Source organism: Sminthopsis crassicaudata, chromosome 2 (assembly GCF_048593235.1).
Source record: "Sminthopsis crassicaudata isolate SCR6 chromosome 2, ASM4859323v1, whole genome shotgun sequence".
In the NCBI taxonomy this organism is placed as follows: Eukaryota; Metazoa; Chordata; class Mammalia; order Dasyuromorphia; family Dasyuridae; genus Sminthopsis; species Sminthopsis crassicaudata.
In genome coordinates, this window is record NC_133618.1 from 634999551 (window position 1) to 635070447 (window position 70897).

At 43.0% G+C, this 70897-nt stretch overlaps 3 protein-coding genes across 4 annotated transcripts in view; all 3 read right to left on the reverse strand.

Annotated features, from left to right (window-relative positions):
- Window positions 1-19312: 19312 nt before the first annotated feature.
- Window positions 19313-35075, reverse strand: KIFBP (kinesin family binding protein). Of its 2 annotated transcripts, none has more exons than XM_074296567.1 (7): window positions 34348-35075; window positions 31968-32066; window positions 28941-29020; window positions 28539-28722; window positions 26032-26122; window positions 24136-24245; window positions 19313-20675 (listed from the first exon to the last, which is right to left on the reverse strand). In XM_074296567.1, the coding sequence occupies exons 1-7, from the start codon at window positions 34768-34770 to the stop codon at window positions 19797-19799; spliced, it is 1866 nt and encodes a 621-aa protein (XP_074152668.1). In that variant the 5' UTR covers window positions 34771-35075; the 3' UTR covers window positions 19313-19796. The 2 variants fall into 2 exon arrangements, with proteins under 2 accessions (XP_074152668.1, XP_074152670.1); XM_074296569.1 differs by having other exon boundaries at window positions 26038-26122; window positions 34348-34832.
- Window positions 35076-35955: 880 nt separating this feature from the next.
- Window positions 35956-55271, reverse strand: DDX21 (DExD-box helicase 21). Its single transcript, XM_074296570.1, has 16 exons — window positions 55093-55271; window positions 52731-53210; window positions 51582-51815; window positions 50127-50202; window positions 48916-49094; window positions 48160-48277; window positions 47846-48031; window positions 47341-47486; window positions 45818-45967; window positions 45234-45395; window positions 42992-43111; window positions 42142-42215; window positions 40761-40920; window positions 40216-40350; window positions 38922-38966; window positions 35956-38628 (listed from the first exon to the last, which is right to left on the reverse strand). Exons 1-16 carry the CDS (start codon window positions 55177-55179, stop codon window positions 38368-38370), a joined length of 2613 nt encoding a protein of 870 aa, XP_074152671.1. The 5' UTR covers window positions 55180-55271; the 3' UTR covers window positions 35956-38367.
- Window positions 55272-58913: 3642 nt separating this feature from the next.
- LOC141558816 (ATP-dependent RNA helicase DDX50-like) overlaps window positions 58914-70897 on the reverse strand; it is a 25624-nt gene continuing 13640 nt past the window's right edge. Inside the window, exons 10-15 of the mRNA XM_074296571.1 lie at window positions 70427-70546; window positions 69375-69448; window positions 66613-66772; window positions 63948-64082; window positions 63411-63455; window positions 58914-59403 (exon numbers count right to left, since the gene is read on the reverse strand). Coding sequence (XP_074152672.1) covers window positions 59119-59403; window positions 63411-63455; window positions 63948-64082; window positions 66613-66772; window positions 69375-69448; window positions 70427-70546 — 819 coding nt within the window. The 3' untranslated portion in view covers window positions 58914-59118. The remainder of the gene's footprint in view (window positions 59404-63410; window positions 63456-63947; window positions 64083-66612; window positions 66773-69374; window positions 69449-70426; window positions 70547-70897) is intronic.

The following is a 70897-nucleotide window of genomic DNA, read 5'->3' on the forward strand; positions in this document are numbered from 1 at the left end:
TATCTCCAACACTTAGCACAATGCTTGGGCATAGAAGAAACCTTTGTTTTTTTTTTTTTGTTTGTTTGTTTGTTTTTAACCCATTCATTCACTTACTAACAACCCTCTTTTTTTTAAGAACCCCTTTCCCAACCCCCTTCTAGTGCCTTCAGTCTATTGATTATTTCTGATACATAGCTTCTTTGTCCATAATTGTTTGTAAGCTGTACATAAGTCTGCAACTTCCTCAAGAGCAGAAACGAGTATTTTGCCTGTCTTTGTACCACTAATGCTTAGCCCAGTGCCTGACAAGCCATAATAAATGTTTGCGGCTCACCCAAAGTCTTACAATAGAAGTGGGATCCAACATAGGTTTTCTGCCTCCAGCTCCAGGCTATATCTAAGACACTTCAATTCCTTCCATAATAATCTCTCTCCCAAGGGAACTGAGGCTCAGAAAGAAAATATCATTTATCTAAGGTCATAGAACTGAGACCCCCATCCTAGGTCTCCTGACTTCCCCAACATCCAAGTCTTGAGATATCAAAATACAGAAAAGGCCGGGGGTCACACAGCTAGTAAGTATCTGAGGCCAGAATTTAATCCAGTTCTTTCTAACTCCAGCTCTGACACTCTAGCCACTTCAGAACCTCGCTCTGGCTCTGGAATCAGGAGGATCTGACTTCAAATGTGGAAGATTCTTTGGGCACTCTGGTGAAATACATAGACTCTCAAGATATTTTTTATGTATAAAATAAATTCATAGAATTACTCTGTATTTATACATAGTATAAGTGGGCTGGGACCTTCCCTACAAGGTCCTTCATTCACTCATGTCTTGGATCCATCCCTAGGGGAGCAAAAAGAAGCATGTCACCCTTTTGCTCACATATCCCGTCACAGGGTAAGAAAAAAATATGTGACCTGCCATATTTTGTCTACACACCAGCTTTGGGTACCCACCAGCTATGTAATTCTAGGGAAGTCATTCGATAGCTTTCAGTCTGCCTTAGTTACCTATTTGCAAAATGAGAAGGTTGGACTCTAAGTTTACTTCCTATAGCTCAGTGGGTAAATAGACTCTCTGTATTTAGAGTCAGGAAGATTTGGTTTAGGATCCTGCCTGAGAAGTTGACTAACTGTGTGAGCTTGGTGCAGTCACTTCAATTGTTTTAAACTTAGTTTCCTCATCTGTAAAATGAGAATAAAAATAGCCTTCTATCTTACAGATATGATGAGGATCAAATGAAATAAGAATTTTGCAAACTTTAATGTGCTAAATAAATAGTCATTATCATTATTATTATTAGCAACACCCCTTGCCCCAAGTCTTTTGAAGCTCTGCCCAGTTTACCTTTGGCCCATTCTTGTCTGGGCTCCACAGCTACCCCAAGCTGTCTTCATCTGAAGGACCATCAGAGCTTGACCACTTCTGGGCTCCAGACTTTATGCCCTTTTGACCTTGAAGTTGGAGACTCTCTTGTACAAGCTGGGGGTGCTTGGAGGCCAGTCAGCTAACCCAAGGTATAGGGAACCAACCAGCCTTCTCTAATTCCATCCTGCCCCAGAAAAGATGGCTGCCAAGCCCTGGGATTGTGATACAGCTACAGGTGCCCAGTCTGGCAGTTAAGTCCACCTGTGGCCAAGGAATGATGTCAGAGAATGGAGGGGCCAGAATTTCAAGCTACTCTGTCTTTTTAGTTCCCTGGCTGTGTGACTTTGCGCAAGTGGCTTCCCTACTCTGGGCCTGTGTCAAGAGAGAGGAGCAGGAGTTCTTAACCTGAGATCCACATCCTTACGTTTAAAATATAGTTTTATAGCTACATTTCAATACAATTGTCTTTCTTTGTAATTCTATGTATTTATTCTATGTGAAGGTCCGGTCGTCTCTAAGTTATAATCCTTTTCTGGGAGGATAAAAGAGGAGGGCAGTAGGGCAAGGAGTTAGTCTAGTCTGGGACAGAGTTGGGACGGCAGTCTGGAAGGAGAGAGTCTGGCTGGAGGCTTTTCCACTGGAATCAGGATCTTGTCAGTTCCTGGTCGGGTGCCAAAATGTCAAGGTCTGGGCTAGTTCTCTGAAGGGCTCAGAAGAAGTCTTTGCCCCACCTTGGGCGCCAAATCGTGAAGGTCCGGTTGTCTCTTAAGTTATAATCCTTTTCTGAGAGGAGATCTCTTTTCTGTAAAATCTTTTCCTCTGTGCCGTCTAAACTCAATCCCAGACTAGACTAACTTCTTGGCTTACTGTCCTCCTCTTTTATCCTAGCAGAGAATGGGCTAGTGAGAACTCAATGGGAGCTGGGGAAATACTTCAACCAATGAACCTTTAAACATGTAAACTCCTCTTCAGAAGTCCAAAGGTGTAAACTCCCCCTAAAGGCCAGAACTAAAGGTGTGAATTCTGAGCTAGAGAATTGCTCAGACAACCTGAGTTCTCACCTTGTAATCCTAACATCTTTATACATTAAAAAATATCCTGAGAAGGAATCTGTGGGTTTCACCAGACTACCCAAAGACTTTTTCACATTTTAAGTCAAGTCCTCCTGATTCCAGGTCCAGAGTTAGGTACTGAAGTGGCTAGAATGTCAGACCTGGAGTTAGAAAGATCTGGATTAAAATCTGGCCTCAGATACTTACTAGCTGTGTGACCCTGGACAAGTCACTTAACTCTGCCTCAGTTTCCTCATTTGTAAAATGAGCTGGAGGAAAAAATGGCAAATCATTCCAGTATCTTTATCAAAGAAAATCCCAAATGGGTTCAGGAAGAATCAGACATGATTGAAAAATGATTGAACAATTAAACATCATCTTTGTCAATTCAAATCTAGACTCAGATACTTACTAGATGTGTTTTACTAATCTTGCTAGATGGTAAGTTATTTAATCCTATTTTCCTCAGTTCCTCATTTGTAAAATGAGCTGTAAAAGGAAGTTATAAAAAGTAATTGTGTCAAGAAAACCCCAGATTGGTCATGGAAAAATCTCACTCATTATTTAAAAAAAAAAGACTACAAAAATGCTAAGAGATCAGGGAGTTTACATTCTACTGAAGGAGACAACAGGCGCACAAATAGCTACTGAGAAACTGCACTGAAGACCTCTCCAAGGTGCTGGAGGTGTTCCTCAAGGTCAAGTTCTATTTTGCAGATGCCTGTTATCCCTGACTTTGTCAGTAAGAGCTGACTCACTTCCTTTTCCATGTTTCTTGGATGCTATTTTTTATGACATTCATTGCTCTTAGGTCATCATCAGTAACATGAGGAAAACCATATGTGCCCTCTAAGCATCTTTCCATTGTCTTAAATTTTTTTTTTTAAATGATTTAGTGACTGATCTTTTCTGTTACCACCCAATGAGCAACTTTAAGAGAAAAAAAAAAAAAAACAAGAAAAGAAAGCCCTGAATACACATTTACTTAATCCCACAAAACAAATTTCCACACTAGTCAAAAAATGTTCATCTTCCCCACTTGTCATTTTGACATTGTTGCTATTCTGATGAATGAGTGTGAGGCAGAACCTCAGAGTTTCTTTAATTTATTTGTTGTTGTTGAGTCCCTTTTTAAGTCATGTTCAACTCTCCACAACCTCATTTGGGGTCATATTGGTATAGATACTGGAGTAATTTGTTTTCTTCTTTTCCAGTTCATTTGAGCAAACTGAGGCAAACAGGGTTAAGTGACTTGCTCACAGTCACATAGCTAATAAATTTCTGAAACTCAATTTGAATTTAGGCTCATCTATCCATTGAGTCACTTACTTGCTCTACCTTCTTTTATCAGACAAACTTGTTGCAAGGATTATTTCCCCTAGTTACCTGTTTCCCTTCTAATTTTTAGATTTGATTTCTTTGTACAAAACCTTTACGATTTTATATAAGTACAATTATCCTTATCTTCTGTGATCCTCTCTATCCCTTGTTTAGTTGTAAATTTTTCCCCATTCCATTGATGCAGAAGGGAATTTCTTGCTACTTTTCTAACTTTTGACGATAGGACTAGAGCCACCTATTTGGATCTTTTCTTGTTATATGTGTGAGGCTTGGGTCCAGTTTGGCTTTCCCAGCAGTTTTTGTCCATTAGTCCTTCCCCAAGTCACTGCAGACTATGTCTGTTTGCTCTTCTATGTTTTGTTGTATTTAATCTGCCCCATTCCCCCCCCTTTTTTTTTTTAAGCAGTGCCAAATGTTTTAGTAATTCTTATTTTGCAGCACACTTTGAGGACAGAATGGAACATGGACAACGTCATTTTTCCATTGACTATAGCTGAAGTTCCTTTGCCTTTTTTGGTCACATCCTCAGGAACCGAAACTGTTCATTGAGCTAGATTTTGGTAAATAATAGAAAAACACTTATAAGTAGGTTTTGTGAAATACCCATATCCCTGGGACACGGACACCAAGTCCAAGGCAATTGAGCAACCCCACTTCTTTTTCCCAGGATTTAACAGCCTTGACTTCTCCAACAGACCCTCCCACTGCATGTCTATGGGTCTTGCCCCATCCTGGTTGCCCCACTCTGGGGGGGTTCATCAACTCATCAGCGTTGTTCTTTCTAATGAAGAAGATCCATTAGCTAAAACTTAGCTTGATAAAGCTAAAGGAGGAAGCTTTTATTTATAACTCTATGTTCCTTCTTTTTTTCAAATATTTTCATAAAAGTCATGTTGCAAAAAAAAAAAAAAAAAAAAAAAAAAAAAAAACATAGATCACCCCCACCTCAAGAAAAATACAGTAAAAAGAAAAGTAAGCTTCAATCTGTATTCAGGCCCAATCAGTTCTTTCTCTGGGTATGGATAGCGCATTTTTAAAAGTAGTCTAGGATCATTGTATTGCTGAGAATAGCAAATTTATTCACAGCTGATCATCCACACTATTGTTATTACTTTGTACACAGTATGTGTGCATGAGCTCAGAGAGGCCTTTTCAGGTTTTTCTGAGAGCATTTTGCTCATCATTTCTTTTCTTTCTTTTTTTTTTTTTTTTTTTTTGCTTTTTAAAATTTATTTTTAATTTTTAATAATAGCTTTTTATCTTCAAAACACATGCAAAGATAGTTTTCAGCATTCACCCTTGCAAAGTCTTGTGTTCCAAATTTTTCTCCCTCTTTCCCCCCCTTCCCTTTCCTCTACTAGGATCAAGATTAAACATATACAATTCTTCTAAACATATTTCCATATTTATCATGCTGTATAAGAAAAATCAGATCAAAAAGGGAAAAAATGAGAAGAAAAAAAGCCAAGCGAACTATAACCAAAAAGATGAAAATACTATGTGGTGATTTACATTCAGTCCCCACAGTTCTATCTCTGGGTGCAGATGGCTCTCTCCATCAGAAGTCTATTGGAACTGGCCTGAGTCACCTCATTGTTGAAAAGAGAAATGATTAATCCATCAGAATTGATCATTGTATAGTCTTATTGTTGTTGTATATGATGATCTCCTGGTCCTGCTCATTTCACTCAGCATCAGTTGATGTAAGTCTCTCCAAGCTTCTCTGTATTCCTCCTGCTGGTCATTTCTTACAGAACAATAATATTCCATAACATTCATATACCATAATTTATTCAGCCCTTCTCCAGCTAATGGGCATCCACTCAGTGTCCAGTTCTTTACCACCATGAAAAGGGCACAGTTTGATAGCCCTTTGGGCATAGTTCCAAATTTGTGCATCATTTTTTAGAGAACAATGGTATTCCATCACAATCATTTACCACAATTTATTCAGTCATTCCCCAGTTGATGGGTATCCCCTCAATTTCCAATTCTTTGGCCTGAGAAAAGAGCTGCAATAAATATTTTTGTACATATGGGTCTGACCATGTTTCCTTGATAGAACCCTCTTTTGGTACTTGGATCTCCTGTCTTTAGAAGTGCTATGGAGTACCTGTGGCCTTGACCCTCATCAGCCCATTTGTACCCCAGATGGGGATGAGTGGTCAATTGTTCAATTGTTCTTTGTTCTTGAAGAGAACCAAAATGACATCACTATGTTAGAATCAAATTAATGTGTCGGACTGCGATCGATCAGACCAATATGAACTCAAAATGTTCTGCCACAGGTTGGATACAAATAGTCCTTATGAACACTTGGGGTGCTTCTTTAATTTTGTACATCTCCTATTTCTTTTGGGTTAATTCAGTCTTGTAGCTTTTTCAAGTTGAAGGATGTACCATCAGTACCGTAGCTGACCTTGATGAACATCCCCATTGAAGGCATTTGACAGCATGGTTGAAAACATCATGTTAAAAAGCAGGGTGCAAGCCCATGGCCTTGTCCACTCCACTGGTGACTGGGAAAGCTCGAGAGCATCGCCCACTGTCTGGAACTCGGACAAGCGCGCCATCATGGAATCAATGTGCTGTACTGATGAATTTCTCTGGGCAATCAAGTTTTGACATATTTTTCCATAATCACAGCTGACAGTATCAAAGGCCTTGATTGGATCTACAAATGTTGTACGAGACTTCTGTTCTGCCTGTGGTATTTCTCCTGGAGTTGTTGGGCAGCCAACATCATATTAGTGTTCCTCGGCCCCTTCCGAAGCCACATTGGCTCTCAGGTAGATGACTTTCTTGTAGGGACAGCATCCGTCTATTAAGGAGGACTCCGGCAAGAATCTTGCCAGCCATGACTAAGAGAGAGATTCCGGCTGCAATAGCCCCAGGGCAATCTATACCTTTATAGAGATGGACAGCGAAGGCATCCTTGAACTTCAGGGGCAAAATAAGGTCTGGATAATGTGTTTTCTCATTGGATTCAAGTCTAATCTGTCAAGATCTTTCTGCATCCTGATTCTTTCATTCAGTGTTTTAGTTCTCCCTCCCACATTTGTATCATGATAAGCATGTCATCTACGCTTTCATCCAAGTCATTGATAAAAAGCACAAATTTGCCTCCTAGCATTAGGATCTCTGGGCATCTAGGTGGCACAGAGGACAGAGCACCAGTCTCTGGAATCAGAAAGTTTTTGAGTTCAAATCCAGCCTCAGCTACTTATTAGCTGTGTGACCCTGGGCAAGTCACTTCACACTGTTTGCCTCAGTTTCCTCATCTGTAAAATGAGCTGGAGAAGCAAATGGCAACCACTCCAGCGTCTCTGCTGTGAGAACCCCAAATGGGGTCATGATTTGAACATGACAGAAAACGGCTGAACCGCAATTAGGATGTCTAGTTCAACTGGTTTGTCAGCCATTTGTGCATTCACCATTTCCTTTGTTGGATTTTAGTCTCCTGTGAATTTCTGGGCATTTGCTCTTCTTCCTCTGACACTATTACTGCCATGATTGGCCTTTAGCTCAGTGGGCAACTTTCTTCCTGCCCTTCCCTTTGAGTTTAAAACCTTTTTCGTTAGATTTTGAAGAATCTTTTAAAATTTACTTTTACCAACTCTTGCTAGATATATTCCAGTAAAGCTCATGGTCCTGCCACGCTCGCACATCAAGTTGTGGTCCAAAGGGAGAAGGGGGAGGGAGAGGCGACCCAATTTCCCTGAACTAAATACATCACTCTGAGATAACAGCTTCTAGGCAATCAGGTAGTGGAAACCTCTGGCCTGGTTTCTTTTTAGATTTCAAATAAAGAACGTGATTGAAGTTAGTGTGTCATGCTAGTTTGGTTCTCAAAGCTCTAAGCCCACGAAGGCAGAGCTACTCATCTTTCTTCTTTGGGGAAGTATTACGGTCAGGGGGCACTAGACATTTCCTTTTTTCCCTCCTCAGCAAAAGGAAAGCCCAAGTTGAAATACCCAGAAAAAAACCTGCCATCTACATCTCTTCTGGCTAAGCCGAAGTCTCTAAATAGGAAACTGAGCCCTAGAAAGTCAAGCTGCCTCTGATGGCTCTAGGCCCTCTGTTCACTCTCTGAGCCTTGGGGCAGGAGGCAGAGGAAAGGACTGTGGGAGATAGTGGGAGGGTGACCGGGGGATGTCACTTGGGCAGGGCCGAGGATAGGGATGAGGAAGGCTGATGGCGTGGGATAACGCACCAGAGGATCTGAGGAGGGATTTGTGGATCACAGGTGTCTGGTCATTAAATGTGGAGAGGACTTTAGTTATAATCAATACCCATTCTTTGGAATTGAGAACGGCCTCCTGTAGAAAGCAGCTTTGGGCCCAGAGCCTTGAAGGAGGAAGGGATTCTGGGGGAAGAGGGCAAGAGTTCCAGACTCTGAGAAGGGACAGACCAAAATCTGTCCCTGAGAGGTAGAACCGCCTGTGTGAGAAGCAGCAGGGCGAGTGATCTGGTTGGGTGGTGCAGTGAGTGAAGGGGAGTGAGAGGTGAGTAACCAGGATTCCTGCTATGAAGAGCTCTCCTTGCTGATAAAAGTCACCGGCCCGGACAGAAGATGGGCAAGCACTGGGGTTATCAAGACAAAACCAGGCTGTCTCTGCCCTTAAGGGCTAGAAAGTGACAGCTGCCTGGTATCAAACAGAATGTGGAAGGAAGAAAGAAATATAGCCCAACTTGTCAAGGGCAGGGCGCCAATTCCCTCCAGGTGCTGTCTTATTTTAGTCTCATTTGAGGGTGAGGAAACCAAAATTCAGAGGTAGACATTTGTCCAAGCCCACACAGAAGGCCCAAGGGTTCCAGAGGCTTCAGTCTGAGTCTCCCAACACATTCTAGCACACCAGTACCTCCTGAGCAGCCTCAGTACTCTGAGGAGTGAGTCCCTAGGGAGTTCAGAATTGGTTGGGCTTCTCTGAAAAGTCAGGCTTGTCTTCATTTTCTTTCTTTCTTCCTTCCTTCCTTTCTTTCTCCTTTCCTCCCTCTTTCTTTTTCTTTCTTTCTTTCTTCCTTCCTTCCTTCCTTCCTTCCTTCCTTCCTTCCTTCCTTCCTTCCTTCCTTCCTTCCTTCCTTCCTTCCTTCCTTCCTTCCTTCCTTCTTTCCTTTCTTTCTTTCTCTCTTTCTCTCTCTTTCTCTCTCTTTCTTCCTTCCTTCCTTCCTTCCTTCCTTCCTTCCTTCCTTCCTTCCTTCCTTCCTTCCTTCCTTCCTTCCTTCCTTCCTTCCTTCCTTCCTTCCTTCCTTCTTTCCTTTCTTTCTTTCTTTCTTTCTTTCTTTCTTTCTTTCTTTCTTTCTTTCTTTCTTTCTTTCTTTCTTTCTTTCTTTCTTTCTTTCTTTCTTTCTTTCTCTTTCTTCCTTTCTTCCTTTCTTCCTTCCTTTCTTTCTTTCCTTTTTTCTCTCTTTTGCTTTCTTCTCTTTCTTTCTTTCCACTCATCTCCCTTCCTCCCTCCCTCCTTCCTTCTTTCCTCTTTCTTTCTCTTACTTTCCTACCTTTCTTGCTTTCTTCCCCCCTCCCATCTCCCTCCTTCCCTTCCTCTATCCCTCTCTCCTCTTTTCTTTTCCTTAAGACTAGGTCTCCCCATCTCATCCAGGCTATAAAGGCAGCAGTCACTCAGACCCCATCCCATCAGTCATCATCATGGGGGCTTTGACCTGTTCCATTTCCAACCTGGATCGGTTTGTCCCTCCTCAGGCAGCTTACTACGGGTCCATCCTCTGCTTTCGGGGGCTTACCATATCAGTGTTAGACATAGTGTGTATGTTCAATTGACGTAGGCTCCTCTTAGAACTCCTTTACTTACCTGATCCACCAGCCTCAGGTTCCCCAGTGGCAAAGAATGAGGTCATGCCTAGCTCTATCTTCATTTTCCACCACAGGTATGTTCCTACCTGTCCTCTGCCACCCTGGTCAAGCTAGGAGGTAATGAGAAATGGGGCATTCAATAAAAGAAGATCCCCTCCCCAGAATTTATTTAGTTTTCACTGAAGGGGACCAATGTGTTGCTGTTGGAAGGTAACCAGGTGATCCAGGTAACCTCAGCCAGGGATAAGTCAGGCGGTCCTGTGATTGGTAACTGAACCTCTGCCAGCAAATCACCCCCTCACTCTCATGCACCAGCCACCTGAGTGTTAAGGAAAAAAAATACACCTCAAAGCAAGAACACTCGAACTCTTTTATCACTGTGAGAAAATCATGAGATGAGTAATAACCCATATTTCTCTTGGGTCACAATCACAGAGTGATTTCCTTATCCTAGCTCACTGAGGTTGGCGATGTCAATAATACAGACTTGAGAAACAACCTCTTTGACCAATCCCAGCAGAGATCCAACCAGCAGACTGACAGCGCCTCATGCAAGTGGGGGAGTGACTCATAGCAGGGCTGTGTCAAGCCCCACAGCCACCCAGGAGGCGTGAAAGGGAAGGGAAGAATGGTGGTCCTCGCCACTGTCTCCCTAGGGACTGAGACAGTAGAGGAAGCTTTCTCTTTTGTGGGGTTTGGCTCTTTAGTCCCCAATATCTTTTCTCAGGAAATACTCTTTTGTAAAAAATAAGTCTCCTTCAACTGCCAACCCCCCTGAAGGCGCAGGAGGGAGAATCCTGGGAAAGGCAAAGCCCGGGCCTTATTTACTGGCATCAGTGCCAGGGAAGGTGAGAGCCGGGGCCATTGTCTGCAGCTCACGGGTTCCCCAGCCTGAGAACGGCCTCCGCCCTGCCAAACAATGGCCCCAGAGGAAATCAAAGGCCGGAGCCAGAAGCTTTGGCTTCCTTGCGGGCTCTGGCCCTCTCTATTAAGAGTGTCATTTAAAAAGCACCAGATTTTCATCTTATTTTGAGTGATCTTTTTTCTTTACATCAATTTTATTTTTAAACCGGTCCCTTTCCTCAGCCCTCGTCAGTGAAACACCCCTCATAATAAAGACTAAAAAGGAAAGGGGGGGAGAAGGCAGCTCACTCAGCAAAACCAACCCATTGGGTCTGACAGCGTATGCGATCTTCTACCCTGTAGTCCCCCACCTCTGCAGATAGGGGTGGAGAAAAGCACCAGCTCTGGAGGCTGAAGACCTCTGCTAAAATCTGACTCTCCTCACTGCTTGTGGGACTGGGCTCTAATGGAAAAACAAGGAGATCTGGAGGAGGGGACATGAGGAAGCATTCTGCTTGCAATCAGGAGGACCCAAGTTCCAATCCAGCCTCTCATACTTCCCAGTACTCTGCAAGTTTAAAGGCCCTGATGGGGTTTGCTCAGAGCATGAGCTCCCTGACAAGGCAGGAAGCTTGATTCAGAGGAGCCCCAGCCCTTTCCACATGCTGGTGTGCATGGTGCCAGCGATAAGACTTGGGAGCAGTAGAAGCAAGGAAGAGGAGAATGGAGGGAGGAAGGAAGGGGCTGGGAGAAGGAAAAGAGTAAGGAAGAAAAGGTGGTCAGAGTTCTCTTCCTGACTACTTCCTCTCCTTGGACCTCAGTTTCCCCGTCTGTACAATGATGGTACTGGGCCTATATGTCTGTGGATTAGGTACTGTCTTTCCCTGAGCCTCAGTTTCCCCTTCTGTAAGGCACTGGACAGATCATCCAAAACGCCCTACATAAGACGGTAAGTGGCAAACCCCATTTTAACCCCCAATCTGGGTAAATGCGTCCTTCAAGACCGGGGCCCTGGCACTGACAGGGCAGTCCAAGGTCCCAAGTGCTGAGTGACAAAGCCCACGCTCAAACCGGTCCCTGCAGATCTGGGCTCCCAGGCCCCCCTGGCCCTTAGCGTTCCCCCGCAGCTCGAGCCTCACCTCCCACGGATCCCCCTCCCGGGAGCCTCTCTCTGGCAGGCGGGGAGCGGCAGCACCTGAGGACCCCAGACTCAGCCCTAAAGCTCCAGGGGCCTCCAGGGGCCCCCAGCAGCCGCCATCGCCCAGGCGGCCTGCCCCACACTAACTCCTGGAATCTTCCCCGAGTGGTCTCATTGGTCTGTCTTCCTGGGTCCCTCCGCCCCCGCCCCCACCCCAGGAGCCGCAGAAACCCACCAATCAATAAAGTCCTCCTCCAGAAAGCCTCGGGTTAGAGGGCTCTTAGGGAGAGAGAAAGAGGAGCCAGGGTCCCAGCCCTCAGGGGAGTTTCTTCCCATTTTACAGGTTAGAAAACTGAGGCGAAGTCATTCGGCTAGGGTCACTTGGGATGGGCTGCCCTGCGCCCTAGCACTCAGCTTGGCTCAAGGGAGGAACTTTAGCGAAGACTGGGAGACTAGGGGGTCACGGCCGCCCGAGGCGCGGTTCAAACTCGGCTCTTCCACTCCGGCTTCCTCCCATGGCCTAAGGGTCCCTTCCCAGGGGGATGAGAACCGGCTCTCCTTCATCCCGGGGAGCCCTTGGCACGGGCCCGACTCAGGCCTGGGGAGGGTCCGGGGAGGGCCACAGGAGGGACTCCCGTCTGTTGCTTAAGCCTGATTTTGAGGTGACTCATTTAGGCCCAACTCCGGCCAACCTCAGCACTCGGGAGGGCTGCTGGGAAGAGGCTGACCGCAGCCGGAGCTGCCTGCCTCCTCCGAGCATGTGATGCTCTTAGTTTCACAAATCCGAGCCCGGTTGCAAAACTCGTTTCCCGCCGGGTGCCCTCTGTGTGGTCAGCTGGAGGAAGCCCAGGGCGGGCCTCCTCCCCGGAAGGGAAGAGCCGAGGCAAACGCATCAACAGGGATTGTGCCGCCCAGGGAAGGGGAAGGGGGCCAGGAAGCGCCCCCTACCCCCGCCAAGATCTAGATTCAAATCCTGTCCCAGGCTATCCCAGAGCTCGGTTTCCTCCTGGGTAAAATGTGGGGATTAGACTGTGTGACCTACGATATCTTTCCAGCCCTAAAACTTTGCGGAGGTCATGGACTCTGTGCCTCAGCTTTTCCATCTGTAAAGTGGGGTCATCTCTCACAGAGCTCACAGGGACACAGATTAGAGCTGGAAGGAGCCTCCAAGACCATCTGATCCAACCCCCTTTTTTTTTTTTTTTTTTTTTTTTTTTTTCAGAAGAAGCTACTGAAGTCCAAAGACACCAAGTTATTTGTCCAAGGTGACCTGTAAAATAATATCTGGAACACCTTTGAATTCCACCCCTCCACTCTCTTCCACTGGAAGGAAGGAAGGAATTGATAATCCAGGAAGAGCTGACGTGGGAACTCCAAGCATCCCAGATCCCAAAATATATGGATAAAAAAGAGATTCTAAGGCTTAAAAGCCACAGAATCACAGGACTCGAGTCTTGGTGCTACCTGCTTCAGTCTGCTACCTTTCAGATAAGGAGGTTGGTCAGACAGGATTCGAACACAGAGCCCTTTATTCCATAGCAGCCAAAGCTCTAGAAGAAAGGAGGTAGAAAACTGTAGCTTCTGGAGGCTTGTCCAAGTTCATATAAGAAGCAGAGAGGACAGGACTGATGGTCTTATTAATTATATGTATGCATTGATAGTATTGAAAGCAAAGAGACCATTGGATTGATAAATAAAAATAGTTGTTTTTTTTTTTTTTTTTTTTTTAAGGAATAGAAAACTAAATTACAGGTGAATTCTATCTAACATCCAAAGAACAATTAGTTCTGATACTACATAAATTGTCTGGGGTAATAAGAAGATACTCTTCTTTGATACAAATATAGTTTTGATACATGAACCAGGTAGAGACAAAGCAGAGAAAGAAAACTAAAGACAATTATCTTTAAAGAATAATAATGTAAAAAATTTAAATGAAACATTAGCAAGTTGACTATGACAACATAAAAATTACACATTATAATCAGTTTGGGTTTACACCAGAAGGGCAGATTTGTTCAACGCAAGCAAAACTATTACTATAATAAACTGTGCTAGCAATATAAATAATTAAAATCATGTGATCATCTCAATAGATGCTGAAAGGGCTTTTGACAAAGCCCAATACTTTTTTTTTCTTTTAAAAACTCTATAAATCATAGGAATAAATGAACTTCTCTTTAATAAAGAAAGAAATATTTAACTAAATCCAAGAACAAACGTAATTTGTAAAGGAGAAAAACTAGAGGTTTTTCCAATAAGATCAGGGATATCTATCTAGTTTCATCACTATTTAACATAGGGCTAGAAATGTTAGTTATAGCAATAAGATAAGAAAAAAGGGACTAAAGGGTTAATCAATCAGAGAGGAATTAAAATTATTGAATTTTTTCTTGCAGAGAGAGAACACCAAATTTGGGAAATTGATAGAATTATTTTTCACACACAAAGAGGGAGAAGACTAGATTTGGAATATTGGGCTTAAATCTGGAGTTACTATTGACCTTGAATAAGTTAGGCAACATCTCTGGATCTCAGTTTCTTTAAGTGTAAACTGAGGGATTTGGATCAACTGACTACTAAGATCTCTATAATGATTTTATAATTTATTCTGCTTGGCCCCCAGAAGGCAGAACAATGAGTAGATATTATAGCAAGGTATGTAAGGAAATGCTTCTTCACTAGGAGAATTATAAAGTTGTCATTGAGGTCTCCAAGGGGTGGCCAGAAAACTGTTTTTGGCAAATCTATGCAAGTGATTCCCTGGAAGCCCTGCTAATGGATCTTGAGATGCTTGTTAAATGTTTGTTGAACTATGAAAGTCATCTTAATCAAACCACTCTGTTTCCTGGACATTGTCAGGTAAACTGACCACAACTTCCACTCTCTTTTGTTTACTGGTTCAGGTTCTGAAGACAGTTGAACACATCACATTTTATCTTACCTCAAGTTCCCTTTTAGATTGGTGTCTCTCCAAAGCTGCTTCTTGGATTTCTATTTCCATCAAGAACCGGGCACCTTTTAGGGAGGGGCCCTTCTGCTACTAATCTTATCCTGGTAGCAAGAACTTTAGATTTTGAGCTTGGCAGGGTTTCCAAATGAGTAGATGAAGTAGATATAAAAAGTCATCATAAATATATTAGAGGGGCCAACAAGAAATCACCTTTCAGATCTGCAGATAGGGGAATAGTTCATGATAAAATGAATGAGAAGATCATAGGAGATAAAATGGACAGTTTTGATTACATAAAATTAAGGAAGTTTACACCAAATTAGAAGTGAAAAAGTTACTTAATTATAACTGTAAAAGTTAAAAATAATTGAGGTGAGTGCAGCAAGTTTCTCTGACAAAGATGCAGTTTCCAATATATATAGAAGTGATTCAAATTTGTAAGAATAAGAGCAATTCCCCAACCGATACATGGAAACATTTTCCAAATGACTAATCCAAGCTATCAACAACTATATAAATATGCTCCAAATCACGAATTCTATTGTTGTCCAATGGCTTTCAGTCATGTTTGACTTTTCTTGACCCTATTTGGGGTTTTCTTAAGAGAAATAATAGATGCCAGTTCTTTTTATAGATAAGGAAACTGAGGCAGACAGGGTGAAGTAACTTGCCCAGGATCACACCGCTAGTAAGTATCTGAGGCTGGATTTGAACTCAGGAAGATGAGAGAATCTTCAGATCTAATGCCAGTTCCATCCATGAAGCATAATAGGCGCTTTATATCGACAAGGAATCCTAGGAGTGCAATGAAAAAATGACAAAATCCCTGCCCTCACAAAGCTTCTATTTTGCTGGAGGCCTCAGGTGAGGATAGAAATTACTTTAGAGCAGCTATTAAAAATGGGTTTTACAGAAAACAGACTAGAAAAATGGGGTAAAACGGGAAACTGTTTATCTTCAGAGAGTGAGGACGTGGATTTGATTCAAAGCTTGACAGGCACTGAACCTTTCCCAGCTTGTTTGCTCATCCATAAAATGAGACCATAAAGTGATGTCCCCCTAAAGTCCCTTCCAATTTTAAATATATAATTTGAAGAAGTATAAAGAACCAATTAACACAGTCACAAGAATTCCAGTAGCATCTGGAAGCTCTGATGGAAGTGACTTTTTATATTGACATGTCATTGTCCTATTGTGCCTTCAGTAAGAAACTGAAAGCATTAGCCAGTGCGAAGGGTAACGGGAGGCACTCACTGTGGCCAGGGTGCTCACTGGGGAGGGAGGAAAGGGATGGGGCCTTCTGATAACACAATCTGCCTTCCAATGATAATAAAAAAGATGCAGAGGGCCAGATAGCCCAGAGAGCAGAAGAGCTAGAGATAGCCAGGAGGGAAACCGAGGGAAAGTGCTCCCAGGCTGATAGCGGAGCCTGTGTGGACAGAAAGGCCGGCTTCACAGGCCACTAACTGAACAACTGCTGGATGTGACTTTTTTTTAATTAAAAAAGAAGAAAATGCTTTAAACGTAATAACTGCTGATGAAACAAACAAGAAATAAAATCATATCTAAGAATTAGAAATATAATACTGTGCTTCTGAACAGAGTAAAATCAAAGAAACCAAGCAACAAAAGTTTGCTCTGAGCCCTTATAGTCCTGTCTGAAGTCCCACTGTGTGCTCTCTACAGGCGCCCAATGCACACGTGCACAAAACTGTAGCCTAGCTACATATGTGTGTAGACAGATGGTTGTCTGTGGATACGGGCTGGAACCTAGTTCTGCTGATGTCAGTTGGGTAGCACGGGAACAGTGCTCTGTACTCAGAGCCGTTGTTAAGTCATTTCTGACTCTGGGGGAATGGGACGGAGCTTGGTTGGCCATTTCCTTCTCTGGCTCATTTTACAGATGAGGAAAATAAGACAAATACGGTCAATGGAGTTGCCCAGTATCTGGTGGCTGGACTTGAAATCAGGCCTGAAATTCTAACCGCTGCACTAATTAGCCTCTCTGAAGTCAGAGGATCTGGGTGCAAATGCAGTCTCTGACACTAACTACTGGTGTAACCTGGGGATTCGAGCTCCTCACTGGCCAATTTTTAAGGAGAAAATTCTCTCCCTTCCTAATCATCTTCTCCACAGCTGTCCAAGTAATATTCCTTAAAACCAGGCTGGACCACTTAACTTCTCTGCTTAAGAAACCCCAATAGTTCCCTACAGGCCCTGAGAAAAAAATACAAATTATTGTTTGCTCTAGCATTTAAAGTCTTTTACGATCTGGCTTTATCTTTTTTAGGCTTTTTACATATAATTTCCCTTCATGCACTCTACTTCCCAAGTAAATCATCCTCTCTACTATTCCTCATACACATTTTCAACTTAATTTACTTAAGTTTTTATTAACATCTTTTGCTTTTAGCAGTTTCCCAATATACCACTCCGGTCTCTCTCACCACCCCACCCAACCTCCTCTGTAACAAAGAAAACGTTAAAACCAAAGGCTATAACATCTGTGTCTGCCCACAACCATAGACACTTCTTCAGATTGTAGGGAAGTATGCTTTACAGCTTTCCTCCTGGCCCAAGATTTCATAACATATATTGAATTCTGGAAGGGCAAGTCTCACCTCTCCATTTTTCCTTTTCATAATTCTTGATATTCTTGCTCATCAACTTTTCCATCTGAATTTTGGTATGACTTTAGTTAAATCTAGATATATTTGTTAACAAATACTATTATTTTATTAAGATTGAATTAAAATCTGTCAATTAGTTGGGAAATCTTTTTTTTTTTTTTAAATATTTGCTCAATCTGTGAGGATACAATATCCTTCCATGTGTTCAATCAAAATTATTTTGGAGTTGCCTTTGTGTAGGGCTCATAAAAATCTTAATCAATTAATACCCATGTTTTCATTCAATTTGTTATTATATGCCATTCTTAGTAGCTTATTATGATTAATTAGGTTCATCATGGATTGTAAAAAAGATAATTTCTGGTGAGACACAATGGGATAGAGTCAACAAAATATTAACAGTGTAACTTCAGTGAAGTTGCAAGATATAAACTGAATTCACTTAATCATCAGCATTTCTGTATATTCCCATTAGGAAGAGATACAAAGAAAAATTCCATTTAAAATAACTACAGAATGTATAAAAAAAACTTGGGAGTCTGCTTGCTAAGACGCAAAGGAACTATATGAAAGTAATCATAAAACATACTTTGTACAAATATAGACCTCAATAATCGGATAAATCTCAATACATATGTGTTAATAGGGCCAGTATAATAAAAATTACAGCTAATCTATTTTTCAGTGTCACATCACTTAAATGATCAAAATTACTCTACAGAAGTAGGAAAACTAATAGTGAAATTCAGTTGGAACAAAAAATCAAGAATCTTATGAGAAACAACAAAAAGTGGAACAGGGAAGTGGGGAAACATATAGTAGACTTGTATCTGATATACCTGAAGCCCCCTGCTACTAAGGTAATAATAGACAAAAACTGCTGGGAAAATTGGGAAACTAGCTAGCTATAATATGGCTAGCCCAGCATTTCACACAATATTCACTAGATATATGCTCCAAATAGTGTATATGACTAAGTCATAAAGGATGACATCAAAAACAAATTTGAGGAGCAAGGGGAAAATGGTCATTCATTTATATGGATAGGCTACCAACAAATAAGGGATAGAGAGGATCACAGAAGATAAAACTGACATTTTAAGTACATAAAATTTTAAAAGGTTTTATACAACCAAACCCAATGAAGCTAAAATTAAAAAGGAAATGGATAACTAGGGAAGGGGGAAGGCAAAGAAAGGGGATTTTTAAAAGCTGTTTCCTCGAGAAAAGTCTCATTTTTAAGATACAGAAGTTAATTCAAACTCATTAAAATAACCAACCCCCAAAAAAGAAATGGTCACAGCTAACACATGTGTAATTTCCTAAGGAAGAATTCCAAGCTATCAATAGTCACATAAAAAAATGCTCCAAATATAGTTGTTTAATGGAAAGCACACTGGACTCCTTCCCTTCTTAGAGACCCAGAAAGATCCATCAGAATCCCCACTAGTGGATATACATACACTCCCCTCCAGTGATGACTAGGAGAGCCCTCAGTTACTCAGGACTTCCCTTACAGGCATCGGATCACTGCTGGTTCCATCTGAAGGAGGAACCCATCCAATTTCCTTGAGCACCTGAAGGGCCCATTTAGCCCCAGGTGAAGGTGCCCTGCTGGCAGAGCAGCACCCCGCAGAGATTGCCAGCGGCTCAGCCCACTCTGGCCCGCCAGGCTCCGTGTACAGACTGGCTCTGGCTCATCCTCTCGTTTCCCATCCACCACCACTGATCCTTTTCCTGCTCCCCTTGCCTGGTTGTTTATAAGGCTGTCAACTTGGATTTAGCTGGTCCCTACAGGCCTGTAGGTCAGCCCACTGGCCAGAGGGAATTTTGTGATCCTGAGCATCCTTTCCCCACTTTCCTAATCCAGTCACTGTAAAAGCATAAATGAGCAATCTAGGACCAAGGATCAATTGCTCTGCTGCTCAGGATTCCAGAGCCCCCAACCTTGTGATGTTCCCCGGGATGAGGAGCCTGACTGCCCGGCCCACGTTCCAAGCACCTGCACTCTGGCAAGACCTTCCAGAGCTTGTCCTTTACAAAGTGGCTCGAGAGTCACCCCTGGACATGATGAAGTTTAGATTTTATTCCCAAGTTGTACATCTCAGTCTGAAATAGCCGTGGTGACCATAGAGATGGCCAGAGTCAGACTGGATCTACGATGATGACAAAAAGTAACTAAACGAACATTCTGTTAGTGAAGCAAGTCATTTATTACATCTCTAATAATTTTTTCCTATAATATAGACAAAGAATTTTACAACATACAAAATAAATTATAGGTTAGTTATCATTGGGTAAACATTTCTTTGGGAAGTTAGGATTCTAGGAGGAGATATGCAGGAAACTCATGGGTTTTTGCCCCCCCGGGGAAAACTCTATTTCTCTTAAAAAAAAAGTTAATTTTTATACCCCAGCTACATCCAGCATCTTTGTTTGAGTCACCTCTTAAGTAGTATTCTGCAGGAAAGGTAGGGAACAAGCCATCTCAAACACGAATTTTACAGAAAAAATGTACAAAATCAAGACAAAAACTGTTAACTCATTTTACTGACAAGTGAGTTGGAGAGAGCTATCTGTGCTTCCCTGCTCACTGGAGGCAAGTACCCTGGAAGGGACCTGGGGCTGAAGGACCCTGCTCTATTGCACATTTCCATGACCAGGGATAAGGATTTAAGTAAAGGGGCTCAGCTTGGCTCGCAGCCTCTCCATTTTGGCTGGCAGCAGCCCTGCCATCTCTTTACTAAGTTCTAGCTCAGTGTCTACAGCACGGACGGCCTCGGGGTACCTCTCACAGTAGTCAACCAAGAACGTGTAGTATTCCAAGGAAGCCTGCATGTTGTCTAGCTCCTTCCTACCATCAGAAGTGATGAGTTTGCCATAGAGTCGAGCAATGTGGAACTTGGCTACCAGGGCAGGACGGAGAACGTCTTCCCCGAGCTGCTCTGGAAACACCTTATTGGGGTCTTTTAGGGAGTCTAGGAAGAGTTCATAGTACTTGATGGCTGACTGGGCCAGGGAATTGATTTTCTTTATCGTGTGTGAATCGAGCTCCTCTAGCCTGTTGGCGATGGCTACCTTTAAGTCCATCATCTCATAATAGGTGTGGGCCAGCTCAAACTGAAGCTGCCGGTTGATCAATAGATAATATTGTGGATTGAGGTCTACCGTGAGGGGCTCTAGCATGTCTATTCTCCGCTTGTGCATCTTGCAGCGCCTCTCATAGTCCTCTTCAAAGAAGGCCAGCACCTTAAACAGAGAACTGTGGTCTTGGACAATTTCGATATGGTCAGTGATGTACCCATCAACCTGAAAGTACTCCTTGGCCTCGAACACGTAATTCTGGCCCACTAAAAACACCTCCCTGGCTTCCCTAAAGTCTAACGGGGGCACGCAGGCCACCTTTTCCTCCATGGCCAAGATGGCGTCACACACATCACTAGTGCCAAAGAGGACCACTTTCTTCCTGCCGTTTTCTTTCTCATCTTCTTCCCTTTTCCTCTGAGCTTTGAGTTCAGCCTGTTTATCAAGGTCAAGTTCTCCTATGTTGTCCTGAAAAGGAAGAAAAGCAAAAGGCTAAAGCAGGATCCCAATCTACTATTATTTTAACAATGAGCATTTTTTTTTTTTTGCTTACACTCCCAATGGCTAACACAAGAGAAAGATGTAACATTCTCCTCTAGACTACGTTAAGAAAGCCAAGCAGAGGGAGAATATTTAATTAAACAAAAAGAAAAAAGTAAAGAAACCTCTGTGTTAATATAACTTGTTCCCTATAGAACATTCTCTAAGATTCATTTACCTGCTATATAGATCAACATTTATTAATCTCCTTCCTAGCAGGAACATAAAATTATGACAATTTATGAAGATATTATAGAAATATAAAATGACCCTCTCTAATGTGAGGAGAAAATGAGGATATCCAGAGCAATAATGGTACTTTTCCCCTGGGTATGTTTCTTTTTCTGTGAAATAAGAAGATGGAGTTATTGAGTACTACATTCCCTTCCAGTCCTTATTCCTAGAATCCTTTGATATGAGAAGGGCAAGGAAAATTGAAGCTGATAAGGAACATGGGAATTTTAAAGCCAGATCTTCCCAAAAGGCTCATATAACAAACCCTACTAAAAAACTAATAAGCAGGTAAGTCAAGAGACCCAAGTCAAAACAGCAAAAATGGTCACCACCTTCATGTGATCAAGACACAGCTTTAGGGCAGAGAAGCACTCCAGGCGCTCAGGACAGACCTTTTCATTTTCCAACAGCAAAGACTTGGAGCAGTCCCATGCATCCACAAAGCCAAACTTACCAGCATGAGCTTCAGCATGCCAAAGGAAATCAGGGCAGTTAGTTTAGCCACTAACGCTCTCAGGGCCTATGCAGGCCAATGAGCAAGGTTCCATTTTAAATTCAGTACCCTTTAAATTCTTTTTGAATACCTTCCCCTCACTAGCTTACCCAAATCTCTTTCTCAAACACCTCTTGCCATCTCATCTCCTTAATAAAGTCTCCCTGGATTGCCAAGAGTGTTCTCTGCTTCCACCTGGGTAGATGGAAGGATTCTAAGAACCACTGTCCACCCCAAATAAGCTTCATCCTTATTTTTCACTCAAGTTTCCCTCTGATGTGCCCATGACATCAAGTGTCCTGAGGTTCTCTTGGCTTAACATTTTTATTCTGTCCTTTACTGAATTTATTCCCATTCTAATTAGTCGCTGCCTCCTGGAACTTCCATTTGTCCTCTCCCTTTTTGCTTCGTTGGGCTGTTCTCTCCCATGATCCCTGTCCTGCTTGGCTCTTTTTAAGTGCTCGCGGCCCACGGGCAGACTGTCTTTTTGTTCCTACTTGTGCCTTCGGTGCTTACTTAGTGCCTGGCACATTAACTGCTTGTTCAATGCAACGGTTGTCACAGGCTTGAAAGTTCTCCCAAGGCAGAAGCCATCACTGTCTCTGACTTTTTGCCAACTCTGTCACTAGAAAAATGCTGATGTTAAAAAAGATGGCCTTTTGGGAGAAGCCTGGGATTCACCAAAAGCACTGTTTTACTTCCCAAATCCAAGAAAGCCTGCTCTCATCCTCCGATGAGTTCAGACCCTATGCCCTGCCCGCTCACAAGCGTTTATTCCGTGTTTGTCCACCGAGCCTGTGTGGGTTACCTGGCCAAATTCGGAGGTGATTACAGATCTCATTTTAGAGGCTGCCATGTTCCAGACCTCACAGAATCAGCACAGTGTCTCCTGCAAATAGGAGTATGTGGAAGACCTTTGGTGTATAAGGAGTCCTCCTCTTCTACCCTGTCATGTGAATGCCAGGTCCTCTGGAGTGTTCCCCAGAGCCAAGTTCTTGGACCCCCATGTTTCAGCTCCCTCCAGGTGCCTGGGGAAGACTATGGAGCCCTTCTTGGAATCCAGTTTTTAAGTGAACAATCTCCAGGGAAACTAAGCACACTGAAATATAGTTATGCTAGAAAGGTCACAGAGCCCATGTGAAGGAGCCTTGCATTAGCGGGCCACAACTTGGCCCAGACCATGCTTAACCTCCCACCTGGCCTACCTAATTCAGATATTTGAACAACTATCCTGCCCAGGAAGGTAAACCCTGACCAACTTCTTCCTGCTCTGGGATATATTCTGTGATATACAGTATATGTATAATAGCCCATGTGCTAGGTAATCACAAATCAATCCTGCCCTGGACACTCAAATGCTGGCAGACCCAGAGCAGAAAGGCCCCTCATCCTACAGGAGAGACTGGGGCTGCGGAGGGCACGGGCTTTACCGGAGATCTTGCAGTACGTACATGGCAGCAGTGGGCCTCATTCCCCCAAATTCACCGCCCTAGTGCTGTACTTTGGGACAGCTGCCAGTCTGTGGTTCCCTTCTCCTGGAGACCACGCCATCTCCACAGTGTTCCCTTAATGGGAGCTGAGCTTCTCAAGGACAGGGCCTGTTTGTTACATTTACATCTGTATCTCCAGGGCCCAGCTGGGCACACCGGGGACACTTCAGACGAACAAAGCCCGCCCTGCCCTGCCCTTGGCTAGTACCTGCTAGCTGCGTGCCCTTCACTTTTTTCCCTGTTTCTTCCACTGTAAAATGGAGATCACCATAGAACTTCACTCCTCCAAGGTGGCCGTGAGAACCAAATGCAGTTTCTGTAAAGCACTTAGCCTGGTGCCTGGCACACAATAGGTGCTTTATTAATGCTTACTGACCTCATACCTCCATCAAAAAATGTGATTTTAAAATTTTTGTGTATAATTATTTTATTATGTGAAGATTATTCTAAAATTTTGTAGAGATGGGGGGGTACACAGAGAGGTTGCTCATTACCAAGTTAACCCTTTAACCTTGTCAGAATGGTGTCGCCCCCAGAGCAGACTTCCCACCCTCCCCCTGACCGGCTGTCTCCAGGTTTGGCTCTGGCCCCACAGATAGCACCTCAGTAACTGCCAATGTGAGAATCCACATATGCTTAAAAGAAATGTTCGCAGCTCTCCCTCACTTGAGTCCAAGTATCCTCTTTCCTTCCAGCTTCATTAAAAATGCTTCCTGAGTATAGCCAAATTATCCGTTTGTTTCCTTGGCCCTCCTCTCCATGAAAGGATTCTGCCCACTTAAGCCCTCTCTCATATTTTAAAGATGGGCATTGCCCTTGGTTGTTATCGCCCATGAACTGCAGAGGGTCAGGGGTAGTGAACCAAGATTTAAAAGACTCCATAAAACATTGCTATGAGAAAAGCAATCAACAGTGAAATGAAATTTGAATTTCTAGACTGGAAACTATTAACAGAAAATGCAATCTTTTAAATAAAGCTAAAGTAATAAAAGCTATTTAAAAATCCTACCAAAAATCCTTTTCTTCAGCACTCAAGAGATTTTCACTTTTTTTGAACTTGAATTCACCAAGTACTCAGAAATTATTTATCAAGCACTTCCTTTGTACAGGCTCATAAGCTAAAGCTTGGGAGCAACCTAAACACAAATACAATTCTTTTTGTCTGTCCTACCTCCAAGGAGGCCTGTGCATTCTGTAGGAGATTCAAGCAATATTTAATCCAGCATCTGGCAATTTCTGCTTTTCTCTGACGAAGATCTTGTTGGTCTTGTTCTGTTTCGGCTGATAAGACATACAACACAGGCCATCTTTAAATTCATGATTTAGCTACCTTTCAAAGTGCTGTGCATTAAGCATTTTAATTAGGCATCTCAAAGTGATGTCTGTAGACTTCCAAAAACATCAACCTTCATTATATCCAGTGGCAGTTTTTAAATTATGAAAGAAAAACACCCCAACTATTCCATCTATTAGTACTTTTTCAGAATCTATAATTTGTCACTACTTATAATTAGAATTTCTTTCTGTATAAAGGTCAGAAAGAAATTTTTAATATAGCCAACACTTACCCTTCAAGTTAGCATACTTTCTTTTAACCAGGTAACAAAAAAATTGGGTCCTGTCACTGTGAAATCAAACAGTGAACTAGTAAAAATTTCAACAGAGAAATACAAATTTTAAGGTGAGATCAGGTGTTTGGTGGTAAATTCATGATTATGTTGGTACTTTTAAATTTGAGTCTAGTAGCAATGGAGACAAAGGGTAAAGAACAAAACTGATGAACACTCCCCAAGTTAATAATCTGACCCATGCTCAAAATAGAACAAAATATGCAATCTTCTCTCTCTCTTTAGATTTGTGCTTTTTGATAACTTCATTCTTAGAAACTAGTTTTTTAAATCCTTACAGCTATCCCAACTCAACCATTTACATCAATTACAAAATGACATTAAATGAATGAGACTTAAAAAAGCCCAAAGACCCTGAGAATTCCAGAGTTGGAAGGAACATCATAGGCCTTCCAATAAAGTCCATGACAAAAAGAGAGAGAATCTTCACAGAATATACATATAGCAAGATTTCAGCACACAATCTCCTGAAGGAGTCCATTCTGTTCTGGAACAGTCCCTTATTAGGAAGTTTTTCTTGAGATAAGTCTACATGTGCCTGCTTTATAATTTCAAATCTCTGCTTCTGGTGTCCTCTGAGGACAAGCAGAATTTGGCCAAAGCCTAACCCCTCCTCCATAAAACAGCCTTTTGAATACTTGAAGATCACATTTCCCTCAGCTCCAAGCCTTCTCTTCTCTCAGTTAAATATCTTCAGCTCTTTCATATGGAAGAGACTCAAGGAAATGACTTCTCAACCAAATTACACCACGGGCTTTTTCTGGGATTAAGCTCTCTTAATTCTTGCCCAGAGTACTGATTTTCTCAAAATATTCAAAAATCATCTAAGGAGTAACTTTTATTTGATTTTATGAAAAGTTCAGTCTTTTCCATTTGGGAATCAATTTGATATAATTAAATGTCAGGAGCAGTATGTAGTGAATTCTGGTCCCAGAGTCAAAAGACCTGGATTGACATCCTACTTCTGACCCCCATTAGCTATGGGATCATAAACAAGTCACTCACTCACTTTCTTAATGCATCAACATTAATTAAGGACTTGGTACTGTGCTAATCACAAGGCATAAAAAGAAAGACAAAAACGCAGCTCTTGCTCTCCTAGAGGTCCCATTCTAATGGGGGAGAGAACATGCAAATAACTCAGTAAATCAAGATCATTCAGTTCAGAGAGAGGACCCTCACAAGAGAAAGCTCTCGGGGCCCCAGGAACACATTCTCAAAATCCCAACAGTTACTAAAGAGGGGAGGAAAAAGTCTTTCATTTCCAAAATTAAGAATTTTGGGCTTGGGAGTGACTCAGAATAAACTTTGCTATTACCAAAGAAATTGGTCAGCATATTACTGCAACTGCCAACTGCCAAACACCCCGATTTCTGATATGTTATCTCATCACAGTTAAGAAAATGCTTTCAAGAATTATGTAATATAAAAACACCCACACTCACTGTCTTCTGTTGATGGAGTCTGTTCGGCCTGGCTAAAGATGACACTGGCAGCAGATAAACAATGTCTGGACTCCATAAAACATTGCTATGAGAAAAGCAATCAACAATGAAATGAAATTTGAATTTCTAGACTGGAAACTATTAACAGAAAATGCAATCTTTTAAATAAAGCTAAAGTAATAAAAGCTATTTAAAAATCCTACCAAAAATCCTTTTCTTCAGCACACAAGATATACTCACATATACAACCTCTCATTTGATTAGGTAAGTAAGCCTGAGAAGAAACTATGTAGTACAGTTCCCTAAATATGAAGAATTGGCTAAGAATACCATCTGTAGTAGGGCTTTTTATCATGGAGTTTTTTTGTATTCCTATATATTTTATTTTATGCATCTAAAAACATAATTCTGAAAAAGAGCCTATAGGCTTCATTCAATTGCCAAAGAAGTCTGGAATACAAAAATGGTTAAGAACCATGATATAGAGCTATAATCCCCAAGAACAGGGGGAACCATGGGTATAAAACCTCCCTGGCCCTTCCCTCCAGCTGTGCTTGGCTTCCCGATGGGGAAATCTCTATGGAGGCCTGTATGGGGTGGCTTATGGTTGTCCCTTAGGTTTTGTGGTTTCTGTTACTCTCTGAAGGATGAAAAATAAAGTGGCATCCAACTTAATAAGAATCTGCATTGGCTAGCATGGGAAAAAAAATGAGCTCTCCTTGTGCTAACAGTGAGTAGATAAAAAGATTTTATCAGCTTTTATTCAAACTAATGCTTCCTCCATTAAATCCTTTAGTCTAAATCACTAAAATAAAAGGTCAGGGCAGCTAGGTGGCACAGTGGATAGAGCACCAGCCCTGAATTCAGGAGGACCAGAGTTCAAATCTGGTCTCAGACACTTAACACTTCCTAGCAGTGTGACCGTGGGCAAGTCACTTAACCCCAGCTTAGAAAAATAAAATAAAATGTCAACTAAGACCTGGCCTCCTAAACAAGATAAAAGTAATATGTAATATAAAGGGAATAGTTAGTTAAATTCTAAAATTCAATTATCTGCTTTTAAAATACAAAGAAGTAAATTCTGATAACCAACTATTCCCCTTCTCTATTCACCACATGGTTTGCAAATAAAGAGACATCTCACACAGCTCTTGAAAGTCCATTACCCAAGCCTGGAAAAAGAAATTATTTTAATAGCAGAATTTTAGAATTTGTCATTTTCAAAAAGAGACACTATAATTAGAAAACTACTTTAAAATGTCTCAAGATTATGAAGGGATTCTCCATAGTAGCCTGCTGGCCAGAGCAGCAAAGCTCATTCTTACATTACATGGGAGAGAATGACATTTGAAGGATTCTGCTGAGAAGCATGACACCTGCCTAGCAGCACCGGCCTTCCACGTAGTCATCTGTTAAGTCTGGCTAAGACCACACTAGTAGGTGACACAACCCAGTCCCCAAATAATGTATGAAATGAGAGCAACTTCACTTTACAATACGGGATTTTCAAGAGGATGTTCGTAGGTAGCTAACAGGGAGACTTTACCCTGAATTTGATCATGAGCATTAAAAAATGGCGATCCAAAAATCTTAAGTGTTGGAATTTTGAGACTTTGGCCCAAGTATTTTGCCCACAGGCACAGAGCTAGTAAGTGTTGGAGTCAGGGTGAAAAATCTGTGATGAAGGAGGCAGTTTGGGACAGTTGAGGAGGGCTCAACATGCTAAACAAACACACCAGAGGACCTCTGCTCCTGGGAACAGGAACTTATGTAGCAGCGAGGATTTGAGACTCTGGAAGACTCCAGGACTTGTCAAATGAAGCCAATTAAAAAGCATCCTTCTGAAAGGTTCTTACATACATATGAATTCAAAAAAGAAACTTCATAAATACACTGAATAAGAACTAAGCCAAGATAGTTTCTTCTTCTTTTTTTTTTTTTTTGGTAAAAATTATCACAAAGAAGCTAATACTCAGAATAACTGAAACATATCACATGCGATTTATCAACTTCCTTATGAAATTATGACAACAGTTATTAGATTACAGTTACTTAGAACACCCACAATTGATAAAGATAAAGCTATTTCTGCAAACAAAATAAAAGCTCAATTTAACTTAATGGAGACCATCTAGTCCAACTCCTCAATTTCATAAATAAGGAACCCAAGAGACAGAGAGAGAAGAAAGTGCACGGTGCAAAGACCAGCATTTGAACCTTGGTTCTCAAAAATGGAAAGCTGGCCTCTCCCTCAGGCTCTGTTATAGATGATGCAGGGTCAGAGTGAGCTGGAAGGCCAAGGCTGGAAGTTCCAGTCTGACTTTTCCATCCAAGCTAGGAAGATCAGGAAATAACCTTGACTTCGTGGCCAGAAAGAGTTCCCATCAGGAATTCTTACCACGAGCACAAGAAAGAAAACAGAATTCTGATTTCTTTATTCAGGATTCCATTTCAAGCCCACCAAGAGCAGCCACTGGGCTTTTCTTCTGAAAAATGCTTACCTTATTGATGTAATATTGGGACAAGGTAGCAGCGTTGATAGCCCATTCTACAGGGTGGTAGCCACTGTATTCCAGCTGTCGTTTAAGGGTGGTGTGGCAATACTGAGCAGCTTTCTCAATCATTTCCAAGTGCTGATAGACTTGAGCCAGGTAATACAAGGTATGAGTATACGCTTTCTCAAATCTGTGATGACAACAGGTCAGGATCAGAGAATCAGAGAATTGCAGAAATGCTAGCTAGTCCAAACTCTACCCCAAGAAGGAATCCCACTTGTGATATCACTGATAAGAGGGGCAGCACACATTTCCACTTAAAAACCTTCCACAAGAAGAATTCACTACATGCTGGAGGCAGCCTTTCTGAGCTTTACTGAAGGTCACTTGGGAACACTGAACACCCACCTTCTGGATCTCTCCTGCTCTGTAAGCTTCTCTTCCTCGGGCAGAAAGTGCTCATTGGGATCAAGAGGAGGGTTCCCAATCTAGAAGAGAGATGTTTTGTGAATACCAGGCTCCCTCTTCTGGTGAAAAGGAGAAAGCCCAAAGTCTTTTTCACTAAGAACATAACACAATTAGGGCCACAGATGGAACATGACTCAATTTTACCCAAGCTAAAGTCTCAAATATAAGACCTAATGAGAGGCTGAAACACTACTGCAATCCAGGTTTTGTTTCCTAACCCCCCCCAAAAAAATCTTCCCCCACTAAGAAACCATCACAAAACATCTTCATTGCTTGGGCCGGGTATTACATGGCAATACCATTTTAAATTGATCAGTAGGAAAAGTTAAGAACAAATACTCAGACATTCTCAGCTTTTTCTCAGTAACAAGAAAATGTTAACTCCCTTCCAGAATAAAAAGTGGTTTTACTCTAAGTTCCCCCAACTTGGGATGACCCTCTCCGGGCAACCCCCAACAAGAGAATACTTCATTTTGCCCAACTTTGCTTTCATAAGTATATGACCGTCAATGATGTGCCTTACATTGGATTAAGCAGACAGCTCCAAGCAGTAACTCAACCCTTTTCCAAAAGAAGCCTATCACGCTGATGGGACTTCTGAAGAGATTTCTAATTCAGCTCCTAAGCTGACTGAAGCCACTGAAACAGAAAAGCATTGCTAAGGCAAGTCACAATGGACAAGGAGGTCTCCAGAGGCCCTGACAAAGGCGCTGCTGTGGCAAGGCTACTCCACAACCCTGTCAACAATTCAGAAAACTGTTTAATATGCATAAGACAGGCTTCGCTGAGGAGACACCCACGAACACAATAATCTATGTCATGTCTATCTTTCTTAGGAGGCAGATGCCCTCCCCCAAGAAGAGTCAAAGCAGCCTTTCCCCCACTTCTCTCATTAACTAGGCTCCCTGTTTTCCTAGCAACATAAGGATAGGTAAAAAACAAGACTTTACAATGTGTAGTCATCTTACCACCAAAATTCAGTATCATCATGAAATACTAAATTCTATTTAAATTTTTTTTCCTATACAAATATGTGAAGCCCTGACATTTAATACTGTAAAAGAGTAATTAGTTTATGTGCATGAAGGCACATTAGTAAACATCTTGCTGGAGTTTTTTGCCTTCCTGAAGAGGTACAACCAACCTGGGAGAAGGGAATCATTTGAACTCCATTTATAGATTTGACTTTCAACATTCCTTTTTACCAAGAGGTGTTTTGAGCTTTTGTTGTTGTTATTATAGTCTCATGTTACCCAGCTTATTCTGGGAGATGCCCCTTTCTTAGTACCCAAAAATCAGTGCGTTAGAATAACCAATCCTGAGGTTCTGATTATTATGTGATTTCATTTGTGTGATAAATCAGTTTTTAATCCCCTCCAAAGAGCAGCCAGAAACCTCCTTCCATTTGCACGGGTCACTTTTCACTTTTTACTCCCAGGAAGGGTCTGATGTAGTGCTTACAATGACGCTATGACATAAATACCAAGAGCAGAGTAGTGCTGCCATTTCACAGAGGGAGAAAGACAATATAGAATGTGCTACAAGGCACATGACTAGTCAGCAGCAGCAACCAGCGCCACCTGGAGCACATGGATCCAGGTGCTATTCTCTGTATTATATCACCTCAGCTTTCCTAAGACACATAAAATTCTTGTGTACTCATTTAAAAAAACAAAAAGAATGAAATTATGAAATTTTTCTTGCTATTACTAGTGTGAGATATATTAAATGTTTTCTTACAACATCAATAACTGGATAATGCACATGTCTATAAAACCACTACAAATATTCCCAGTGTGTACTCATACAGAAACTGTGCGTCTGTGTGTGCGCCTTAAAATCTGAATTTGATACTAAAGAGCGGAAAGAGACATATATGTGCCAAAATGTTTGTGGCAGCTCTTTTTGTAGTGGCTAGAAACTGGAAGATGAATGGATGTCCATCGGTTGGAGAATGGTTGGGTAAATTGTGGTATATGAAGGTTATGGAATATTATTGCTCTGTAAGAAATGACCAGCAGGAGGAATACAGAGAGGCCTGGAGAGACTTAAATCAACTGATGCTGAGTGAAATGAGCAGAACCAGAAGATCACTGTACACTTCAACAACAGTACTGTATGAGGATGTATTCTGATGGAGGTGGAAATCTTCATCATAAAGAAGATCCAACTCACTTCCAGTTGATCAATGATGGACAGAGGTAGCTGCACCCAGAGAAGAAACACTGGGAGGGGAATGAAAATTGTTAGCACTAATATCTGTCTGCCCAGGTTGCATGTACCTTCGGATTCTAATGTTTATTGTGCAACAAGAAAATGATATTCACACACATGTATTGTATCTAGACTATATTGTAACACATGTAAAATGTATGGGATTGCCTGTCATCGGGGGGAGGGAGGGGGGTAATTTGGAAAAATGAATACAAAAAAAAAAAAAAAAAAATCTGAATTTGAAAATGATGAAAATAAAAGAATGACTTCTATTTTTGGTTTGGAGAAGCATTTAATTTAATTTAATAATATCCAATTATTTTAGTTACGCCCCTCAATTCTCAAAACAGAATTAAAAATTTACTTTAATGCAGTTGTTTATGAGCTTTCTAGAACTTGATGTCCTAAAAGTTTCAGACATTACACTTTTATTTGCTTTCCTGGAAGCACAACAATTTTTAAAGCAAGTCTGAGAAAACAATTCAGAATTTCTAAACCCTTTTAAATCGTAACAGCACGGGCTCTCACCACTCCGCAAATCTCTATAGCAGACATCAGCCATCTCCCAACCAATCTGGCTGAAAGGGAGAACCTCAGGGCATATTTATAAAGTTGCAGTGTCATCCTAGTCTATGGCCCAAGCATTCACAACAACCTAATCAGGGAGACTCCAGGGATCTGGAGTCTCACCAGAACATCGGCTTTTTCCCCCTATTAACTTCTGCCTAACTGAGCTCTGAAAGCTTCCCATACCTCTTTCATATACTGATTATACAGGGCTTCTGCAGACTCTAGGTAAGTTTGTGCAGTCTCAATTTCATCTCTTTCAGACCACAGGATACCCAGATTATTCTAGAACGAAGAGAGACATGAATTACAATCAGAGAAAATGTTGCACTCATTTTACAGGAAATAACGGTCCACGGGGACGAAGGGAATTGCCCGGCTCCTCTCCGTGCTGCAGGTTAGCGCTGCTTAGGACTAGGCAGGCCCAGGGCAGAAAAGGGGTTGGGGCTCCCTGATGAGCAACGGGCACGGCAGCAAACCAGCCAGAGGGCCCGAGCCTTCTCGCCGTGTTCTCCCCACAGAGGCCGTGCTTCCTCAGGTGGATTGTAGCTCCCCTGATGACAGTCTCCAGCGTGGGGCCTGGACCCAGGACGACTCGCCTTCTGGCTGACAATCTCCAGGCAGCCGAGCACAGACACGCCTCCCAACCAGAGGCGGCCACCATCCTCTAAGACCGGGGTTCTCAAACTACGGCCCTCGGGCCACATGCAGCCACTGAGGACGGTTATGGGCCCGCCGGGTTATGGTAAACGGGCTGAGGGCGGAGACAGAGGGTGAGCTTTAGTTTTTACTACAGTCCGGCCTCCCACAGTCTGAGGGACAGGGAACTGGCCCCTACTTAAAAAGTATGAGGACCACTGCTCTAAGACATCTGTCACCACCCGTTAGGAATGGCCAGCACCTTGCAGATGCCGCGCCCTGCCGTGCTCCAGACCCACAGGGACTCGGCCAGGATGGGCCGCCTCCATCTGCACATCTAACAGCGTTTGGAGGGTGTGCTAGGACAGGCAGGAAGGCTTCCCCCAGAGGTGCGGCTTCGGAAGGACCTAAAGGATCAGCAGGGCCCAGAGGAGCCCTCGAACTCGGACGTCATGTGATGGGAAGACCATCCCACAAATGGACGATCATCAATGGGAATGAAGGAACAGTCTGATCGCGTCGGACTAAGAAGGTTCTACTGAAGAGAGTGGAAGGTCGGGAAAATAAAAAGAGGTTAGAAAATCAAGGGCCTGAGAGTCAGAGGCAGGAGCCCCAGGGATCCTTCTGCAGGAGTCACCCAGAGCTCCTCTCGTGTGGCAAGGAATCAGAAATGGTGAATGTCCATCAGTTTCGGGATGGCTAAATAAGCAGTGAAATGTGTTATTGTTCTGTAAGAAATGGTGAGGGGCGGCCAGGGGGCGCAGTGGGTAGAGCCCCAGCCCTGAAGTCAGGAGGACCGAGTTCAAATCTGGTCTCAGACACTGAACATTCCTGGCTGTGTGACCCCGGGACTTCCCGTAACCCCCGCCTGAGGGGGGGAAAGAAACGGAAAAAGAAATGATGAGCAGGCGGCTCTCCGTGAGCTGATGCGGTGAGCAGGACCGGGAGATCCAGCAATGCCAGAGAGGCTGAATGAGGATCAAAGCACAGTTTTCACTTTTTGATTTTTTCCTGGTTGTTTCCCCCTTTTATTCTGATTTTCTGACACAAAGGACGAATACGGAAATGTTTTAAATACTGTACTTGTAAAATCTATAACAGATTGCTTGGTATCCTGGGGAGGGGAAGAAAAACACCTAAACACAAAAGCTTACAAAAGTGAATCTTGAAAACTACCTTTAGTGTATTAGAAAATAAGTGCCACAGGGAGGAAGAATTCACGCAGAAAACGTTAAAAAAGCCCAAGTCACTCCACGGATAAAAGTGTGGGACCGAGCACAGAACCAGAGGAGCAGGTGGGGCGGGGCCTCAGAGCGCGGGGGAACAGGGCCTTCAGAGCTCCAGGGCCGGAACCCCCTCCGAGCAATGCCCTTAAACGAGTCAGACGGAGGCCGGGGGTTACAAGGAAATGTACCCGTCAGAGTTCTGGTTGGAAGCTCCAGAACCTCGGGCCCGGCTCCTTCCCGGGGGCTGTCTGGGGGGCCGGGATTTCCGCGCCTTCGCCTGTCCGGAGGGAAGCGGGGCTGGGACCAGGAGGTTCCGGGAGATCCGCCTGGCTCCAGACTCGGACTGCCCAAGGCTCGGCACCGCGTGAAGTCGCAAGGCCCGAGTTCGGCGGCGGGCCCCGGGATCCGGACTGCCTCAGTTTCCTCATACGGAAAACGAGCCGGAGAAGCAAGTGCCAAACTACACCAGACACAGTTAACTGACTCGCACAAAGGGGGAGGTCTCCCTCCCGGGGTCCGAGGAGCCAGGTCCAGCGGGGCCCAGCAGGGGTGGGGCTGCCCCGGGGCTGCAGATGCAGTCACAGCACGAAGGGGCGCCAAGCTGCCCTCCTCAGGCCCGCCGGCGCACCGCCGGGGAGAAGGGCTCCCGACCCCCCCATCACACCGGGGCCCCTCCCCCGCTCCCCCCGCCCGGGTCGCACCTGGGCCTGCAGGTGCAGGGACACGGCGGCGGGCTCGAGGCGGCTGCGCCGCACCAGGCGCAGGCAGTTCTGCAGGTGCTCCTCGCCGGCCGCCAGCTCTTCCGTGTCCAGGTGGTTGAGGCCCAGCTGCAGCTCCACGGCGGCCAGACGCACGGCCCGCGTGCTGGGCTCAGCCCCGGCCCCCGGCCCGGCGCGCTCCGCCGCAGGCTCCTCCTCCGCGCCCGGGCCGCCGCCCGCCTCCTCATCCTCGTCCTCGTCGGCCGCGGGCCCCAACAGCGCCTTCACCTCCTGCAGCAGCTCCCGGGCGCGGTACTTGGACTTGTAAGGGTCGTTCTCCGGATCCTTCTGAGACTCCACCTGCGACAACGACAGAGACGTGCGGAACTTCTCACAGGCCGCGGCCCAGGCCGCCGGGGTCGCCATGGCGCCCGCCTTGTCCGCCCGGCCGCTGCCCCTCGCGCCTGGCCGCGCCCGCACCACGCACGCCGCGCGCTCCTCGAGGGGCGGGGCCGCGCGAACACGTCGGCCAATGACGGCCGGCGCCGGCGGGGAGGAGGCGGGGCCTGTGCGGCGAGCTCCGGCGCCGTTGCCACGGGGACGCAGCTGCGCCCTCAGGGACTCTTCAATCCCAGTCTTCCCCTGCGGGACAGCGGAGCGGCCGCAGCGTCCGGAGGCGTCCCGAGGGGCCGGCCTGCTCCTCCCCCCCGTGACAGCGGGCCCGGCCTGGGCAGAAGACGGGGTTTTGTTCTGCGCAGTCTCATAGTGAGTCTGCTCAGTTCCCCCGCGTCGCGCTGGGAGGCAGGAGGGGGCTCGAATTTCCCCTAAACCGTCAGTCACCAAGTATTTATGAAGCGCTTACAGTGAGCCGGGCGTGCGCTAACCCACAGTCCTGCTCCCCTCCCCCCTAATAATGGGGGCTGTCATTTACGTAGTGCAAATCCCCTTACAAGACCCCTTGTAACTCCAGGAGGGAGGGGCCGTTATTATCCCCGTTTAACAAACGGGAGAACGAGCAGAAGTTAAGTGGCTGCCTTTGGATTCGAACTCGCGACTTGTCCAGCCCCGATATTGTGGTCAAGCTGCCACTGTAGTGGGGCGGGGGCGAGCCAAGAACGAGGTCCGTGCAATATAGAAAAAAACATAAGGGGACGCCGAGGGGAGGAGATCCCGCGGGGGGGCTGGGGTGGGAGGGCCTTATGGCCTTCCCAAGGGGGTCCAGGGGAGCGCGTTCCGAGGAGTCTTGGAGGGATCTGTGGGTGCCAGCCAGTGCCGTGTGCCTGGGCACCGGGGGATGGTTGCGGCCTGCCCGGTAGGGGAAAGCCGGCTGCGCCGAGGGCAGAGCACTGAACAGGGAGCCTGGCACCCAGTTTGAAGCCCAAGCCCAATCACCAGGCCAGCCCCTGGAGATACTCAGACCTGGACATCCTTTCCCTACCCAGTGGTGAGGGGTGGAGGCCGCTTCTGCAAAATGGGAACAATTTCTGCCCTACCCAATGATAGCGGGGTGGTACGGAATCTCCTGGGCAATTTCCCCCTCCCCCCACAGCCCTACTTTTCAGGCCTCTGCAGGGGTGACTGCTGGTGGACATGGGGAAAACAGCACAGACATACGGAAACTAAGTTTTTATTAAGGCATAAGACAGTATCTTTAAAAATATCTTTTAAGAATCTGTTGGCAGATCCCAATTCAAGAGATTATAATCTAAAAATTCCGTTTGTAGAAAACCTTTTGGAACTCAGTTCTCATGGTGAGGTTCCCAGGCCAGCCCAACAAAACCTCTTTATAACTCATATTTTAGGTACTAATGAACAGTATTAACCTGTCTTTTTCCAGGGAAAGCACATATTCCCTTGAAAGTTTAATTCTGCAAAGTTGAAATGCATTTCACATTAGCTTTTATATTCAAAACTAACTTTTTCCTTTGTTCATTTACAGAAGCATTGATTCCACAGCACAGTTTTTTAAGATGCTATGCCAAATGCTAGGTGCCACCAGTTCCAAAACAATGCTGTAGGCTGCCAAAAGATTTGCCCAATGTTAATCGCTAACTCATAGTAATGGGTGCATTTCTTGAATCTGCTAAAAAACCTCTCCCATCAAAGTGAACCCAGTTAAAAGGCAAAGTATCTTGTTGAGAATCTTGCACAAAAAAGGAAGGGCCTTACTTGGGGCCAGAAGCCCTGGATTCAAGCTGAAAGCTCTTCCATATATAAGGGGGAGACCCGACACCCCTTATCAGCTATTCTATCCTCTGGGGAGTCTCCACCATCTGGGGAAAAAAAAAAAAACCCAATCCAGAAAAAGCCGGACTTCAGGAGGAGCATCTGGGCTTGATGACAAGAGGATGGCACCCAAATTGCCAAACACCTACATTCCTAAACCCAAATGTGAAAACCAGAAGGGAAATGAGTGCAAGGGCTTTTTCCAAGAGCCTCACTAAATGGGATGCCATCAGTCGCACAGCTCTTTCTAAATCAAATGGGCAGCTGAGGCTGGGGGAGGGGTAAAGAGTGGATCCCATGAGCTGGAACTTGAGCCAGTGAGACAAAATAGGCCACCAAGAACTAAAAAACTTGAGGAGCATTTGCTCCTTCACTCATTCTTCTTTGGGGAGAAACCAGGCCCAAGGAGTTTGAGGTTCTTGACCAAGTCAATTAAGTAGCAGGGCTAAAATGCTAGTCTTCCTTCCACTGAAGCTGGCTGGGGGGCCTATAGATTTGGGAGCAAAGGAGCTGCCAGCAAATGAGGGCAGGGAGAGAAGGGCCACTTAGGAATGGCTTGGTCTTCCCTTCACACGGACAGAGTAAAGGTCTTTAATTAAGTATATGGGCCCATATCCCCAGGGCAAGAGGGCACTACAGGGACCCAGAGGTCCCCAGAGGAGCTAAGACCTTTACAGGGTAAGAATGGATATGACTTGGATTAGCAATGGTGCCTACAAAGATATTTTACAGAGCAGGAAGTGTACACTGACTGAATCAATCAATCATCCAACCAACCTTTAGTACATAATAGGTACTTATGAGTCAAAAAGCAAATGGATAGCATTCTGTAACATTATAGGGTTATAGAAATGTACACAATGTGAATCAACCTATTTTTCCCATTACTAACAGACATTCCGCTTGTCAATTATTTCACCAGGTTTTACATCTCTCTAGAGTTGTTTTGAATTTTATCTTGTAATTAAAAACGTTATCTAATAGTTTATTTTATCTGCTTAACAAATTCAGATTTTTCTTAAATTTTTCCAAAATAAATAAGAATGTTCTTTCTCAAAGGGAGAAGAGTTTGATGCAAGAAGACAGATACTATCTGCCTTTCTGTCTTTCTACATGAAAATGAGCACGAATTATCTTTTCATGTCTGAGGCTCTCACATGTCTTCTTTCAAATCTGCCCGTTTTTCTTCTGCCACAAAGGAAGGTAAAGCCACCTGGGGCCCTCATCACTGAGAATGCCTGTGTTTATTTTTTGTTCAAAACAGCATTCGATGCACAAAAATCATTGTTTCTGAGACACCTCAGAATGCACAGTGTTGTCAGCAAGATCCAAGCTGGTGCTCAAGGCTCACCTGTATTAACCCTTAACTGATGGCTCCACTGGACAATCCATTCAGTGAATGGATTGGGAAAATCTGTTGCAAAAACAAATCTTTGGCTACGCAGGAAAGGTCCTCCGAGCTTAGATGCCCTGGGAGCTTGTCCTTAGGGTAACACATTACCCAGAGATACAATAAGAGTCTGGACAGAAAACAGACCTAATTTAAGGTAATCCACTGCCCCGAGTTTTAGAACATCCATGTTTTTGAAGACGTGGTAGACAAATTACAGAATGGCAAAGATGCCTTTGAAGAGGCCTTGGTGAAGTGAGCCTCTATCTCTTGCAGAGATAGGCCCCAAATGGCAGCAGCTGGCTTGGTGAGCAGTAGAAAGAAAGCAGGAAGCAGGCCTAAGTTTATAAAAGTCACTGGTGAGGGCAGAGTGTCTCTCCAAATTTAATCTTGTCGTCTAGCGCGTCTTACCGATGAGAAAACGCTCTCTGAAAACTTCGTTTCTGGCCTCTATTTTGAAACTTGTCATTCCTGTTGAAGCCCCCACCACCTCGGCCACCACGACCGCCACTTCCGCCCCAACTGCTGCGGCCACCTCCACCCCGGCCGCCGCCATGCCTCTGGTTTCGGAAGTTAGAGAAGCCTCTGCCTTCATCAGGCTGTTGCTCCAACTCGGGTCTCTCAGTGGCCACAGAAAGTTGCCAGCGCCTTGAGTCCTGCCATTGGTCCTGGGGAAACAAGATGTTTCTAGGCACTGTCTGAAGAAAACACCCCTCAGCCTCCCAAAGAATGCCCGTCTCTATACAAGGTCCAAACCCCCAGTTGAGCTCACTTTCCCCGGCTTCCACAAGCATCTGATGGACTATACAAACTGTTCTGGTCAAAAAGCACGATGGGAAACTAACCTCCACCTACACTGGAAAAGGACCCTTAATTCCCAAGCCATTTGCCTGGATCCAAAGGCCACATTTGCCCTCACTATACCCTCAATCATCCTGATCAGAAGGCAAGATGACAATACCTGGAATGTCTTTACTTCTGCAGCAGGGACATCAAAACAAACGCCCTGAAAAGGAACACAAGCATTTCATTAAAAAATCTTTGAGCAAGGCTGGGTGGCCTCAGACCAGCATTCTAGTGCCCACGGTCCAGAGCTCATCCCCTGCCATAGATGGAAGAGCTGAGATCACCATTCAAAAAACAGTGCGTGAACCGAACACACAGGACTGGCTTTTAATGTGGAGCTTCTCCCTAAAGCCATTCCCGAGTGCATGAGCGGCCCTACCAATGCATCTCACTCATACCACAGAGAGCCTGTGTGGGGGGTTAGATACTCTTAACCGCGATGGGGGTCCCCAGGCCAGTATCGCAGGTTTACGAAAGAATTCGCAATTCCATTCTTCAAGTGAGGTTTGGTAAAAATAGGTTTATTTTCACTGAGAAGCTCTTTGTCTCAGTGGGCTAGTTCCTGATTAGGAAGTTAGCAAAGATTAGGGACACAGTTTTGATTTTATTTAACTTTCTATGGCCTGGACTAATTTCCAGATTAATAAAGGGTGGTGATTATTTCCCAAGACAGACTAATTTCCAGATCAATTGAAGGTGGGAGGGGGAGGAGAGGTTGAGGTTCAGGCTGGAAGGGGTTGAGACTCTGGGTTTTTCTAACTCAGGCCCCCCTCTCCCCCCAACAAAGATCAGGGGAATACAGAGTCCTATTACATCACTTGGACCATACCACATGAATGGGATCTTCCACCCAATCACGATTCTACAAGGAGCTGCAGGAAGAAATATACTATTAACTCGTATGAATGATATTGATAGAAGAATGAGTCAAGGGGCCCAAGCTCAAAGGATAGTTCCTGATACCTGGCACCCTGCTGACTCCAGTTAAGTCCCTCAGGCTGTAAAATGAGGGGTGGACTCTGGCCTAGAGCTCCTGCCACTTAGGACCTTTCAGCAACTTTTGTTTTCCTATGAAGAGCTAGAAAGGAAAGGCAGGCTTTCTTTTCCAAGGAAGGATCGTATAGATCATGAAATTCACCCTGGTACAAAAAGGTCAAATGCTGCCCTAAACTCCAATCCACAGAAGACCCTCCATGTTTCAGTGTTTTTACTTTGGTCTTAAATGTTCTTAGCATGCATCAACCCCCTCCAATTTTTCTTGTTCCTATCCTGGTTGGGGGAACCCAGGATAAGACTTCTCACTCATCTCCCAGCTCCTGGGGGCCTTCATCCATAGGAGAGAAGGCCTATACCACTCCCCATGAGCAGCACCCCAAAGACGCCCACCTTGCCAGCAGTCCCAGTCTTACCATTTTCCCCTTGAGGAAGGTCATCCGGGTCACTTTGTCATCAATCTCTTCCCCCAGCTGCTCTTTCAATCCTCTCCAGGCATAGCCAATGTTATGCATCTCAATGGAGCACTGCAAGACCATTGTCACAAAGCCCTGGCAGGGAATGGAAACAGTTAGGACCCTGAAGGAGCAACTGTCCCACTCCCAGATAGCATTGCAAGCAGCAACTCTTATCCCAAAATGAAAGCCGGCCTTTAACAAGAGCTTCTTAGCAGAGTGACTGAATCACATGTACCTGGATGGTGGTTTTTTAAAGAGATGCGCACATGGCAGTTATATGGCGCTACAGTGGATCAGTACCTGCCTGGAGTCAGGACATTTAATCTGCCTTCAGACATTTAATGTTTACTAGCTGTGTGACCCTGAGTAACTCACTTAAGCCCAACTGCCTCGGGCAACAAAAAAGAAAAAAATGCACAGGAATGCTTAACTTGTGAGATAGAAAGCACAGGGAGTCCCTCCCCACCACCTCAAAGATGGAAATCACAACTTCAGCATCTCACCACATCAGAGTTGATCAGGGAACGCTGTTCCACAGCGGTTGCTCCTGAGATGTGGGCTAAAGCCGCAGCCAGAGCTTCCACGGCCCCCTTCTCATCAATCAGCTTCTGAGCAGTCTGTCTGAAGTTGTTAATGGCCGCAGGAGGCACCGAATCCAAAAACCTATGAATTTATCAACAGCAAATTGTTTTCAGGAAGGACTGCAAATGTTCAGCACCCTGAGGAAGATTTTAAAGCTGGGATCTAGAATTATACAAAGCTGGTGTTTGTCTTGTACCAAGCCATCTCAGACAACCAGTGTTCTGACACAGATTCGCTCATTCTTGTCCCCATTTTAGAGATGAGGAAACAGAGGGCTTGAGCAGGCAAGAGAATCTCAGGCCAGGGACACAGACTAGTAACAACTCTTTGTGGGGGAAGAGGGAGTGAGGGGTGAGGTGAGCTCAAGAACCAACTCTTTCTAGACTTCAAAGGCAGCTTTTTCCTCTCCAAGTCCCTAGGGCCTCCAGGGGATGCCTGAAGCTAAAGCACACTCACTTTCTAATCCCAGGGTGGCTGAATAACACAAGTGCGGTAGCTTGAAGCCACTGACTCCTGAAGGACTATGCTGCCCTTTGCCAGCGCCACTTCCTGGCACACCTGGCAGCCATGTGCCCCTAGCTGTTAGTAAAGCACTGATCCACAGAGCTCACCTTGAAGAGACCTCCAGAGATCTGCTCAAGCCAGGGTTACAAATGGATAATCACAGCTCTCCTCTTCCCTGCCAGATGAGAGCCTCCTTCACCCACAACTGTGCTCCTGGCACAGAATCCCTTCTAAACTAGGGGACAATTGGTACTTAGCACTAATCTAACATACAAGGCTCCCGTGAGCTATCTGGATGTCAATTCTAAAACCGGCAAAATCTTTAAGCCTTAACAAAATGGTAGGTCGACATTTTTGGTGACTGGTCCCTGGCAAGGCAGCAGAGGGGGATAGAGACATACAGAGATTATAGACAAATACACACAAATGGATTGAAGCAGGAGATTGGACCAGGGGACTCTTGCCTCTGAGCCATCCCCCAGCACACGCCCTCACTGTGTCCTGGCTTAGGGGCTCAGCCAGAGACCAAGGACCTCTTCCCAAGAAGGAGCCAACTCTTGGGACTGCCTGACTCCCTATCCACAGAAAGGGAGTGCATCCCAAGTGATAATCATTCCAAACTATTCAAGATACATTTGATTTCCTCACCAGTTAACTGCTTTTATTTGTCTTTGTAAAGACAACAGATTCATTTCTCCAAATCATCCCTTACAACAAAGAATATTGGGGACAACCCTAGCCAACCAAGCAATGGCACGTGATCACTGACAACATCCACATCCCCAAGCCCGTACACACCTGATGGCATCTTTGCTGGAGGCTTTAATGATTTCAGAGGCACTGGGAACACCCACACGTTTGAAAGTGATTCCCTACAAAACAGAGCAAAAGAGACACAGTATTAACTTTGCACAGTAAACATCACCTAAAGAAGCTGCAACGGGAACTCCTGTCTCAACTGTTTTCTGTTAAAATCCTTCCTAGGTGCTAACTCGATATTTAACAATTCTCTAGCCCAGAGTTCACACCTTTAATGGAGTTTACACTTTTAAAGGAGCTTGCTCATTGGTCAGTAAGGAGTTCCCACACACACGGAGACAGAATCTGATTCATTTCCAAGTCTACCTTTGTGCTAAAGGACCTTAACTCCTGGCTGCATTTTGGGGATTACTGGTACTGGAACTAAGACTAAGGCTGCCTCCCCAGAAGCTTCCCAAAAGATCACAATTTACAGACACAACAGAACATTTACATTTTGGCACTCAACGTGGGGCATGGACTCTTGCTTATCCTGACTCTGACGATTCTGAGCCTGTCGAGGAGCTAGCCCGAGCTTTACAGTTTTCCACAAGACACAAATGTCAAGATGTGCCCATCATCACCACAACCCAGAAAATAGCCTCTAAGCCTTTAAGATGACAGTTTTGCAGCTGTGAATCCGAATGCCTAAGTTGCTGGCAAAATGGAAAACCAAAGTTCTTCTGACTGTCTCCAGATCACAGGATGACAAAATAATCAATATTCATTCCTCTAATCAGCTTTTGGGGACCTGCCCGAGGGCTGAAGGGATGGAAGCTGAACGAGGTACCCAAGGAGAGCTTCTGGAACACCCAGAAGCCCAAAAGAAGGCACATGCGCCTGCACTCACCGCTTGCCGTTCCACCTGTGCCAGCTGGTGCTGCTCCTTTTTCTGATAAAAGCAAATGCAGATCCCAGTCCGTCCAGCTCGACCTGTACGCCCCGAACGATGAATGTAGGACTCCACATCCTAGGGCAACAAAATGGAGAAGTGACATTTAGAAAAAAAGGGAAAAAAATCTAAGGTCAGCCCACAGAGAACCAGCAGATGAAGAGAAAAATGGCATCTTAATTACGTGATCCCAAAAGCATGAATGAGAAAAATCAACTGTTTTGCAAATACTCAAGTCACTTGAGTTTAATGACATTATTCTCTCAAACAGTTAATATCACACCAAAGTAAATTTTCTGTCTCGTAAGGGTTTATGAACTTGCTTTTAAATTAACTAACACAGACCCCAACTATCAAGGGACTTTTGGCAAAACTAGAAATCAGTCTTAGTGAGACTAGTGAGACTAGGTTTAGACCAGGATCTTAAACCACATATCAATTAGAAATAGTCTAGATATATAATGTCACCTTATGAACAAATTAGAGGAACCTTTCACAGAGATAGACAGGGGAAAATTCTTGGTACAAACAAGAACAGATGCTCACAGGACACAAAAATGGACAATTCTGATTTTATAAAATGGAATGGTTTTTACAAATCAATGCAGTTAAAATGAGAAGTTAAACAGTTAATTAAAAACATCTTTGCAGCAATTTTCTGAGAGGTCTCATTTCTAAAATAGGGAACAGATAAGATGTCCCAAAAGCCTCTTGTAGCATCTGAGGGTAATAATTCATTTTATACCCCTACTCAATCAGCCCTAATTAATTTGATAGAATATCAAGGTTCTGTATATAAGGTCCTAGGGCTATGAACTGCAGATTCTAAGTTCCCTTGCTTTACTATAGGAAGTTAGCTAAAGGCCTTCCACCTCTGTTTCGCTTTGTCATTATGACCTGCCCAACATGGCATAGATCACTACCTGGAAAGTCCACCAAAATAATTTTGTACTTCCAGATGACCACTCTTAATACCACTTAGATCACTGAATGACAGCTTATAACATTTCCTTCTGCCCAAATTAAGGAAAAGTCTGTCCATCTTATGTGGACATAATTCCTTATATTTCTCTTATTTTACTCAACTTAATGACTCTACTGACACATTATTTTGCTTATTCAGTGGAATTATTATGTATTTGATATAGCTGTTATGGAATGACTGGACATCTAGCCCTATAAAAACTAGGACCTGGAAGAAGGAAGTATCTAAAGTCATGAGAAAGATCTGAGGTCCACATCCTTTAATAAAGTGCCATTGGCTCAGACCTTTGCTTGTTGTAATTTTAATCTCCATACACCCTGAGTAACAGAGTTATTTCCCAAGGAGTAAGTAGCGAAACGATATAAAATAGTTCTGAAGAGAAAAGGTAGCTATCAGCAACAATTTGGAAAAAATAAAACTGAGCTTTTATCCCACAACCCATTAAGTTGCGGGAAAAAAAAAGTTGTTGGTGGCCCTGAGAAAGGTTAAACAAAAGTAATGCTGTGTTAGGGAAGCTGTGAAGTAGTCCATCCATCTGGAAAGCCATTTGAAAACACCCCCCAAAAGTCACCCAAAAGATGGTGACTACATACCCTGTTGCCCCAGTCTTATCACTGGTAGGCATATGTCATAAAAAGATGATCTACAGAAAGAAAGCCCATAAAAGGCATATACAAAATTATCATGGAAACTAAAGATGTGCTTATTATTTGAGAATGAATAAATGGAATATTACATGATAAAAGAAAAAGGGGGATGCTGAGAAATTTGGAAAAATCAGGATGAAAATGCAGAGCGGAGATAATCAATCCACATTGTGAGCACTGTTAAAAACAGACCAATAAAAATGAACACCCACAACTGCAGTGGACCAAGGACAGCTTCTCCCCAACCCACACCAGAGGAGGGGGAGAAAAGGTACAGAATGACACAGGCATTTGGGGAGGTGACCGATGCCTGACTGTGCTAGGGGTCCCCAAGGGAGTCTTTCTGCAGGAGGAAAAGGGGCAAAAGCAGTCAAGAAAGAAAGCATCAAACAAGGCAGGCAAGTTCAGAAAGGGAGAAATTAATAGGATGGCTCTGGGATGAGCCACTGACCAGGATCAACCTAATGCTCATGATTAATCTCATTGCTGCTCCTTTTTGCCTTTTCTATTTGTACAGAGGAAATGTTCTCACCATTCAGAAAAGGGAAGCCTACAGATCTGCCCTTACCTTGGGAGGAGAACTCTGGATAACCAGGTCAACTTCAGGAATGTCCAAGCCCCGAGCAGCCACATTGGTGGCCACCAGGACACCAAATTTGCCATTCCGGAAACCCTGAAGGGTAATTTCCCTTTGTTTCTGTGGAATATCTCCATGCAATGACTGTGCATCCTGCCAAGGAAACAGACATGGTTTAAGTAAGGAACCAAAGGATTTGAACTGTCAGAGAAAAACGTGCCATTTGTAGCCACACACCCAAACAGGCCCCAGGTGAGGAGAGAAGAAAACTAACCCAAGTGGAACATTAAGAGCCCATGGCCCGGAACCTGTGGAACCAGGCTCAAGTTCTATGGCCCTGATCTTCCGTGGGTCCCCCATCTCTGACATGTGATTCCATGAAGGACAGTGTCTGCTTTTGGTCACAAGCATCTCTACGTTTCCTACATGAGCCGTGATGATGGAAGAGAGGAAACAAAGCACCCGACACTGGGGATTCCCACAAGGGTTTCTACATTCGCTTATTCCTGTTCAGTCACGTCTTGGGTGGCAATGGAAACTCCTCTCCACTTCCCAGGCTGGGGAGCAATTCCTACCTGCTTTATTGACTCATTCAAGGAGAGCTCGTGAGCTTCCTTTTTGGTTTCACAGAAGATGATGGTTCGTCCATGACTCCCACTGTAGACCTGGATGACATCACCAATGACTGCTGCCCTTTGAGACCAGTGGCAATTGATGGCCAAATGCTTGAAGGAGAAGAAAAAGGGGATCAATGACTTGTCTAAGGGGATTGCCAATGGCTAGTCACAGGGAGCTGAGCAGTTTGACATAAGACTGAGCATGAGGGCAAGGAACTGACTGACTGACTGATGTCACTCTGTGTATCCCTCACATTGAATACCGTGCCTGGCACATAGTGAGTGATAAATGCCAAAACTGAATAATTGGCAGAGTGTTATTCCCTGTTCTTGAAGAAAAAAAAATCCTGGTGCTGCATCAATTAGCTGGTACCCTCAGTTTATTAAATATCATGGGATGGTATGAGCTAGAGCAGGCATTTTTAGGCCTGTTTGGGTCTAGGACCCCCAGGGGGCCACGTGGGGAAGCCTACACATTTTTGTTGAAGATGCAGTTATGCAATATGGAAAAAACAAGTTCCCAGACCCCAAGTTAAAACCTCTCAGCTTCTACATATGGATTACAGGATGACAATGCAGAGCGAAGACAATCATTTCCACATTGTGACCACTGTTAAAAACAGACAATTACAGAGGGTACTATGATGAGCCTTTCTGGAAACTGGCAGAGCCCCCTCCCACAGTCTGGCCGGACAAGGGAATGCACTGGGTCAGCATGGCTGGCACTGGAAGGGAAAGTCCAAGGGCTTCTTCAGGATCTTCGGCATCGTCCAGACTTAGATCAATGGGGCAAAACGGCTGATATGGGTAAAGGACCTTGAGGACAAGCTCTGCTGGAGCTTTCTCTTGCTTGCTTGCTGAACTGAAATAATCTAATTTTCTCCTATTTTTTCTTCCATTTAATCCCTCCTTGTTATGTTGACAATGGCTCAGCACAAATCCTGTCTCTGACCCTTCCTAGCTGGATCATTGGGCCTCAGCTCCCTCATCCCAATGCCTCCCAGGTTCATCATGGGGACCAAGCGAGACGCTAGAAAGCCCAGCAGTCACGGCAGCAAAGTTGTCACAGGAAAATAATACAAAAACAAGTAAAAGCGCCACTACAGCCACCACTCCTCTGGGGCTCGCCTGACCATCCTTTCTGATCTCCTCCCTCCCCATTTGTGACAAGAACCCATATCTCAGATCTTCAGGGAAGAATGTCTTCCTAGTGGCTACTGGCACTTAGCTGCCCTCACAGCTAGGGTAATGGGTACAATGCAAAACTAAGTCAAGGGAGAAACACAAGCAGCAGAGAAGTCACAGAGTTAGCAAACAATAGCTTCTGAGACTTAAGTCAAATGCTAAGAACTTCAATGGGATTTAGATTCTGGAACCAAACAAAAGAAGATCTTTTTATTTCTGTTTTCAAGATAGGCTCTGCCTGTCCTCATCATCTCCAACTCCTCCAGGTCAAGGAGCAGCAGCCCCCGATCACTCACCTCCACGGTCACAGCGGCCTTCTGCGTCTTCTTCCCAATGAGGTCAACTTGCTCGTAAGTAGATTTCATGTATTTCTTAGCAACATCGTATACCCAGTGAGGACAAGTGGCAGAAAAGAGCAACGTCTGGGGGTTGTCTTCTGAATCTTAAAAAAAAAAAAAAAAAAAATTGCATCACTCTACAAGGATGAAAAGAAAAAGGACTCTGACGGAGCATTGGAAGATGGGATAGGCAGGTGAAAGCAAGAGCAAGAAGACGCCTTGGAAATGATGCAGTCCAATCTCTTCTCTTAAAAAATGGGGGAAAGCAGCCCCCACCCAAGGGCTGGCAGCTCCTATGCCAAAAGGGAGTATGGCACCCCAGCTCAGGACCCCAAACCACACCTTTGGGGGCTGACGGAGAAGCAGCCGACTTTTCCTCCCTGACCTGGTTTCTGTGTTACTCCCTAGTACCACCCTCTCTCCCATTATAACAGGCCGTTGCATTTACCAGCCCTTAACTTACCTTTCTTATAAGCCACCGTTAAAATTTCTTCCACTTGCTCAGCAAAGCCCATATCCAGCATCTGGTCCACTTCGTCCAGCACAACGTGCTGCACCTTGGTGAGGTCAAGCCTGCCATTCTGCAGATGGTCCTTGATACGTCCCGGAGTGCCCACCAGGATATCGATGCCCCTCCGAATGAGATCAACTGTCAAGGAAGCAGAGGAAGCAGTTGTATCCGGGGCTCCTTTTGTCTCGTCCTTCCCCCCACCACAGGATCCTGGGCAGGCACAAGAGTCACCACCTCGCCTCTGTTCCTATCCCACTGGTACTCACTCTGGCCATTATAGGGCGTTCCCCCATAGAAACAGGCCACAGTCAACTTCCTGGTGATGTCGCTGAAGTCTTTGCTGACTTGGATCGACAGCTCCCTGGTCGGGGCCAGGACCAGAATCTAGGCAAGAAGATTCAAGTCGAAGTCCATCACGACAGCCATGCCAAAGGAACCCGAAGCTCAACAGGCCCCTGTCACCCCCATCCCATGCTCCCTCTTCTGTGGCAGCAGATCACATTCCCCACCCCAGACCCAGACAGGAAGGGGGTCTGTAGTGACTTCGAGAGGGGGGGAAAAGAATAAGCATTTATTAAACACCAAAACTGCCTGGCCCTGAGGTAAACACTTTACAAATATCCTCTACTGGGGCCAACACAACAACCCTTTCATTATCCCCATTTGACAGATGAGAAAACTGAGGCAAACAGCACTTTGGTGACTTGCCCAGGGTTTCCCAGCTACTAAATGTCTGAGGCTGGAACTGAGCTCTGCTGTGCCTGATTCCAGACTGATCCACCCCACCAATGCAGTGACCCCTAGTTGATGGGCCCTAATCCTTGGAACCAAGAAGCAGAAGCAGTGGCCCGAGGCCCTGACAGCTGCTTAGAGACTCAGGGTCTCCTGCCCACAACATTCCTCATGGTCATCTTTTGAGGAATACGTATGGGACAAAAAAGATTTCCTGCTGTTAGCAGCAACTGAGACGTTCCTGGGACAAGGGTCTGGTCTGGCAGCAAGCCTCTGGGGGCCACACTCACCTTTGGTGCACGGCCTCTTGCTCGGGGCTGAGTTTCTCCCTGAAGTTTTTCAATTAAGGGAATGGCAAAAGAGAATGTCTTCCCTGTCCCTGTCCGGGCTTGAGCAATTAGGTCTTTCCCACTGGACACGTGGTGAAATGTCTTTGCTTGTATAGGAAACAGGTAGGTCACCCCGCGGGCTGGGAAAGAATCCAATTCATTTTTTAAATGACCAAGCAATGCACCAGAGCAACCTACCAGGACCTTGTGGTCAGCTTCATTCCACCACCTGCACTTCTGTTAAATGACATCAGGCAAATTTTTTCCCCCCAAAAAAATCACCATAAACTTCATATTAAAAATATTCCCGGCGAAACGTGCTTTCTGACAACTGTGATATCCTCTCAGGAGGTGGGCAGCCATGAGTGAGTGGCAGTCTGTACCACTGGAGACATCTAAACCAAGGAGACCAACTCTATACACAAGATCCCACTGGCCTTTTCTTCCACATTTTCAGAGCGTATGCTCTGCTGTGGTTCCCACAGGGTTTCTGGTGAAATTAGAAAACCTAGGAACAGAGAGCTTATTTTCTTTGTGAAAAAACCAACATTATGCATGAATAGGGTAGGATTCCCAAAGCAAATAAAACTGTTTATCACCCCCTGCCCCAGATTTCCTGCTCTCTTTAATGTTCTATTTCCCTGTTATAGACTGACTGCTTCTGAGAAAAGAACTGTGGATTTGTATTCCTGGGGCTCACCATGGGGCCTAGAGGACAATAAATGCTTAATGGAGGCTGTCTGACTTATTTTGATTTTTTTTTTTTTTTTGTCCATTGCTAGACTACTGTCCAATATCCTTTGATGATTTTGCAATTCTACCAGCAAAAAATATGTTAACCTGTTTTTTCTACTCTCCCTGTTCTTGTGGGTAAATGAGGGATTTTGCTGTTTAGGATTCCAAATTTAGGGCTATAAGGCCCCTCAGAGATCTACCGAGAAGAAACCAGGGCCTAGACAGAAGAGAGTTGGCCACAATAATTTACACCTCCAGAATGCCCAGCATTTCCTACTACCAAGGACTATTGAAACAGACTCCTTTACTGGGACATCTGGGATTTTAAGGGACCTCACCCGAGCCTGACTCCTACTACAGCATCTAAAAAGAGAGACCATCTCATCAATGAAGACCATCTCTTTCTCAACATGACAATTAGTTGCTAATAAAATTACCTTTGAGTAGTTTAATCGTCTCTTCGGAGATAGGAAAATTAGAGAATGCTCCTTCTTTCTGCTCTGCAGATAACTCCTGTTAAATTAAAAAACATTTCAGAAGGAGGATAAATGAAACCAACAGTTTCCAGTAAGATTAACATAGTCTTTTCCCAAGAAAGTTGCAGAAGAGAATTCCTTGAAGACAGACTTCACTTAGGCCATGTGATATATAGACTTTGTTTCATTATCTAATGGGAGAGATTCTTCACAAAAGAAAACCTACATATTGATAGATCAAGTCACACACACAACAGATATAAGCTTTTTGATGATATGGATTGTTTTGTCTCCGGATCCCCAGGGCCTGGCACACAGCAAGTATCTGTAGATTAATTTAATGCAAAGGGATGTACTAAGGTCCCCAAACATAATAGAACTACTCAAAACTGACCACCTGCATAAAAACACCTCAAAGATCATTATTTAGCAAATCATAAGTGAATCTACTTTTATCTACAAAAAATCCAAGAACTCACTAGACAATTTATTTGAAATATTTGGACTTTGAAAATTCCACTGAAGATATTTTTAAAAAGCAAATAAGAATTGATTTCCAGGAGACTCGTGGTTTGACATTTCTGCTTACCTTAAAGCAGAATTATCAATAAAGCAAACACTGATCAATTACCTCTATATGCTGAGAGAGAAACAGCCTTTAACTTCAGGGGACTTATATTCTATCTGGGGAGGCAGTATGTACATACACTTTCTCTCTCTCTGATCTCTGAGGAAGAAGGTCCAAGGAGGGAGGCCTGCAGGCATGGGGAGCCCTGGTAGGCCAATCTGGCTAGGCTGAGAACACAGAAAGGGGAATAATGTATAGCTCAACAAGTATAATCGCCAATCAGGAAGTCTGAATTTGATCCCAGAAGCAATAACCAGTCACTAGAATGATTTGAGCATATGCTTCCAAACCACAAATTCAAATAACTGGCAACAGAAGCTGTCACAAAATAACTTTCTCAAAAATTTGTTTGTGAAGCTCCTCCCTTCCAGAGATTTCTTTTAAAGGCATAGCTTCCATAGTTAGTAGGTTCAAGGACCCGGCCACAACAGAAGCACCAGACAGGCACCTCTAACACCAGATTGCAGCAGCCTCTAGGCTTCTTCTGTTTTGTACTGTGTCTGGAGGTATCTGGAGAAGCCAATGGCCCTCTTCCACAAAATAGTCTCTAAGTAACTGTTAATTTCAGTTAAAGGTTTAATGAAAACAAACATGATGTGTTTTTCCCTACCTAAAGACATGGATTCAAAGTTAAGAACCCAGCTCTGGGACAGTGAAGGTTGGGGGGAAGGGAAGGAAGGAGGAACATGAATCTGAGACTCAGGTTAATTAATTCTTCTCAGATAAATCTCACCCCTAAAAAATGCCTGAAATGTAGCAAATCCACAGAATATCCAGTCCAAACATACCTCGGTGTCTTCAGCTTTTGAATTTTTCTTATTTGCCTTCTTTTCATCTTTTTTAGAGTTCTCCAACTCTTGATCTTCATCATCTTCATCCTCATCATCTTCCTCATCATCTTCATCCTCTTCTTCTTCATCCTCCTCCTCCTCATCACCTTTTAACTGTTTTGTTTGCAATTGGGATTTTAATCCTTTAGTACTAAGAGTATGGCTTTCTAATTCTTTATGAAGATGATTTTCCTGAATGAATACATATCAACATATAAATTAATTCCATCTTAAATTAGGAAACAAAAACATGTAACTAAGTAGCAGCACAAGTCTTTAAGACATCAGGGACGACAGAGAACTCTGGGAAAAGATGCCAGGATACCCCAATCAGGGAGCAGGGCAAAAGTGCCCCAGACCCCTGGGATGGTTCTGACACTCAGCTCTGTGATTTAAGGACATCACAGCACCTAGAAGGGCTGTCCTCACTCACAAAATCCATTTGTTGCAATTGTCTTTCCCCCAAAGTTCTGATTTCATAATCACCACTCTTGCAGAGTTCTACTTTGACCCACCCCATTACTCCAATTTCAGGGCACAATCTCTGAGTTAAGGATCAAGAATCCTCAGTTTCATTCTCCCTGAGGCTCAGATGGGGCAGAAGAAGCTGCCCTGGGCCTGGAGTCAAGAAGACTGCATTTAACTTTTACCCCCAAAACTTAACTCATGACCTTGGACTCTGCTCCTGGTTCCTCATCTATAGAATGAGATGATTGGAGCCAATGGCCATCAAGGCCCTTTCCAACTTTAAATCTCTAGGGAGAGTCCTATGATTCTACTGCTACAATCTCCTCCATTGGCACCCACCTCCTCACCACATTTGTGATATAGAGATGAATTCGCGCTCTTAAGGCTTATACCAGCCAAGTGCCAGTCTGGTTTTGAGAGATCAAAACCCAGCACACTCACAGAGAGATGGGATTGGTTCACTTTTGGAATGCTCTATTCCACTTATAATTAAGAACTTGTACAGAGGCAAGGGGGCAGAGAAGGAAGGCAGGGAGAGGGCAGGCTTCTTCTGGGGCTGCAGTAACAGATACTGGAGCCATCATCTAAACCATAACCTAAAGGCCCCCACTCCCGTGCCCAGTGAGAACGCCCCATCACCTGCTCGGCCTCGCTGTGACTGTCACTGGACGACTCCTCAGAGTCAGACTCAGACGAGTGCTTGGGAGGGGGCAATCCGTTGCTCATCGACACCTTCTGTGGCTTTGGCTGTTTCTCTCTCGAGTCTCCATTCACTTCTTTCTCCTTTGTGGCCTTCTTGGGCTTTTCAGACAGCTCCGTTTTATCTCTGCTCTTTTTGGCTTTAGGGCAGGCTTCTTCCTCCTCTTCCTCTTTCATCCTTTTGGGTTCCTCCACAGCCCCCTCCTTGCTCTTTTTGACCTTTTTGGGTTTTGGGGAGGAGTCTTCCTCTTCTTCTGGGGATTGTTCTTTCTTCTTGGTCTTTTTGGGCTTTGGAGAAATGACTTCTTCTGGAGGCTCCTCCCTTTTCATCTTTTTGGGCTTAGGAGAATCAAGTTCCTCAGTCTCCATCTGGGCCTTCTTTTCTGGTTTATCATTTTTTGACTTCTCTTTTTTATCTTTCTACAAAATTCAAAGATGAAACATAGAAGAGACACACATTAAGCCCAAAACCTTTTTTTTTTTTTTTTTTTTAAACTAAGAGATATTGCCCAAGATCACAGAATTTAAATTCAAGTACCCCCAGCTCCAAGTTCAGGCACATTCCCATGAATCATGCCACCATCCCCCACTAATTCTTTTTTGTTGTTGTTTATTTCACTCATGCCCAACTTTTCATGGCCCCATTTGGGTTTTTTTTGGCAAAGATACTGCAGCGGTTGGCAATTTCTTTCTCCAGCTCATTTTACAGGTGAAGAAATTGGATCACAGTTACTATGGGGAAGGGGGGGGCATACGAGGGGGAGGAGTGAATCTAGCAGGAATCCAGGTTGAGTGACTTGCCCAGGGTCACACAGCTAGGAAGTGTTGAATGTCTGAGAACAAATTTGAACTCTGGTCCTCCTGACTCCAAGGCTGGTGCTCTCACTGAACTGCCTAGCTGCCTAGCCTTTAGGTGTCTACTCTTTTGAGAAGGAATGGGAGAGAAAGCCCACCATTCTTTACCACTCAATCCAGAAGAGTGCTGGGAAATGAAATACAGCATCTCATTTTTCTACTTTGTTGCAAATCAAGAGCTGCAAGTGAATCAAGTTTGCTCCTGGGATCTGTCTTTTCTAATAGGTAATAGCGCCCCAGGGGACAGTGCACATCACTCAGACTCACCACAATGTGGCATTTGGTAGGAACAAAGTCATCGATACTGGTAACTGACTTTGACAGAGATCGCTTCCAATCTGATGCTACAACACTGTTTCACACCAAAAGAGGAGTATGGTGTCTACACCTCATTCCCAATGCACTACTTGGATCCTGAAGGATAAGCCAGCTATTCTACAGAAAGGTGCTGTGTACTCTTCACTAAAGCAAGACCACAGAATTCCAAATTCTCGGGAATTTTCTCCAACCTTCTCCAAGCCAATCTATGCAGAAAAATGGATCAAATTTCCAAGTCTTTTTTATCAATGTGAATCTTTCTGCAATTTATTCCACCCCCAGGTCTTCCATCATCTCACGTTAGGCGTAGTTAGGGGGTGCCAAGAGCCCAGCTCCCCTTTATCCGTGGTCTAGTTTTCCTTTAAGTTTTCCCATATGTGTAATCCCCAATGCCTCGGGCATGAGAACCGCTTAATAACTGCACTCTTAAAGAAGCCGCTCGGTTTTTATCTGTACCCCAGATGTCAGGACAGTTCTTAAGCACACAATAAGTGGCTACTAAGTGCTCGTGCTCCATCTCTAACAAATCTTCCTCCCCTAGCTCGGCGCTCGCCCACCAAGCTCCCGGGGCGTGACACGCGGGGACCTAGACCCTCCCCCCGGCCCCGGGACGGCCGCCCATTGGCCAGCGGCTCGAAGCCGGCACAGGGAGGCCAGGCGTTCCCCCCCTCCCCGGCAATGGATGCACTTGCGGGGAGGGGGGGATGTCCCGAGCAGTGAGCAGGGGGGGGGCAGGTCTGGCCCGAGGGGGGGGGGTCACAACTGCAATGACAGTCGCCGTCTGCAAGGCGCTTGCCCCACTCTGGGGCCTCGCTCTCCGCCCCCCCACCCCCGCGCCTCGCAGCAGCTAGTGCCCTTTTAGGCCCCCGGCACACGGTTTCTCCCTGTGTGACACGGGGATCTGGGACTCCGCCGTCTTCCTTGAACTCAGTTTCCTCACAGTGAAATGCAGATGGAGGCGGAGACGCTTCTAGCTGACGGTGAATCGAGGCTCGAGGGCGCCAGGAGGCTCCGAGCGCCCCCCCAGCCTTGGGTCCACGTGGAGCCGGCGCCCGGCTGCCCCGCTCCCCCCCAAGCGCTAGCTCGCTCCCCTCGCCTCAGCCCGAACTCCCTTCCCCCAAGGCCGCACCTTGTGCTTGTGCTTCCGCGTCTGCTCCGTCGCCTCCATGGACTCCTCCGACTCGCCTTCAGTCCCTGACAGAAGCTTACCCGGCATAGTCCTGTAGCCGCGAGCTCAATCCGCAACGGACAACCGCGTGGAAAGAAAGCGGAGAGCCGGCGACGTCACTTCCGCAGAGGCAGGAAGCAGGAAGCGGGTGTGCACTCCCGGCGAGCACGTGAGGGCTCCGGGCCCCCGGAAGTGCTGGGCGAGGCCAGAGCCGCGGGGGCGGAGCCGAAGCCTGAGCTGGCGCGTGCTCTCTGCAAGTCTGGAGCTCCGGGGACTGAATGCCATCTGGTCATCTCCTGCGGCCACTCCCGGTCCCCTCCTCCCGGCGGCTGGCAGGCGCCCAATAATGCTGTTCTACTTGAAGACCCCGTGCAAAGCATAAACACCCAGGGTGGAGGTCGGTACCAGCCAAGGGGCGATCCCGGGAAAGGACCCGGAATTGCGGAGTTTCGTTCCGCTCCCTGAGATCGCGTCATGGAACTGCAAAGACCCCGGGGACCATGTGGTGCGACAGGAGAAGCAGCGCACTCAGCCTCGAACAAGGAGCCCCATTAGGCCCCTCTCCCCACATCCTGATCAGCGTCAATGGGGAGCGCAGCACATGCTTCCGACCTGGCAGGCTTATGCTCGGGGCTGGGCCCGCTCCTGACACCGGGACCAGAATCATCTTCCTCAATCTCTGGTTGAGTTACGTCATCCTCCGGAGATTCCCTGGTAGCGTAGCCCCATCAGGCCCTTCCTGACCCCACCTGGGGATTTCTTGGCAGAGATCCTGGAGGAATTGGCCATTCCCGCTCATTTTACAGAGGAGTTCCCTGAGGCAAACAGGGAGAAGGGATTTGGCCAGAGTCACGCAGCTAATAAGCCTCCGAGGCCAGATTTGAACTCTCAAAAATGAATCTTGCTGCCCCCAGGCCTAGCCCTAACCGCTGGGCCACCCAGCTGCCCGGGCTATGGTAAATGATAAACCCCTTACCGGACATACAGGCCTTCATTTTTGAGCGGGCTACACAATCCAGTAGTAAGCCAGCGAGTCTCAGGGTCAGAGAACGTAGTCCTGCCACTTAGTGACCTGTCTTAGTTCCCTCAAGTGGTTTGCATTAGATGCCATTGAAAATCCCTTCTATTTCACTCTGTGATGCTATAACCCAGTGTCAATCTGATATTCCCCTTAGTGGTTCAGCCAGTCAGCAGAAGCCATTAAACGCCATCCTTATCTTTCGATAGGCTTATCTTCTTGCAAGTATCAGTAAAACGACCCACTCTTTGGAAAACACTTGTAAAAAGTCTCATTTCTTGGGAATCTTTCCAGATTTCCCTTTACTCTTTATGGGAAATAGCTATTTCAAATGTTAATAAACTCCTGGATTACATTCTCAGTCCCAGGGCACTAGCCTCTAAGGCAGAGAATTCTTGATTGTTGAATGAATGGACCGCTATCTCAAAGGTCAGGTCCTGCTCTAACTTTAGGGATGTCTATTCCACATCTTCTTTGTCTTAGTACCCCTGGGACAACAGGTAAAAACAATGGGCCTTTTCAGTCAATATTAAGTACCTAGTATGTGTCAAGTACTGTGCTTATGCTAAATATTGAGGAAAATCAAAAGAGACAAAAGGCAGCTCCAGAAGCTTAAAATCTGATGGGGGGAGACAAGCAAACAACTCTGTACAAAGTAAGTAAAGGACAAATAGAAAACAGAGGGAAAGGCACTGGATTTAAGAAAAGCTGGAGGGCTTTCTCTAGAAAACAGGATTTTAGCTGAGATTTAAGGGAAACCATAGTAGTCAGAATGGAAAGAGAGCATTTCCAGAAGGGGGACAGCCAAAGAAAATACCAGGAACCAACAAACAGCCAGAAGGTCAATGTCACTGGACCCAAGAACAAGTCGGTAATACAATACTTGTCTGGAAAAACAGGAATACATGTATAGCAGATCTTTTTTTTGTGGCAGAAAGGAATTGGAAATTGAGGAAATGTTGGAATCAACTGGGGAATGGCTGGAAAAACTGTGATATATGCATGTAATTTACCATTGTACTTTTAAAAAATGATGAGCAGGTAGATGTCAGAAACACCTGGAAAGATTTGTGACCTGATAACCAGTGAGGTAAATAGAACCAGGAGTACATTTTACACAATAAAAGCAAAATTGTGTGATGATCATTTATAATAGATTTGGCTTTTCTCAGCAATACAAGGATTTAAGACAATTCCAAAAGACTCGAGAGAAAATTCTATCTCCATCTGGAAAAAGAACTATGGAGTCTGAATACAAATCAAAGGATGCTACTTTCACTTTTTGTTTTTTTCCTTCTTGTGGCTTTTCCTTTTCATTTGATTCTTCTTTCACAACATGATAAATGTGAAAATGTTTAATATAATTATATATTTGTTGTTTGTTTTAGGGAGGGGGGAACCTGGAACTCAATTATAAAAATATTGAAAACTATATTTACATGTAATTGGAAAAATACTATTAAGTGGAAAAAACAGCAAAAACGAAAATAGATAAATAAAAATAAAATTTAAAATCTATATAAAGAAAAATATGAGGGGGGTAGTTCATGAAGGACTTTGGAGGGAAAGGACCCACATGTGCAAAAATGTTTGTAGCAGCTCTTTTTGTGGTAGCAAAGAATTGGAAAATGAGTAGATGCCGGTCAATTGGGGAATGGCTGAACAAGTTGTGGCATATAAAGGTAATAATATTAATTTTCTATAAAAGATGGTAATACAGCATCTAGTTCAGAGTTGTGAGAATCAAATGAGATAATTGTAAAGTGCCTGGCACATAGCTTATTGAATTGCATGTTGTTTTGTATTCTTTCTTGTACTGGAGGATCTCTTTCCATCATAATATTCTTCTAATTCTGGCAATGCATCTGGCACTGATAATATCCAATCTGAATCATTCCACTCTACCCATGAAGATAATTCACAAGATTAATCAGAACATCATAGAATAATCTCAATCATAAGCAAGCAGTCCCCTACACAATACAGTACTCCTTGCAGTTGTCATCTGTACTCCTGGACAAATGCCTAAGTACAGATACACTGAAGGACCTGGAGCCCTTATTTATGAGCAGAACCTTGTGCTACAATCTCATTGGATTTTCCCTTCATTTCCCCTCTCCATTATAACAAGATGGCCTCTTCCCTCTTCCAAATGTACAAAGCAACTTTCGTCTTTATAGAACCTCAGAATCAGATAAACATGAGCAGAGCCTTTGTACAAATCTGGGTAACATTCCCGCAGATGTCCTTTCTGGGACTTGGCACCTAGAGTCTGTCCTGGATTCCTGGTGGCTATGCCAGTGAAGCCAAGTTCCCACAGGGCCTTCCTAGTCAAAAAGGTAGAGGATGTGGGCAGGCCTGGCAGCAGATTCAATGAACTGGGCAGAAAAATGTCTACCATCCAAGACCTGAATGGCTATTATTTGCCACAGCAACTCATAATAGGGAGATTCTTCCTAGCAATCCCAAGTGTCCAAAAGAGGGGCAAGTCATCCATCACTTAAACAAGAGGGAGGACCAGTTCTTTGCTCCTGGGTTTTAGCAGAGGCTAAAAGATACTTGGCCAGGGTCTTGTGGAATTTTTTCTCAAATTACAGGTTGAAGTCAAAGACTTCTGAAGCCCTTTTCTTCTCTTGAGATTCTGTGAGCTTGGGTAACAAAGACGGTGGATAGAGAGATAGTACTCATACCAGTAAAATCATGTTTTCATGAAGTATTTAAGCAATTTTGTGAAATTTTAGAAATAATGAAATTCTTCACACTTAGTGAAAAGAGACAATAAAAGATTTTTTTTATTCAAAGGTATAACTGGATAAGTAAATTTGTTTTCACATAAATGGTTGTAATGCTATTTTTGAAAAATATGATGAAGTGCTTTTGCAAATAGCAAATATCCCCCCAGCTAAGACTCAAGTTGAGGTGGACAATAAACATGATTTGACCTGATTAACTAACTTATATTGGCAGAATTAACTGTTGGAATTTCGTTTCTTGCCCCGACTTCTTGATCTGTTTCCACCTCCACGCCTCCTGTTATCTTGTCGACTCCGTGACCGACCACCACTCTGCCGGCCACCTGACCGGCCACCTTGCCGGCCACTAGATCGACCACCTGCTCGTCCTCCTCCAAAACGACCACCTGACCGTCCGCCTCTCTGTCTCGTATTGGAGGATCTCCCTCCATCATAATATTCTTCTAATTCTGGTAATGAATCTGGCACTGATAATATCCAATCTGAATCATTCCACTCTGCCTGTGAAGATAATTCACAAGATTAATCAAAACACTATAGAATAATCTCAATCATAAGCAAGCAGAGTCCCCTACAAAATTGCAGTACTCCTTTCATTCCAGAATCACTTCTTTGGCAAGTTAAAGTAATGAGGACATAGACAAAAGCCAAGTGAAAAAGCGTCTCTGAATAGCCCAAAAAGATGTCATAAAACTCATGAATAACAGCTCTTATTTTAGAATTATTTAAAATGGGTTTGTAATATAAGGTTCATGAAAATTTTCTTTGTTTCCTTTGTAATCCTGAGTTTTGTTTTATGCATTTAAAAACATCATTCTGAGATGGGATTCAGGTTTCACTAGACAGACACACAAAGGGTTAAGAACCTTCAAACTAAACCAACTATCCAGGATTTCAGTGTTCCAAAGCATAAGAAAAAGGGTATGCAGTTTTATAGTCCTTTGAGCATAGTTCCAAATTACCATCCAGAATGGCTGATCTGTCCACAACTCCCCCAACAATGCATTAGTGTCCAAACTTTCTCATATCCTCTCCAAGATTTGTCCTTTTCATTTTATCACAGTAGCCAATCTAATAGGTATAAAGTGCTACCTCAGAGTTATTTAATTTGCATTTCTGTAATCAAAGTGATTTCTTCAACTGAAAATTGCCTGTTCATATGCTTTGACCATTAATTAGGGAATGGCTTGTATTCTTATAAATTTGACTCAGTTCTCGATATATTTGAGAGGTAAGATATCTTTATTAGAGACACTAGTATAAAGATTGTTTCCAAGCTTTCTGCTTTCCTTCTAATCTTGGTTGCATTTGTTTGTGTAAAAGCTTTTAAATGTAACATAATCAAAATCATTTTACATTTAATAATGCTTTCTATTGCTTGCTTGGTCATAAATCTATGACTCACTTAACCTCTCCTTTAAAAATTCGATGCTATACTACTTAGTGCATATGCATTTAGAATTGATATTAAATTCATCTCATTCACATTCAGTTATGATACTGTATATTTCCCTTCATACTATTTTTTCTGTTAGTTCCCTCTCTTCTTTTACCCTTTCCCTCCTCAAAAGTGTTTTGCTTCTATCTACCACCTCCCCCAATCTACCCTCTTTTCTCTCACTCTGCCTCCCCACCTTCCCCTCCTATTTTCTTATCTGGTAACATAGATTTTGATATTCAATTAATTATGTACATTATTTCCTCTCTGAGCCAATACTGATAAAATTAAGTTTCAAGTGATGTCCATCACCCTTCATCCAATTTTTTCCAACACTGTAATAGGATTTTTGTACTTCTACAAGTGAAATATTTCTGTTTGTGACTCTCTCGTACTTGAATTGTTTCTTTTTGGACAGTTGCAGTATTTTTTTCCCCTTGATTTGGTAGTTTTACAATTTGGCTAGAATGTTCCTTGGAATTTTTATTTTGGAAATCTTTTTTCAGATCAGTAGATACTTTTAATACTTATTTTGTCTAGAGCACTAGCTCTGAAGTCAGGAGGACCTGAGTTCAAATCTGATCCCAGACACTTAACACTTCCTAGCTGTGTTACCCTGGGCAAATCACTTAATCCCAATTGCCTCAGCAAAATTAAAAAAATAAAATAAAATAAAATTTAAAAACCTATTTTGTTCTCTGGTTCTTGAAGGATGCTGCCTAAATCCTCCTTTTGATCATGGATTTCAGGTAATCTAATGATTCTGATATCATATCCCCTAAATCTATTTGCCAAGTCAGTTGTTTTTCCAATAAGGTTATTTTACATTTTCTTCTAGTTTTTCATTCTTTTGAATTTGATTCTTGTCTCATAGTCATTATGTATTCCACTTGCCCAATTCTAACTTTAGAGTTGTTTTCCTCAGTTGGCTTTTGTACTTCCTTTCCCATTTTGGTCAACTATACTTTTTAAGAAATTGTTTTCTTCAGTGGATTTCTGAATCTCCTTTTCTATTTGATAAATTCTAATTTTTAAGCAGTTGTTTTCTTTTCTCCAAGCTGTTCACTGTGTTCATAATTCTTACATCACTCTTTCTTTTCCCATTTTTTCCTTCTACCTTTTATATAACTTTTAAGCTCTATCCTGAGTTATTTCTGGGCTTGGGAGCATTTCCCATTTTACTTTAGGGTTCTGCCATTATTGTCCTTTTCTGAATTCATATCTTGATCTTCCTCATCACCATAATAACTTTCTGTGGTCAGATTCTTTTTTTTTTATTTTCAGGCTTTTTTCCTTTCTCTTACGTCAGGTGCTATAGGCCCTGGCTGTTTACCTGATGCCATGCTGATGTTGCCAGAAGGTCGTTGAAGGATCCTCATATCTGGTGCTGTGCTGAGAGAGTGGGATAGGAAGGGGATAGTGCTGTTGGAAGTCATAGGGAGTTTGGCAGCTTACCTGGTGCTGAGTCAGGATCCTAGTGCTGATGTCTGGCACACTGAGGCTGGTGGGATGTTTCTGCTTTTCTCCAGGGCTACAAGAAAGCAAGTGGTGGTCTAGCTGCTACTGTCTGTTAGTCCAGGGCTATGTTGAATGACAGCTAGCGTTTGACTGCCTGCTTGCTTAGGCACCTTAGGACTGATGTTGGTACTTAGAGCTGGAATCTGCTGTTCCTCTGGCTTTGCTGGAAGGGTACTCATGTTGGTGTGTACCTGTTCATGGCACCGGGACTCAGCTTCTCCCACTAGTTTGCTGAGGTGGGGCTCACTGCTGGCTTGCTGGAATGTTTTCTGCTCTGGATTGTGTTCTCATTTTCTTTCTTGCCAATCTTCCAAGCTCCTTAGAATAAAAGATTGTTTCACCTCATCTTTTTACTGATTCTGCTATCCCAGGATTTGTTTTTAGGCACTATTTTGTTTTTTTTTTTTTTTTTTGGTTTTTTTGGAGAGCAGTATATTTTTAAAAGTTAGGGAGTATAAGGTGAAGATATATATGATTTTATATTTTCGTTTTGCTTTGCTGTATATATGAAAATGCTGTTGTTTCAGTACACAGAAAAGATTTTTTTTTTTTTTTTAAGCAAATAATGACTGGCAGCAATCAGGTAATTTCACAATAGTATTCAGAACAACTAGTTTTGGGGACATTAATATATTGCTGGTGGTATTGTGAACTGATCCAACCATTCTGGAGAGCAATTTGGAATTATATCCAAAGGGCTATCAAATTGTGCATGCCCTTTAATCCAACAGTGTTTCTACTGGGTCTGTATCCCAAAAGAATCATAAAAAAGGGAAAAGGACCCACATGTGCAAAAATGTCTGTGGCAGCCCTTTTTGTAGTGGCATGGAACTAGAAACTGAATGGATGCCCCATCAGTTGGAGAATGGCAGAATAAGTTATGGTATGTGAATGTTGTATAATGTTACTGTTCCGTAAGAAACGTTGTATAATATTAACTGTTCTGTAAGAAATAATCAGCAGGATGATTTTAGAAAGGCCTGGAGAGACTTACAGGAACTGATGCTGAGTGAAGTGAGCAGAACCAAAAGAACAATGTACAAAGTAACAAAACTATGTGATGATCAACTGTGATGGATTTGGCTCTTTCAACATTGAGGTGATTCAAGGGAATTTCAATAGACTTGTGATGGAGAAAGCCACCTGCATCTAGAAAGTGGACCATAGGCACTGAATAGAGGATCACAACATAATATTTTCACCTTTTTTGTTGTTGTAGTTTACTTTTTTTAAATTTCTTTTTTCCCCCTTTGGTGATCCGATTTTTCTTGTGCAACATGATAAATATGGAATTGTATTTAGAAGAATTGCACATCTTTAATCTATATTGGATTACTTGTCTAAGCGTGAAAAAAAAATTTGGAACCCAAAGTTTTGCAAGGGTGAATGTTGAAAACTATCTTTGCATGTGTTTTTAAAATAAAAAGCAACCAAGGCTATAGTGACCATATTAAGAAAAAAAAAAAAAATAATAATAAAAAATAAAAAATAAAAAAAACAAAACAGCTGGTTTTATAAATATTCTTCTAAAAGTAGACACAAAAAAGATTACCTGCATTAGTTCTGACTCACTTGTTGGAATATCAAAGCATACACCCTAGAAAGAAAATGATAAAACTTTTTTAAAGTTTGAAATACTGAGGAGGCAATCTTCACTAAAATAGGCTTTGCTGGTAATTTCCCAGCAGTTTAAATTTTTTTGAAGAAAAAGGTTAAGTGAAGTCCCATGCAAGTAAAATTTTTTAAATGGTAATTTTATGTCACACTCTATATGGCCCAAAGTAACAAAGATGAATCAAATGCCTACCCCCCTCCAAAGCTGCTCAAGTTCTGGGAGGCCAGACCAATAAAAATAATAGTGCAACCAGAATTAATAGAAGTTATTTCAAGGGCCAAGAAATTATATCTACACGCTTAAAAGAGTTTTGGATTTTGTGAAACAAGAGTGACTTTTAGACTTCTTTGGAAAAGGGTTACTGCATCCCCAATATTTTATCAGAAATATAAGCCAGCACTCAGAGATCACTATGAATCTTCTAAATACCTTTCGTTTGCTTACAAAGCTTTGTAGAAGAATTGGGACGCTTACCATTTTCCCTTTCAGGAGGCACATACGGACAATTCGGGACATGGTGTCATTACTCAGCTTCCTGCTGAGTTCCTTCCGAGCAGTGCTAATGTCTTGTAACTCTTCTGGACTTTGGAGAGTCATAGTCACAAATCCCTTCAGGAGTAAAGGTCACAGTCAATATGAATTATGGATTTCAGGATTATAAAAGAAAGCAGATTTACCTTTAAAAATCACACAGATAAAATAAGACAGAGATTATGAAATTGCATGCTAATGCAATTCGAAATCACAAGAATTTTCATTGCATTAAATTAGCTAGAAAATCCATTAGACAACATAACTTTTGCTTTCTAATAAAATTTGAAATGCAGAGAATTACTATAGACTGAGCATCTTAAGTTCATTCAACATGTCCCATGCTGTCTGGCAGAATTATCTCAAAAACTGGATTCAGCACTTACTGAATCAACAAACAGTGCCATATTATCTTCACTGTTCATTTATTATAGCATTTTTAATAGTTTTTGAAGTAACTAGAAATTCTAAAAATTAACATTTAATGAAACACTGATGTTTCTTCATGAATAATGCAGCAGGATGTAGAAGCCAATTTCTAGCCCAACTTTTATTAGCTCTTTGCTATTTATTAGTGATCACCTTAGGTCACAAAAACTCCTAAAAGCATGGAGGAACTGAGGATATAACCCCTTGTTAGTTTTACACTGTTGAGGGTAAAATGAGATAATGCATATAAAACTTTTTGAAGACTAAAAATCACATACAAGTAAGATATTATTCAAGTGGGAACAAACTGGAAAAGAGAAAGTTTGTTACTGTGGAGACTTTTCATCTGAAGCAGGCCAGATGACCAAAATGCCTCATTAGTATATAAAATAAGAGGAAAAGAGGAAGCTTGCTATAATAGAATGGATGAAGTTCACTGTACTTTTACAGATGAAGAATAGGCTTTTAAACTATTCAATTCTTATAATTTGATTATTACTGGAATCTCAGGCTGTAGCCCTAAGCTAAAACCAAGAACATGAAAGTTAATAGAGAGAAATAAAGCTGTATGGTTTAGGTTCACAAAATCAATTGTAACATTTCATGGGAAGATTCTTCTGAGACATGAGACAAGAAAGAAAAGCACCTGAGGTTATAATCACAGAAGTGTAGTGTTAAGGTCAATGGAGGTCACAATTATATTCTCTTCGGCTTGATATCAGCAGAAGAGCTTTGGATTCTATCTCCATGATTATATGACTATGATCATTACTTTACTTTTCTGAGCTCCAGCTTTCTCATTAGTAAAATGGCAATAATCATTAGAAGTGCCTTGAAGATTTGTAGTTAGAATCAAATGAGATCATGTATGCAAATCACTTTTGAACCTTTTAAGGTTTTATATCGAAGGGCCCTGTTACTCCTTCTCTGTGTGGTCAGACCACATGTACTGTACTATGTTCAATCTCAGGGACTACATTTTAAGATAGAGAGTGATAAACTAGTGTCCCAAAAAAGGCAACTAAACAGTGAATCAACAAGCATTTATTAAATATCAATTAGAAGCTTGAAATCAAGATACAAGAACAGCCAGGTGATGCAATGCTAGGCCAAAGTCAGAAAGATAGGACACACACTAGCTGCATGACCCTGGGCAAGTCACTCAACCTTATTTGCCTCAGTTTCCTCCTCTGTAAAATGAGATGGAGAAGAAAATGGCAAAACTAGTATCTGATAAGAAAATCCCCAATGGGATCACAAAGAGTCAGACATAACTGAAAAATAACAACATGACATAAAAGCAAAATAAAGCTCTACCTGCCCTCCTTCTAGCAGAGCAGCCCAAAGAGAGAAACAAGTATACTCAAGATACAAAATAAACTGGGAAGAGGGAAGAAAGGGGAGGGCCAAGACAAGCTTCATGCAGCAGGAGGTGAATGATTATGGGAGTCTACAAGATAGAGATGTGGCAAAGATACCTCTTGAGCCAGTACAAAGACCCAGAGGCAGAAGAGTAAAGGCAGCAGAATGAAGGATGGGAGCAAAGTCTGCTAAGTTTACGTTATACTTTGTAGGACCCCAAGGAGAGGAGGCTGAAGGACAAGCATGAACATGAGAGTGGAGAGAAGAGGGCTATGAAAAATCACCAACAGACAGTGAAATCAGACAAGAACAGTGGGAGCTTGGAGAGCAGAGAAAGAGAAGCAGTTATTGGCAGGGCCGGGTGGAAAGAAGATCCACCAGAAGAGTATTAATGCACTTGCTCCCCCCCCCACACACACACACAATGAGGGCAGCGGCAGGATCATCAGGGGAAGTTCCAGGGAAGCACGTACAAGGAAGACCTTTTGGCTGACAGGTCTATCTGGAGGTAAAGTCTGTGTTTTAGGAAAGTAGGCCCTTGGTGCTGGACAAGCTCAAGAAAAGCCTGGGTTGGCCTTCTGTCAAGGTTGCTGGAAAGAACTTTTGCTTCCAGACCCTTCTAAGAGTCTATGATTTGGGACAGATGTCCAAGATTTCCTGAAGAAGGAAATTCCTTGAGAGAATGCCTCAGCAGCACAAAGCATGCTCTGCATACACATGGCACCGAAGCATGGCACATTAAGGGAGTTACAACAATTATGGTGCTAGGGCACACTTATCTGCTGCCCTCCGTTATCGCTGCCCCAAAGATCGGTACCTTATCAGAGTTGATCAAGGATCGAGGCTCGAAAGAGGAGGCACCTGAGATGTGCGCTAATGCTGCTGCCAATGCATCCACTGCCCCCTTCTCCTCTATCAGTCTCTGAGCTGATGGCCGGAAAAATTCAACAGCAACAAAAGAAACTGAAGCCAGGGACCTACAATTTTATTTAATATAACATTTTCTTGGTTATAAAGCAGATTTTTATTTCCAGCTAAGGTTGTAGAATTTTTAACCAGAATAGAAATCCATTAAACTATCCCTTCATATTTAATGTTCTAGCTATTAATAATTAAATTTTCAGAAATGATTTGAAAACATCTTCAAAAATGTAGTGATATTTTGCACATATTAACTTTAATATAAGTTTCTTCTAAATTACACCATAACAGAAGTCATCATTATTTTTATTTTTTTAATCACCAGCATCTCTCCAGTTATTTCCCCCAAGCGTTATCTCATATGACAATTTTGTTTTAAAAAGAAAAAACAAAAAGAAATCAGCAAAACTAATAAATGGCACAAATAAAAGTCTGTACCACACTTGTGGATCTGCTGCCTCTTCACAGGGGTAGGATGAATATGTCTTCTTTGAAGCTATGCTTGGTTGGTGTAATTTTGCAAAAGTGAACTTTTAAATTTTTTGGTGTGCAATTGTTGTTTCTATTTACACTGGAGTTTTTTTTGTTTTGTTTTTTTTGCTCTGCTGATTTCCCTCTTCCCAAAGACCTTTTAATGTTTCTTTGAGTCCATCACACAGCACAGTAAAATTCCAAGACACTAAGAGGTCTAAAAGTAATGATTTCTTGCTGGGCAATTTATTCTTTATCTTTTTGTGTTCTAATCTTTTTTCAAGGACCACAATTTGAAAACTTTCCCAAATGATGCCGTCTACTTTATTTTTAATCCTTTGATATGACAAAAAATGCTACTATAAATATTTTGATGTATACAGGGACTTCTTTATCACAGTCTCTTTGGAGTATATACTTACTAGGGGAATTTCTGGATCAAAGGGGATGGACATTTTAATTACTATCATTTTTAAGTCATCAAATATGCATTTCTTCTATTCAAGATCTTATTTCTTCAAATGAATTTTATCATTATTGAGTTCTATAAAATATCACTTTATTTTGATAGCATTAAAACTGCAACTGTCAGATAGGTTTGTAATTTTTATCAAACAGGCATTGCCATAAGCATATTTTTCTTCCAGACTATCGTAAATTTCTGTATATTTACATTTCCAATAAGTTATCTCCCTTATTATTATTTTTTTTTTGGAAGAGTGGTGATGGTGAGACTTTCCACTATTCAAGTTTTTATATTTTGCAAATTATTTTGACTGTGCAGGCCCATAAATTCTGCTTTCATGATTCTTATTTATCTCTATCTCATTGTGGTTCTGTGCTATTTTGGGAATCCTCAGGGTCCTCTGCCTCATCAAGTACTGATATTCCTTTGTTATGAAATATCAATTCAGAAATATTTGGACTTGTTAAGATGTCCATCTTCCATTTTGTTACTTTGACCCAATTGGTTTATCCATGTATGTTCAAGGTTTTTAATCAAGTTTATTCAAGGTTTTTAATCAAGTTTATTCCCTAAGGTCTTTGATAGCAATTTTCTTGAGGACAAAATCTTAAAGCTTTCAGCTTCCTCTCATACTAGGAAATTCACTTTTCATCAGTCTCTAATTGTCAGACATACTTATCTAAGAATAGAAATGGCCTCAGCTAGGAGCCAGTCCCCTTTTCTTCAAACCTGATGGAGCCTTTCTCCCATGCTGTTTGTCCTGACCTAATTCTAGCTATTCCTTAATTCTCTGACTGAAAATTGCCATAGAAAAGATAGGAAGAGCAAACTTCCATTTTCCTTTATCTCTATCTTCTCATACCTCTACCTCCTCCTCACAGGTTAAGTCTGGGCAGAATTGATTTTGTTGCCTGTTGCCACAGGATGATGAGATGGAGCAGAGTAAAGGCGGGGCAGGAAAGAGTAAAGGTTGTGGCAGCAAAGATGGCAGTAGCATCAAGGAAAATGTTGAGTTGATCCCAGAACATAACACTAGGGGACCCATCATACAGCCCACCTAGGGGCTGGTGGAGGAGTTGAATGAACATTATTAGGGATAAGGGATTGCTTCTTAGTTCATCAAGCTGTTACCTCATCAGAGTTCTAGGTGTATCTTAATTTGTACAAATAACACGTCTTATCTTTTATTTTTGAAGCGGTCTAAGAATTCATGAGGATTGGAGAAAATGTCCCAATCCTCCATCTTGTCGGGTCAGATAAAGTAGCTAATGCATATATCAGTCACTCCTATCTTGACTCGTATCAATCCAATTTAAATATGACTGGTATTCTATACATGACCACTAACACACCTATTTTTCTCCAAATAGCACCATAAACTTCATTGCTCAATTATAAAAAGAGTTAGGAGTTAATTTTTTTTAGTTAACTAATTTTTTTAGTGTTCTAGTTAATGAGGAATCAAGATGATTAGTAAGTAGTAGTTCATGTTTCTTATTCCTCAAGAAGCAATATACAGATTTTCATGGTCCAAGTTTACAAAGAAAACTATTTTAGTATAGTTAACCAAACTGCTAAAAAGTGAGCACCTGAAGTTTGGATCTTAGAAATCTGTTAAATGAAGTACTACAGCTGGTGCATGAATAAACATTTGATGAATTCAAACTGTGCATCATGGACAAGAGAAAAAAGTTATCCCTCAAGATCAAAAAACCCCTTACCTGATGGCATCCACACTTCGAGATTTAACTAAGTCCATTGTAGTTGGAACACCTACACGTTTAAAAGTGATTCCCTGAAAATTAAAAAATAATATTAAAGAAAATGGAAGTCTCTGGAAATAATTACTAGATTAATACATTTAAGTAATTTTTATTTTTTTGGACATACACTGAAAATTTCCAAAATACAGATTAAGGTATATTTATACTAAAAACCCATAAAAACCCTGCTAGGATTTTTATATATTTGTTGTAATAGGATTAAATGCTAATTTCCAAAAAATGACTCCTTTGATGTCAACAAAGAATCTTTCTTGACAAAAACTGCTCATCAGCACATGTGTAATCTCTTTTAGAACCTTTATTATGCCATTATTCAACAAGTAGTTATATATGTTGTAGTGCATCATCAACAATGATTTGCATACAATAGATAATATAAAAGACATCATGCATAAAAGATATGACCAGAAAAAAGAATTAAGAGAATGACTAAAGTGCTTTTCTGACATCCTTAAATTAAAAGAACCAGAGCAAGGTGTAACTTCCATGAAGGATTCAAAGAGAAATATGGAAAAGTAATATAGAGAGTAAGTTTTTGTGGATAGTTCACAACTAGAGGAACAAGGGAGGAATATGCGTGTAACTTTCCAAATAAACCCTTAAAGAAATCCTCACTCCCAATACTAAAAATTGCCTGCCCCATTGGCTAGAATGAGGAACCTAACACTAAAATTAAAATAAAAAGCTCCTCTGGTTCATTCCTATTTTTTAAAGCTATTATGCTTTATAAAATCCAATAGGAAACTGAGAATGAGCTCCTTCACAATAAAATTAGTTTCTCTACATAAAAACTTTATTAAAGCAAAAAGTTTCAAAGCAAGATTTTATTTCTGTACATTTCATATTCAAGAACAAAACGTGAGAATCAGCAGAAGATCCATGTCTATGATTTATAGTTAGAGAGAAAACTACTTCTCCTTCCTCTCCATATCCCCTGGCCCTGCCCCTTCCCCATGTAGCACAGGCAATAGGTTAAGAGCTCTACTCACTGCTTTTCCTTCCACATATTTCAGCTGACCTCTTTCATTTGGCTGATAAAAACATATGCAAATCCCTGTTCGTCCAGCTCTCCCTGTACGCCCAGAACGATGGATATAGGATTCAACATCCTGAATAAGAAGAGATAATTCTCTTGAAACTTCTGGCATGTTGCACAACAGATAACTGCATTCAGGAAGAGTATAATAATAGCTATAAAAGTATATAATAGCTATGTTACAAAATCTTTCGATCACTTCTTTGAAATACATTTACTAAAAAAGAAATGTCAACTCTTCCCTCCCTATTAATGTTTTCCAGGGACTACTTCCTTCCATTAGACAGTTATGGCAATTCCTACTTTGGATACATAAAACCACCAGAGGCCAACTAGGAGGATTCACAAAGGGACTGTGAGAGGATCTGTGTGATCCTGGGCAACCCATTTACTCTCTCTGAGCCCCAGTATCCTTATCTGTAAA

Bases quoted from the DNA above. Each gene is read 5' to 3' on its own strand.
- KIFBP (XM_074296567.1), bottom strand. From the start codon at position 34,770: ATGGCGACCCCGGCGGCCTGGGCCGCGGCCTGTGAGAAGTTCCGCACG. The intron at 29,021-31,967 runs GTATGGGAAGCT...TCTCTCTTCTAG, and splicing joins ATAATCAGTATATGAAAGAG to ATTGGGAACCCTCCTCTTGA. The intron at 24,246-26,031 runs GTGGGTGTTTTT...ATGTCTTATCAG, and splicing joins ATCAACAGAAGACAGTGAGT to CCGAAACAGAACAAGACCAA.
- DDX21 (XM_074296570.1), bottom strand. From the start codon at position 55,179: ATGCCGGGTAAGCTTCTGTCAGGGACTGAAGGCGAGTCGGAGGAGTCC. The intron at 53,211-55,092 runs GTGCGGCCTTGG...TGAATTTTGTAG, and splicing joins CGCGGAAGCACAAGCACAAG to AAAGATAAAAAAGAGAAGTC. The intron at 40,921-42,141 runs GTGTGTACGGGC...ATAAATTCATAG, and splicing joins TCCAGCAAAGATGCCATCAG to GTTTTTGGATTCGGTGCCTC.